Below are 72,089 nucleotides of genomic sequence, written 5' to 3'. Positions count from 1 at the left end.
TTGTATCTCTCAAGATTAATCAAAGGTCAACACGCTATTTTTAAGATATGATATCTTAGATTTTTAGCACCAAAAGATCAACAAAATCAGAATTATTCTAAAAATTATTGACAAGAGTAAATGTATTCACACAATCTGTTTCACAAATAACATCTCTTTGTCCCAAGTCCTACACTAGAAGATATCCTCTCTAAATAGAAAATAATTCTCCTTGCAAAATATTATGACTCTCAATCATTCCCAAACAGCCTCGTTGTCAACTTCCATTCCAATCTTTGCTAACACAGGAAAAATCAACACGATCACCAGTATCAGGATAACTTGCATCACAATTAATCTTAAAAGTACCCACCGAAGAAAAATTCAAGAGCCACTAATGATAGAGGAGATAGAAACTCATTGCAACTCAAAATTCAAAGCTCCTTTTCCAAAGACAAAGCTATATTAGTCACCTTATTCAGGGGCCAAGACTCATATGGATGAAAGATCTCATTATTTCTGGAACGCCAAATTCACCATATACCATAAAAGAATCTTAAAGGACGCTTTTTGCCATGAAGCAAGAACCAATTCATCAAATCCAGAGGTTGGGCAGAAATCTCCAAAGCTTGTCAAACTAGCTGAGCTTTCGAACAATCCCGAATACAATGAACAACCGATTCCTGGCTAGAAAATATCGTGGACAGCTGTCCGTCGATGAGATGCCCCTCATGAAATGAAAATCAGCAGTGGACAGAGCCTCCCTAAAACAAAGTTAGGCCAAGAATTTATGTTTTTCTAGAACAAGCTGACGCCAAAGTCAAAGGCAATTCCCCTGGTCCTCCCAACTAAATTTCTTCTTACTGAGTCATAAGTAACCACTACAAGAATCATAAAACGTCGCACCAAACTAAAACTATCCTACCACTGAACCTGCTTGCACATTCAGATTATAGGAAAAAATTTTGCGTTGCAAAATCTGGTTTAGAGGAGAATATATATTCTGAAGGTGCCACTATCCAGATGACCAAAGATCTAAGATCCGAATATCCAAATAAAAAATGTGAACATAATCTATCTTATGACAAAGCTGCCCCTCTCTTCTCCAATTAAAAAACTAAAAGTTCTGGTTCAGATTTCCAATGCACCAAACAAAGTCATCTTTCAAGAGATCCTAAGTTTTACATATACTCTTCCAAACATAAGAACTCGTGTCTTGAGATCGACTAAAACAATCTTCGAGAAAAGAACGATATTTTTCCGCCAATAATTGAACTCATAACTTGTTTGGATGATGAAAAAATTGTCAAACTAGCTTTCCAAGAAGAGCAACATTAGCACAAAACGAATCTCGAATTCCCAAACCTCTAAACTTTTTAGGTGACAAATACCTTCCAACTAACCAGATTCATGCCTCTACCATCAGCTTAATCTTTTCAGAGAAAGCTTCGCATCATAGATTCTATCTTATTAGATATCCCTTTAGGGAAGAAAGATATTTGCATATGGTAATAAGGAATCGTAGCCACTACTGAATTGATCAAACATAGTCTTCCCGCTTGTAGGGCTGTTCATGGATCGAGTGAAACCGGATTTGATGTGACACAGACCCGACCCGAAATATATATCGGGACTATTTGTTAGACTCGAATCCGGCCCTAGACCCAATGAAACCTACACACTTTCGGGCCACGATTATACTGGATAAAAACCGGGTGAAAACCGGGTCTTTAACATTACTTTCTTGTAAGCTAGCATGTGAAAATATCCAAATTTCCAAGACTCCAACCATTGTTTGACATGGTAAAATTCACTTAGAAAAATATAACAATAACCAACTATTCTCTAAAATTAAAGTATAACCACAATCAATACTAATATTGTCTAATAACACCAAATATTTAAATCAATACAAATAACACAATATTATGCATTAGTCTAAAGTCTTATGCATTTTAAACATAAAACATTAACTTATAGTCTTATAATGACTAAGAACACAAAATATTAAGGTTTACAATACTTAAATTCCACATAAGAATAGCCATCATCCATCACTAATAACACAAAATATTAATTGTGTATGATGACCGGGCCACCGGGCCGAGTTCGGGTCACCCGAACTCGGCCCAGACCCGACCCGAAATAATGACCGGGTCTATTTTTGAGACTCTTACCCGGCTCTAGACCTGGTAAAATCACACCAAATTAGCCCCTAAAATATTCGGGACCGGGCCGAGTCTTCGGACCGGGCCGGGCCATGCACACCCCTACCGCCTTGTTAAGCAATCTCCCTTTCTAGCTGGCCAGTCTCCCCTGAATCTTGTCTAGAACATCAGTGAACACTGCTTGCATCACCTGAGAGTGACAATAGAAACCCCTAAATACTTGTTCAAGTTCTGAATGAATCTGATAGATGACACTCCAGTAAAAATCTCTTTCCTTGTCATTGATACATTCTTGGAGCATATCATTTTAGATTTTTTCACATTAGCCTTCATCCCAGAGGCTCTACAAAATTTATCCAAAGCAACCATTGCATTTTGAACTTACTTCTTTTCAGCTTTACAGAAAAGAAAAAAAATCATCGGCGAACATCAAATGAGAAATTCTTAAACTTCCTCTAAAAACAGCAACCAGCTTCTACAAGTCCGTATCAACTTGATGATTAATAAAGTAGGACAATCTCTCCTTACACAACACAAACAGATATGGTGACATCGGGTCTCCTTGCTTGAGTCCCCATATAGGAGTGAAGCTATTTAATCTATCCCCATTCCATAGGATAGACAACGAAGAGGCAGTGACACAACGCATAATCAGATTGATTGTAGGGGTAGAAAAACCAAAACTCACAAGGGTATATTTCAGAAACCTCTAATCAACTCTGTCATAGGCTTTCTCCATATCAATCTTAAAGGCCAGTGTACCTTTCTTGGACTTCGTCTTCTTCATGAAGTGGAGAAACTCTTGCACAATAATGATGTTGTCAGTTGAAAGGGCCCAACAATGTTCGTGAGATGAGGACGAAGTCTATTGACCAGGACCTTTGTTATAACTTTGTAAACCACATTACAGAGACTGATATGTCTGAAATCTTTCATAGAAACCGAAGCTTCTACCTTCAGAATAAGAATCAGGAGAGTTTTCATCATTCTCGGATCAACGTTCATACCAGATAATGCTTGACTAACTATAGTTTAAACATTTAAACCAATAATCTCCCAATATTCCTTAAAGAAGAAAGCCTGAAACTCATCAGGACCCGACGCCTTAAAAGAATGCATACTAAAAATAGTCGACTTAACTTCCTCCAATGTAACTGGCATTGTAAGGTTATAATAAGCGTCCTCATTCAGGGAAGGAAGCGACACTTCACCAAGACATCCCAAATCTACATCCTCCGATTGGCCGAATAAGCTTTTAAAAAAGGACTCAGTTTCCTTGCAAAGGACATCGGAATTCATTTTCACACCCATTCTAGAGAAAGAGACCATGAATTTTGTTAAGCTTCTTCAACACCAGAGTCTGAACATAAAAAAAATTGGTATTTCTATTTTTGAGGATTTATAAAACCACAGAAGTTCCTCTTGCACAAGAGTGTTAATGTAATTGTTAATCAACTTTCGCTCTTTTTGCCGCAAAGAAGAATCTTCTATCACTTCCACCCGCTTCTGTAGAAAATTAATTTGGCGCTCTAACTCGCTTTTCCTAATGAAAATATTGTCGAACACTTTAGAATTAAACTCTGAGAGTTTTTCTACACTTTCGAAAGCTTACCATGCACCTTTTTATAGCCAGACTACTGTGATTGGTTCATTATATATATCTCTGTACCCCGGATAGGTAGCCCAAGCCTTAATAAACTGGAAAGGTCTATTCTTTTTGGTTGGGGCCGACCTTTATAGTGAACTAAGATGGGACAATGATCAGCCTTAAGTTTATTTAGTATTTTCGCATAAGCCTCCGAAAATAGAGATAACCATCCACTATTGATACAAATTTGGTCAAATTTTTTTGCCACCTCAACATAATTTTTCATCCTTCTGTATCAAAAAAATCATCTTCTGATAGTCTTTAAGTCAAATAGGTCACTATCTCCTAATGAGACAGCAAACCAATCTACGTGTCAACTCGAAAAAAGACAATCTTTAGATTCATGAGAGAAGAGGACTTTGGTATTAAAATGGGTCACAAGATAATCCTATAGAAGAACTCTGGTATTAAAATGAGGACTACCATAAATACCATTACACCTCTAAATCACATATCTAACTGAACCTCCACCATAACACACTGATCAAAAGCATCTACCTATTTGTAGCAAGTATCTGGCATTGTAGAAAGGAACCATATATCCCTTATGCCCTATTACCTCCACTGTACCAATAGAATGATAACCAAGCCTTTTCCAGAATAGTTTTAAGTGTTGAAAAGGGCAATAAGTATCAACCACAATAAAAAAAGATAGGTTTAAATTTTTTAACAAGCTTTTTGCAATTCACCCAAACTAACTTATTAGATGCACCCTAATGTGCCAAACTATAATATTTAAACTATCCATAATATAAAGATAGAATAATAGAACAACAGTGAATATAAAATTGGTTCACCAACATCAAGATGAGGCTTGAATCATGGGACAGTCTCCCTCGCACGTTGTTTTTGTCGATCTCTCATAGGTGGCCCCTTAATCTTACATTCTCCCTCATTGCATCATTCGATGGCGAGACTTCCATCCTCGACGGTACTGCCGCTAAATCAACCTTCGTGGAAGCGTCCCCCATCATGCTTCCATTCTTCTCTGTCGGCGAGCTCTACAAGGACGGTGGTCTTGGCCATTTTCGGAGGGAGGAGTCGCGGGGCTACGCTGGGGTCTAGTGAAAAGACGGCATCGCAGACGGATCTCCATTCTTCACTCGCGACATGGTTTGAAATCTGACACTGGATCGTAAAAAAGCGGACCCATCAGCATGAAGAGCATGCAACGTGGGCCTTGCTTTCCTAACCAAACCTTTGCTTAAGTGTCCTTTCCTTGGGCCTTAAAAATTTGCTTTTGGCCCAACTTATATTTTTCCTTCCTTAATACTTGCTCTTAGTCCGCTTCTTCATTCCTGCATGCCTCTTCAACATTAACCTCATGCAAGTTATTAGCCAATAAATCTTCATTCATATTAGGTTTGTGATCCTCGCCAACAAGCACACCTATTACAACATATCCCGTTGTATTTGATTTTTAAATTTTTTATTAATAATTGGCATTGACTTGTCACCAACCTAATTTTTGGCGGTGCCAGGATCAACACCCTTTTCTTCTGAGGTGTTTCTATCCAAGCATTGTGCCTTATCATGATCATAACGTGCACAAGAAGACTATATCAGATTTAGACTTTCATACTCCACTACATAAGTTACCTCTTCCATAATAATATTCTAGATCACCGGCAATGCCAAATTTATTTGAGCATAGGCTCGGGCATATCTCCTTCTCTCTGCCAATTTAGTGGCTAGGTCCACTTTGATTGGGACACCTATTGCAGAAGCAATGTGCATCATAACCTGCTCTTGGTAGCACCAAATTGGAATCTATGAAACCCGAATCCATACAAGCGTTGATTCAAAGGACTCTTCACATAGCCAAAAATCTACATCCCATGGTTTTACAGCGACATAATGTCCTTCTATCAACCACGGGCCAACAAGCATGACTTTATCCCGATCCTCAGCGCTATCGAATTTCACCAGGAAATACCCAAATCCGACGTCTAGAAGATCGAAGCCACCTTTGATGAGACAGGCCATTTAAAACTTATGTGAAAGAGTTGTGTAACTGTAGTTCTTGTCTAAGACCTTGATCACTAAGACATCTCTATAAGGTTCTGCCAAGTAGAGTTTCGCATCTTTTGTGAAGCTAACACACAAAGGTTGGGAATTATCCTGCTTACCTACCACCGCTAGACTATCTCCAGAAAAAGATTCTACAAGTGCAAAGACTTTAGATTTTTCTGCACCAATAACTTTATCTCTAAAGGAGACATTTGAAATCTTTAAAAAATCCTCTCAAAAAGAACTCTCTTTGACACCGAGTACACCCATCTTCACTCTCTCTCTTTTCTCTTTCGCGACATGACCATCATCTTTCCGTATTTTATCCTCAAACACTCGCTCCTGCTCTCTCCTTCATTTATTTTTTTTCTCTCTATCTGAATGACCAAATAGACAATAAAAACATGAGATCATTGAATAATTATTCTTCTTGCTGAAAAAGCAATTTCAATACAATTAAATTCTCAAACTTTATATTGCGTATATATAATTCTCCGTATATTTGAGTTATATTCATTGCATTGTACAAATTACTAGTACTTGTACTCTATTGCCTAATTTAGAAAATTTCTCATGTATGTGATGAAATGGAATTATATATTATACATATTTAAAATGCAAAATTAAGAAAAAAAATCTCCAAACAATGGAATCCACAAAAGCTATATATAGATGCTAGTCAAATTAAAGACATTACTATAAAATAATTTTAAGCAAAGCGAATAGTTATCAAGTGTATTAAGAGTAGATGTTTGTTACTTGTACAATATCTGAAGAATATTATGGACATAAAACTAAAGTATGACACGTAAGGTTCATCTTCTTTAATTTGAATTAAGTAGCTAGCAATCCAGCAAAGAAGAAATGGGATCAAATTGTGATTTCACTGATTTGTCATTTCAGTAATAGTTTGAATATAAATTCGTATCTATACGTTGGAGGTGGAAACCTATTCCACTTGGAGAACCATGGTCCGTTCCTCTTAAGTGAATGTGGGAATTTCAGTGCTCATTATTCCTTTAATTTCTTCTTTCTTTTTTTTATAAAATTAGAATGGATAATATTTGTTGATTTTAATTTGTGATCCTGAATTATATCATTTGTATAGTTCAGAAGGTTTGTGACAGATGACAATAAATTAAAGGAATTCATATCTTAGGTGCCTAACAGTAGTACAGTACGTAATGGAATAAAAACCGAACAAGTGCTAATTAATCAACTAATTATAATAATCGATCATATAATATTACATGACCAATAAATATTGTTATTTTTTATTAATATTTAACTAATAATAATTTGTATTTATATTTATAAATATTTTACACACAAAAACTATATAATTTATATTTATATTTATATTTACTAAAATTTTATACATATAAATTAATATAATTTATTTATATCCATATTTTTTAGAATTTATATATATAAATTAATAAAATTTATTTATTAAAAATAATTTAATATTTATATTAGTCAAATAATAATAATAAAAAAAAAACTAAAAATTGCTGTCTCCAAGTCCCAACAGTTTCTCTTAAAATATTATGTTACATGGCTGGATATTATGACATTAATTCACAAATAGCAATCTTTGGCTCTTAAGAGTAAACCATTTTTTCTTTCTTCAATAGAATACACTACAGTTTGATTATATACTTTTTGCATGTAAAATTATTGCATGAACTTAATATATAGTTGTATACTGCACACACAGCACAAGCTTGTGAATATAAATTTAATTTCCATTGTCACTAACTTACCTTTAGCTTCTTTATTGTTTGGTGAATGTGACATGTGGAAGAAGTTAAGAATTTTGTCGACTACAAAGTTCAAGCTATAATAGATCAGACTTGGATGATAATAATTTATATAATTGATATATATGGACCATCCAGCTTCTTATCCCCGCATGCTGTTGTACGAATATACAAATAGTATAACACTTGTTTTCAACTATAGACTTATTTAATCATCAATTACACTACACTAGCTAGCTTAATTGTTGGTTGACCTATTTTTCATGAGTTTCATTATTTTTATAATGGTAAAATTGTTAGGCCGGCCATAACCCACCAAGATTTCAGGTTATTATAATGTTAACTTCATTGGACATAAAGTAGTAATGATCATATTTTGAAATTATTCTACAATGCTGTTGTAATCAAATATATAGTCAATCAAATCCCAATAACACCCTGTTAATAATAGAATTTAATTTTGATATATTTTTAGTATAAAATAATTTAATATGTGTATTTAATTATATAACGTTATATTAATAAAAATAACTAATTTTTATATAATTGACGTGAATATAACTAAATGATAATTATGTAAGATATTTTATGCTATTAGTCCATTAAAATTAAACTCATTAATAATAAGATAGTGCACACATATACAATGTCATGTGTTTGATTAAATAATAATCCATGTCCTAAATGATAAAAAGCATGCTTGGCTTGTTGACTATAGTATATAGTTTACAAGCTTAATTATTACTAGTTGGCTCTTTGATTGTTTTGACAACTTTTAATTAATCAGGAACATATTTCAGGGGTTAGCTAATTAGGATGTTTTTTCGATGTGAATGAGATAAAGCACAAAATAAAGAACGTCATAATTAGCAATAAAGAATTATGAAGGATATAGTCATGCAATCAGTGACATATTTAGACAAGTGTGTGGACCAAAACCCAATTAAATCGATTAATGCCGAGTCCTCTTTGACTTTTTTCCCCCCACTTATGAATCCATATCTTAGGTCATCAAATACACTATTATATAGCAATAGTTAACATTAGTGATACAGTTATTTATATGTAAATGAATACTACTTTCATTTTCCAAGATTAAAAAAACACACACACACACAAATTGAAAAGAATAATAGATTAATTTTAATAAATTATTTTTTATAATATTTAACGACATCTAAATATTTAGAAAAAGAAATATAATACAACAACATTTTAACATTAAAAATAGACAATGATTTTGAATTTTTTTTTAAATTAAAAATTAAAAAATACTTTAACACGGATGGGAGAGAGTAACCCACAAGTAGTTAAACAAGGCCTAAACGAACTAACAAAACCGGATTTAAGCCTAAATGGACTAACAAAAACTACTTAATCATCCGAGTAAACTTAATTTGATCTTTGTCCATTTTTACAAAAGACAAAGTGATTTCTGTCTAAAAAAAAGGGACTTCGACTCTCGATTTTTTTTTTTTATTTTAGGACAATACGGTTTCTATATTAAAAAATCCGTTAAATAATAACAAAAATTAGTTTTGTGGATTTTTTTTTTGGTATTTTGTGGAAATTTTAAACTTCCATAAACTATTAATAAATTTATTTTTAAAAAATTTTTCTACCAATAGTGGTTAAGTGAAGAAAAACCATTGATAAAAATGATGCTGCAAAAAAAAAAGTAATTGTAGTACAATACCTTTTAAAAAAATATCGAATAAGAAATGAAAGAAGAGAATTGTAATGTTGATGATAATATTGGTATTGGTGATGATGGCGGTAGAGAAGATAATGATGATGATAAAGTATGGTTACACAATAAAAATAATAGAGGTTGGAGTGATAATAATGAGGATGAAAAAGGTAATGGTAGTAATTGATTATATTGTTGAAAAGAATTTTGTAGGGGTTTAAAGCCCTCACAAAATTAATTTTTGTTATTGTTTAACATTTTTTTTAACAAAGGAATCGTATTGTCCCAAAATAAAAAGGTTGAGAACCGAAGTGTCAGTTTTTTTTTTTTTTTTTACAGGGATCGCATTGTCTTTCCTAAAAATGGACAAGGACCGGATTGGATCTTTACTCTAATCATCCTAATAATACTAATTAGCCCATTTAAATTAGTCAAGTAATCAACTCATTCGTCTGCTTAAACAAATATTGCGGGTTCGAATTTCGCCTTGTGCATGTAACAATTCATTGGCCATCAACAACATACCCTTAAATAAAATTCAGATTTGCGACGGATTAGTCCTTAACCTGTCAGATTCGAGGATATTGTGAGAAAAAGAAAATTACTAGTTCACCCTTCACACCAGGGCTCAATCTCTAGCACCCTATATAATCTATAAAAATGTAATTCAACAAAGAAAACTATATATTTATCCTATATATGTACTAGCCTTTTTTCTTTGGGCATATAGTATTTTCTTTGGGTATCTTCTAGTAGTTGAAACAGTGAAAAATCACTATTATTAGGTGAAGATGAGAAGAGACATATATAGGACAAAGGTACTGAACTTAAGATATAATGATTTATGACCTTGTCTCTGAACTGATCTCTCTCTCTCTTTTCTCTCCATATATGATTTTTCATGACAAAGTCTGAACCAATGCCACTAAGAGAAAATGTTTGTCCCATTAAAGTTGTTGGATATCTTGAGAGTTCATACATTGTGACCAGATACACTCTATATTGTTTTCTTTTTCAGTGACTTAGCTAGCATCGCCGTGGTACTTTCAATAAAGTAATTATATATATGGGACACCCTTCTATTCATCATCTTATATTATTAGCTTGCAAATACATTAACACATATATATATCATTGCAATTACAACAAATTGCTTTTCATAATAATTTATACTAGCTATTATATTGATATATAAGTTACAAATTGTTGCATATTCATTTATTATAACATGTCATGAAATAATTAGTCCATAAATAATTTAATGTCATAAAATTATTTGTAAATAGTAATAATGTTATGATATTATTTTTTCTTTCTTTTAGAATGATAAGGATCAAATTTTAAATTTTTAGATCATAATACTTTGATATTATGTTATTATATTATTTTTAATTTTTGAAAAGATAAATTGATAATAGAAAAAAAATAAAAAAAGTATATAAATAATTATATTTCTAATTGTTAGTTAACAGGGAAAGCCGGAAGGTCCAAATTAAAAGCTTCGTCAAAAGTGAATACCAAAAGAAAAAAAAAAAAAAAAAAAAAAAAACTTCATCAAAGGTTAGAATAATTGTAAGTAGTGAATGGCCTTATTAGCTTCGTTCATAGTGTGTTGTGCTCTGAAGGGTATGCAAATTGAACACTTGTAAGTGGGTTTGGTCATCATGACTTAGATACATTTATGTTCAGCCATTTAATTTGCACCAATTTTATTATATATGCTATTAGGAGACAAGTATTCATTCAAAACCCACTTCTTTTTGTTTGTTCTTTTTCCCCCTCAGCTCCTTTTAATTTCTTGTTCTATTAGAAAACTACCACCTCACTGTCAGAAAAAAAAATATTTTTAACGGTTATTTATTTTATTTTTAATAATAATAAAAATAATCTTTAATATATTTATCGGTACTCAAAAATTAGATGTCTTAAATTTTATTACTAAAAAATTTTAGTAATAATTATATAACTGTCAATAATTTTTTTTAATAGTCACAAAAAATATATAATAATTATTATAACATATAATAATAATGACAATTATATAATAACTATTATATTATTACCGTTAAAAATAATGTGCTACTAAAAATGATTTTTATTGTAGTGTGTGTATTGGCATATTCATTAAAAAACGTTCCCATTTTAAAGAGGATTTTGGTTTAGTTCTTTAAGTTAATTTCTAGCTAGCCTTTTGAGTAAGAATTTGGACTGCTAATAATAGAGTTCTTTTTACACAGCGATGGAGCATGTACCTTAAAGGATTCAAATCCTCAAATAAATGAGTGCTCAAGAAATACCAGAATTAGAACTACTAGCTAGCTAGATAGATAACATGTGAGATAGAGTTTTAAAGTTTATGAAAAAAATGATGTTTAATTAAGAGTCTATTCTTTCAAGAAGTTGTTTCTTATCGAAGAAATTCACATTAAATTTTAAATTTCTCCCTTACCTTATGTGTCATAACACTTTTTTTTTATTCTAAAAAAATTAATAAAAACATCACTAGAATTTATCGTTCACGTACTATTAGTAGTTTTCCACATATATCTAATTAATCACGTAACTATACGTTAGTAAAATAATTATTTTTTATTTTAATTATAATTACGTAAATAATGATAAAAAAACGAATGTAATTAAACGATCTAATAAAATATTTTAATAAAAATAAGTTATTCTCCAGATACGTTTAAACACATGTAAATATTATTACATATATATCAGTGTATTTAATTTTATTTTTAATATATATTCTTGAAATGAATTTAAAAATAATATATATTATTATTTATTAAAAATATTTTAAATATTTATATAATTATAAAAATAATAAAAATAATTAAAAAATTAATTTATATTATAATATTAATAAAATATTAAAATATTATTAAAATTTATGTCTGTATGTCTGTGTGTCTCGTATTTTGTTTTGTCTCATATTCGTTTAGTGCTTGTGGATCATAATTCACAATGAACTAATTTTCTTAAATCCTATCTAATAAGAAAAACCATAAGAGTCCTTAGTGAAGAGATGCCATCACGTCTCCTCCATACTTAGACTTATTCGATCTCATTCGTGTTAGACTTGAATGTGTCAGTTTTAGACAATACACATTAGTTTCTTAATGTATAATTAAAAATTAAAGGTTTAAATTTCGCTTCAGGTAATAATTTATTGATTAATAATAAATTTTTAAATAAAAATTTAAATTCATAATAAATTAGTTCTTAACTGGTCAGATTATTAAAAAATACCTATAAAAAAAAAGTTAAGGAATACTATATGAAAAAAATTTAGTATATCATTTTTAAATACCTAGTTTGTAATTATTCAATAAATTGTAAAGTATTCATTATTTATTATTCTATTTTCTTGATCTTTAAATTGAATTTTAAAATTGATATTTCAGATAGATTCTAAAATAAAATAGGAATAACAATACTATTTTTTTTTCTCCTACAATATTTTTTAACCTAATAGATTATGAATTAATTCGCATAAATTTAAGTTTTATTTAAAAATTTGTTGTTACTCAATAAATTACTACATGCATAAAATAAAATTTAAATTTTTAATACTTACTTAAACGAATTAAAAAACTAAATACTAAACCAATCCGAGTTGGTTAGCATTACTACTTCTTTAAACTTAGTATGTTGTTCACCTGGCACTTCAAAGCGGTAGTGGAAGGCAAGAAGCGAAGGCTTTTGCAAAAAATAAAAGTTGGACTTTGAAACACTACTCCAAGCATTATTATTAAGAGTAGGAAGGAATTGAAACACTACTCAGACTAACCCAATATCTTTAAGTTGCATTGCATCAAAGTGTGTTCATGCCAAAGTGGACCCTTTTATTAGTCATATCATGTGTCTTAATAACCTTTCTATCCAGCTAGTACCAACTTGTGTATGTTACAAATTAAATTGCTAGATATATATTGATACGTAATCATTATATTGTACATTATTTATTCTTTGAAATTTCCTTCAGAAACTTCTATCCAAGTGACACCTAAAATAAAATATCTCAGTCTCATCACTGTAACGTTTTCTTATGAATTGAGTCTCCATAATAATAATAATAATAATAATAATAATAATAATAATAATAATAATAATAATAATAATGTATCTATCGATATCATTAGCTCATCACTATTTTGTCTAAAAGAAACTGACCCCATCAAGGGTTTGACACCAGAGGCTCATATATAAGGAAGAGTTTTTTCCTTAATAATAATGTATTATGATACATATTTTGTGGACTTTATTATTGCCCTGAATTATAATTAAAATAATATATATTTCCTATATAAAAACTATATATTCCAAACTGTTAATGAACAGAATATATATATTCTTATATTCTAATTGAAAAGGACATTTGAAAGTTTTGATAGGTTATTATGCTCTGTTCCATGTGAGCAAATGTGTCACCTTGTCCTTGTTTTTTGAGTTTGGCCACTTAGCACTGATTTAATAAACTATAATATCAAACATTATTACCCTATATTCTTTGCTAGGATAACGGAAGTCAGAATCCTAAAAAAAATTAATAGTTGCACAAAATGAAATGACTTCACTCAGTAAAACAAACAAATAAATTAAATATATAATTATAATTGGAAATTCCAAGATAAAAAAAAAAGTAGATGATAATAATAAAAGATGCGTTAGTATTTAGCACAATGCTATATATATAGGCATTAGCCATGGTTAAATTGGCATAGAACGTGTACTGAAAAATAAAATAAAACAAACATTGGTTGGACACCACTATATATACTGATTTGTTTGTTGCTTAGGGGCACGTTTCAATTATATCTTTTCTTTTGATTGAACCTCACTGTCATGAATTTCTGGCATCATGGTATCTCCTTTAAACAACATGCAGCATCTTTGGTTTTTGTGGAAAGACAAGCTAATTTGGAAAGTTGAGAGAGATATGGCTAAGTAGCTAGCTAGCAAGAGGAGCTGTAACAATTTTTTTTGATATGATTCCATTTATGTTGGGGGACACACTAGAATAGATCAACTGAGAAATAAAATAAAACTTAAAAGAGAAAGTAAAAGTTAATATATAAAATGTAGTTGACCTGAAAGGCTACTCTGTACTCTCTGTATATGTTTGTTTTTCTTTGGTGCATTACTTGGTGCCTCTTTATTACCATATTTAAAGTAAAAAAATTGCATGCACCATTGAACTCTCACCCTTCAAAAATGCAAGAGCAGCTTTATTTTATCTCACATCTAATTAGAAAGTGGAGATAATAATGGCAAGGATCTAAAAACCAAACTAGTCATCTAATTGAATTAAATTGGATATAATAAAATATATTTATATATAAAATAATTTTTATTTACTATTTTATTATTTTAGAAATCGAATAGGTTCGATTAGTTTACTAGTTTGTTTTATCAGTTCATCGACAATAAATTTCTATCTTAAATCAGATCGGTCTTACAATCAATTTTCAATTAATCCAATCGTATTGGTTGGTTCGATTTGATTGTCAGAATTATAAATAATTACCCACAAATTAAATAAATAAATATTGCAAAATGAGTTTGACGTCACATTTTGACAAACTTTAAGATCTTAGGTTTATTCTTCTCAAATATATATTAAGTGATTTAATTTAAACTTAACTAATGCAAGACTTAGAATTCAAAAATGAAATTACAATAATATAATGTTTGATGGGCTTAAGAACTAAAAGCCTTAGATAATATATTGTCATCATATTTTTTGAGATGACAGGATGCGGTCACCATCAAGTTTGTGAAGATAATATAATGCACTAACATATAAAGTAAGGGGCTATTGGAGCTGGAAGTGTACCCATTTTGGGCCAAGTTGGACAAAATCTTGGAGGCCACATAGGACTTTGACGACTCAGAATCAACTTTCTTTTGTTCCGTGGTCCAGGTATTGCCATGGTGAACAATTAATTATATTTGGATTTGAAACTTGGTTGAAACCAAAGTAGTAACTAAAAATTTTTAGAAGTGTTGTGTATGCGAGTGTGTAGTATATATACTTAAATTTATGATGTTCTAATATCAAGAATTAGATGCTGTCCAACTCACCCGGAAAAAAAAAAAACTTGGTTTTGTTCCATCTTTCATATCATTACTCTTTATTATAGTCTTAGACAAGGGCATGCAAATTTCAAGGATCCTCTTGGCATAGTTGGAAGACCAGAATTTTATAGGACATAGTTTTGAGCAATATCAACATTCTTGTTCTTATTTATCCCTTTTCATTTCAATTTTTCTTCCTTTTAGGGGTGTTGGGAGCAATCAACATAGAAAATGAAATATTCAATAATAAATTTAGTTTTGAGTAAAATGATATATGGAAAATTAATCAAAGGTTCTTTGACATTTATGTAAAAATAGATAAAATTTTGAAAAAAAAAATTTACGATATTCTCCAACCCGATAGATTAAAGATTAATTCGCTGTAAATTTGAGTTCTATTTAAGAATTTGTCATTAATTAATAATCAATAGATTGTTATATACACAAAATAAGATTTAAACTCCCACCAATACTTATTCAAGCGAATTAATGATGTTAAACCAATTCAAGTTGGTTCACTATATAATACCTTAATAGTGTCAACATTTGATCATCCAAGTGATTGTATCCGGATATTCCATAAGTATGTTTTCCTTTTGTTTTTCGTTTTTTCGTTTTAATTAGTAGATCCAAATCCATAAGAATCTCTTGGTAGTTCCATAAAAAATTAAATAAATTCAAGTGGTTCCGTTGTCAGTGACAAATGCAAAAAATTTTATTAGTAGAGATAAAGTATATATAATATATTAATAATTTTTATAATTGTATTTTATTATTATAAAATATGAATAATTTTTAATAGTAATATTCTTTTGAAGTATTTTTTATTATTAAAAAATTATAAATTTAAATAATTAATTAATAAATATAATATTATTATAAAAACACAATTCAAAGTTCCATAAAAATCTAAAAATACAATATGAATTCAAAATACACATAAGAGCAATCGTAGAAAAAATATTAATAAAATTTTATTGTAAATAAACTAAACAATAAAAATACACAATAATATCATTACTAAACAAAAAACTAATTGAATAATTAAAAAATACAAAAGGTAAAAGAGTAGAAAAAACGTAGCAACAGCAGAGGCGGCTAAGGTTTGGATTTTTGGGATAATTAAGGTTAGAGTTACTTATTTATTTTATTTTTATTTTTTTTGTTAAATAGTCAATATAGTGTTAATAATTTTATTAGTCATTTTTAATTTAATATTAAAATAAGAGTTATGCTACTATTAATAAAATTTATTATTTTTGGCTAATACTCTAAATTCTAAATATTAAATATTAAATTTTAAATTTTAAATTTTAAATTTTAATACAACAACAACAACAACAAAGCCTTGTCCCACTAAGTGGGATCGGCTACATGAATCAAACGACGTCATTGTTCTCTGTCATGTATCATGTCTACAGAGAGACCGTTTACATGTAGATCTCATTTGACCAACTCATGGATGGTCTTTTTAGGTTTTCCTCTGCCTTTCGCCCCTTGTCCATCTTCCATCTCATCTACCCTCCTGACTGGATGTTCTATCGGTCTTCTTCTCACATGTTCAAACCACCTGAGACGTGATTCAACCATATTTTCCACAATGGGTGCTACTCCAACTCTCTCCCTTATATCTTCGTTCCTTATTTTATCCAAACGCGTATGACCACTCATCCATCTCAACATCTTCATCTCTGCCACACTCAGCTTATGTTCATGCTCCCCTTTAGCCGCCCAACACTCCGTACCATAAAGTATAGCCGGTGTTATAGCGGTGCGATAAAATTTACCTTTAAGTTTTAAAGGCACTTTTTTTATCGCATATAAAACCAGATGCACTCCGCCATTTTGACCAACCTGCTTGGATCCTATGATTTACATCCTGTTCAATCTCTCCATTATCCTGTATGATGCACCCAAGATACTTAAAACTTTTAACTTTTCGTAGGCTATTTTCTCCGATCTTCACCTCTATATTAGGGTTTTTCCTTCTCAGACTGAACTTACATTCCATATATTCTGTCTTGCTATGACTTATGCGCAGACCATACACTTCTAGAGCTTCTCTCCATAACTCCAACTTCTTATTTAGGTCTTTCCTTGACTCTCCCATAAGGACGATATCATCGGCAAAAAGCATGCACCATGGCACGGCTCTTGGATGTGCTTTGTGTGTACTTCCAAGACTAATGTGAAAAGGTATGGACTTAAGGATGATCCCTGGTGTAATCCTATACCAATAGGAAATTTTTCTGTCACACCACCTTGAGTCTTCACACTAGTTGTGACCCCATCATACATGTCTTTAATTGCACGAATATATGCGATCCTTACTCTCATCTTTTCTAAAACCTTCCATAGGACCTCCCTTGGTACTCTATCATACGCTTTTCCAAATCAATAAACACCATATGTAGATCCCTTTTATTACTACGATACCTCTCCATCATCTTTCTTAAAAGGTATATCGCTTCAGTCGTAGATCTGCCTGGCATAAAATCAAATTGGTTCTCTGTTACTTGTGTCTCTTTTCTCAACCTCCGTTCTATCACCCTTTCCCATAACTTCATGGTATGACTCAAAAGTTTGATCCCTCTATAGTTTCTGCAACTTTGTATATCCCCCTTATTCTTGTAGATAGGTACCAAGGTGCTCTTTCTCAACTCATCAGGCATCTTCTTTGACCTTAAAATCTCATTAAAAAGCTTGGTTAACCAGTTGATTCCTTTTTCTCCAAGACTCTTCCAAACCTCAATCGGGATATTATCAGGTCTTACTGCCCTACCATTTTTCATCCGCTTTAGAGCCTCTTTTACCTCGAAGTCTCGGATCCTCCGATAATAGTCAAAGTTTTGATCTTCTTCCCTTGTGCATAACTGACCAAGGCTCAGAAGAGTCTTCTGTCCCTCATTAAATAACTCGTAGAAGTAGCTCTTCCACCTTTCATTAATCTTCTCCTCTTGAACCAACACATCTCCATCCTTATCCTTTATGCACTTAACCTGAACCAAATCTCTCGTTCTTCTTTCACGGCTCTTTGCGATTCTATATATACATTTTTCTCCTTCTTTCGTGTTCAAAGACTGGTAGAGACTCTCATATGCTCTTGTTCTTACTTCACTTACAGCCACTTTTGTCTCTTTCTTAGCCGCCTTATATTTTTTCCAGTTATCTACGTTGCAGCATAAAGACCACTCTTTAAAGCACTCCCTTTTTATCTTTATCTTATCTTGTACACTCGCATTCCACCACCAGGACTCCTTGTCTCTTGGTCCTATTCCTTTAGATTCACCAAAGCTTTCTTTTGCTGTTCTTCTAATAACTTCTGCCATCTCCCTCCACATCTCTTCTGCGCTTCCATTCCCATCCCACTTTGCCTCTTCTCCTACCCGTCTTAGGAAGCTTCTTTGTTCCTCACCTTTCATCCACCACCATCTCGCCCTTGGGTTCTTCATATGATGTCTTTTCCTCAACTTTTTCTCAACGCGAAAATCTATGACGAGCACCCTATGTTGTGTTGTCAAACTCTCTCCCGATATAATTTTACAATTAATGCAATTTTCGGTCGACTCTCCTTAACAAGAAGTCAATTTGAGAGCTTGTCATGCCACTCTTATAGGTTATAAGATGTTCGTCTCTCTTTTTAAAACATGTATTTGCAATGAGAAGATCAAAAGTTGAGGAAAAGTCCAAAATAGTTTTACCCTCGGCATTGATCACCCCGAAACCATGGCCTCTGTGAATATTCTCATATCCAGTCACTTCTCTCCCAACATGGCCATTTAAATCTCCTCCTAAGAAAATCTTTTCTCCCAAAGGTATGTCTTGAACCAAACTCTCTAAATCCTCCCAAAATCTTATCTTGTGTTGTTCATCCGAATCCACTTGCGGTGCATAGGTGCTAATCACATGGAAAGCACCTCCCTCCACCACAAGTTTGATAGAGATGATCTGATCTTCCACCCTCTTAACATTCACTACGTCCTTCTTCCACTGCTTATCCACAATTATTCCAACTCCATTCCTATTCTTCACCTTTCCTGTATACCAAAGTTTGAAACCAGAAGTATCCAACTCCCTAGCCTTCACACCAACCCATTTTGTTTCTTGTAGGCACATAATGTTAATCTTCCTCCTTGTCATGGTGTCCACCACCTCCATGGACTTTTCTGTTAGAGTGCCTATGTTCCATGTCCTAAATCTCAACTTTCTGTCACTCCGACCTTTACCTTTTACTTTGTGAACTAGCTTATTTACCCTCGTTCGTTCACGAAAACGCGAGAACCTTTGCTCATTTAACACTACATCCGGGCACCGATGCAGCGGCTCTTACTCATTTGACACTGTACTCGAGCCATACAGCGTGTTGCTTCCGGGCAACGACCTAGCTTTAGCGCAATAATGTCTTTGATTCATGTCATGGGGTTCGACTATATTTTTATGTTGGTTGTCGAAGACCTAACACAACCCTCCTCCTTTATCCGGATTTGGGACCGGCTATGTAACAACCTCCCTTCACCCCTTCTAGAAACAAATTTAAATTCGAATTTTGAAAATCAGTTAGGAGATGGGTTTAGAATTTTGATTTATGGATAGGAATCTAATAACCGCTCTTCTTTTGAATTTAAAATTATCCCAACCACCCTACCACTGAAAGTATATAAATAGGGGTACACCAATAGGCAGAAGATCACTCTTCTCAAACACTAATCCCTTCCCCTTCTCCCTCTACAAAAATATTTCGTGTGCAAACACAAGAGGCAAGCTCATAGGCAATAAAGAGACGTTAGAAAAAGAGTAGGAAATTATGCTTTTCTTACTTTTATGTTGGCATGTAGTATGCTCTATTTTATTTCCTTCCATCCATGTATGGCTACCATCTTTTATGTGTGACATTAATTATCCTTTACTCATCTTTTACCCACATTGATCATGATTATCTATTATGTCATTCATGCCCTCTTGATCCATTAATATATATCCCATATTTTTCTATGTGCATTTACAAGACCTTTTATACCGTTATATTATTATTCCTTTAATGTTGAGAGTACATACCCTTTGTAATGTTTTATTTGATTATTTAACATACCATAATTTTGCTATGTGCAATTACATGACCTTTTATACCATTATATTATTATTATCCCTTTAATGTTGAAAGTACATGCCTTTTTTATGTCTTGTTCAATGTACCCTATTCTATTATGTGCATCTGAATGACCTCTTATATCATTATGTTATTATTACTCCTTTAATTTAAGGTCAAGAGTACATACTTTCTTATAATATTTTATTCAAGTATTTAATATACCACATTCTTATTATGTGCACTTAGATTATATTTTATACATTATATTATTAATATTTTTTTAGGATCAAGAGTACATGTTTCTTTATAATTGTTTTATTCAACTAATTAATATCCCCTATTTTATTATGTGAAATTATATGAACTTTGTTTGGCCTGTTTCATCGTTGAAGAGGTGGTGGAAAAAGCTCCGGCGCCACTCAAACCGTAGAGATATGGATATTTTACCGAACCACCTTTTAATGGAGATAATCATGCGAGTAGCTGATGCTATACTTCAAGAGTAAGGAAGAGATATCGTTCGTGATCCTATTTTTACTTTAGTTGATCAGAATTTTTCAGTCTTTCGACCAGTATTCGCAACCCGATATGGCTACGCACTGTGTTACGGCGTGACTCATGGCAAGTAGAGTACGACTTCTGGCATCAGAGAACCAGAAACTTCAGGTGGGTGTTCTTGCCTTGCAATATCAGATCTTTTCTTTGCTGCTGGTTTTGCTAACGGTAGCATGCGGGTCTATGACATTGGGAGCTTGGCCCTTCTTGACACCTTCACCTTCGAGAGTTCACCGGCCGCAGAAACTGTTATCGATATCATTGCATGTGAAGACAACTACAAATTTTAAATTCTAATAATATAAAAATAAAATATTAATCTAAAATATTGACTAATACTGATAAAAAATATTAATTTTCTAATATTCTTTTAAAATAATTTAAATAAAATAAGAGGTACTCCCAATTTGTGGAAGGAGAAGAGGAGGTTGGAATGGTTCCAATTAGTCAGTTACAAACTTATGCATATTGGTGGATATTATTATGAGGATTTTATAATTATTTTTTGTAAAGATATATTTTTTATACTATTAGATGATAAATTGTAGGGTTAAATGTAATATGCTATAAAAATATTATCTTTTTTAAAAATATGGCCAAACAAATAAAGCACACTTTTAATACAAGATTCTTTATAAAAAGATATTTTTAACATCTTTATTTGAGTATATACCATATATATTTAAAGCAAAATTGTATTATTCTACAAGATCGGTAGCAATTGTTGCTCTATGTTACAGACCGTTTTAAATGTTGATTAATTACTATTTATTTGCCCAAAATCTTCTAATTGGGAGATAGTATTCTTATTTTTTTTATTTTGCGAGATTATTTAACTTTTTTTCCGAGATTCTTATTTTACAGTATGAGAGTACGTACTCCTTGTACTCTATAATCCATCCAGTTACGGACCCAGAAAATTTTAAGAGTGGGGACAAAAATATATATATTAAAATAAATTTTGTTAAACATTATTAAGTATATGGAAATATAAAAATTTAAAAGAGTTAGTGAGCACTTTCATTCTTAAAATACTATTCATTATATGTAATTTATAAAAAATATTTTTTATTTCTAAAACTTAAACTTAAAATATTTTAATTAAATTATAGATAATTTATTATCCTAACTAATTTTTTTGTACACATTCAATAATAAAAGACTGAATCAATTGGTACATTAACGCCTAATAATACACTAGTATTTATAATTTGAAACTATAATCATATATAAATACTAGACAAATTAAATCTGTATATAAAAAGTATGTTTATATAAAATAATAGAAACATAATTTATAATTTTTTTCTTTCTTTCTTTTTAAAATAATTAAATTTGTCATCTATTTTTTAATTTAATTTTAATATAATATTAGATAAAAAATTTTATGCATCTCCTTAATTATGTATTGTAATTAAAATATTTTTTTATTACTATTTCTAAAAATAAAAAATATATTCTCAATTAGTAAATTAATCAATTCATTTCAAAAATTTATATACAACATAAGTACATATAATAGAACAAAAGATAGAAATAAGTAATAAGAATGAATAAATTAAAAATAAAATAAAATATATAAAGTCATAAAGAAAATAAAAAAAACTTAACTTATAATAATTTTTCTCTTTTTATTTTTAAAATAACTTAATATTTTTTAATTTAATTTTTGTACATTGTTAGTTTAAAGATTTTTATACACTAGTTAATTATGTATCATTACATAAAAGAAAATAATAATCTTTCACATTCATTACGTGAATAATTATAAAAAAATAATGTAATTAAATAACTACATATAAAATTTATATTGTCAATACATCAAAATTAAATTATATATTCTTAAAAAATTACTTTACTACTAATTATAATTTTTAACTATTGATTACTTTGATTATCTCCCACAATCCCACTCAATTAAAAAATCCATTTGTTATAATATTTATGGTATTAAAAATGTTTTTAACTAAAAATCTATTACAAGCAAAATCATTTACGAGTTAAAATAAAAATATTATATAATTTTAAAAAGTTAAAATAAAAAACACCATATAATTTAAAATAAAAATATAATTAATAAATTTTTTATTTCAACTAATTTTTGAAAGAAAAACACTAATAATTTCACTTATATTTAAAAAACTAAACTTCAATTTAGTAATTAATTAATTAATTGCTTATTTTCAAAAAATACATTTTCACTACTTTTTTTTATTGAGTTGATTTAGTTATTTATTTATAATTTTGATACTAAATTAAATTTAACAAGATAAATACTTTTTGCATATTAAGTTTAATAAAACAATTTTTTTAACATGAAACTAAAAAAATATTATAATTTATTATGGGGCAAAAACAATATAACAATAGAGGCAAACATTTACATTCATATATAATCATTTGCTTTGCAAAATTTTAGTGGGGGCAAATGCCCCCTTATGTTTTAATGTGGGTCCGTCCCTGAATCCATCTATGTCTAACGCAAAGCGGAATAAAGTTAGGCAACTCCATGTTAAGAAAGCGTATCTTCGATTGGAGAATGAATTATTCACAAATTTTTTTGGATAATTTACCAGACAATGTTTAGAAAAATGAATTGTTTAGTATATTCAAGTACACAGGAAGAATAAATGACATCTATTTGTACGTAAGGAGAGATATAGGCAGATCCATTTGTTTGCTTTAATCAGGTATACTACAAAAGAAGGGGACATTAAAAGCCATCAAAGATATTAATGGAATACGATTAAGGAGTAAAGAGGTCTTTGTGGGTAAGGTTAAGTATAAGAGGAGGATTGATGTCCGGAAAAAAAATCACTACTCATGATAAAGCGGGTCTCATGATAGAAAACACCAAAAAAATAAAGAAAATGATATTGAGGTGAATGAGAAAGGGAGCGTTATCTTGGAACACCATAGACGTGAAGAACTAGAAGCTTAGAGGAAACTGTTGGAGTTGGGAAGGATGGCGGTAATGATGTCACAGGAGCTACAGGAGGCAGAGCATGACGAGAATAGAAAGGTAAGTGTTTGGACGAGTGGCATGAGAATTTTTTGAAAACGCGAACTGATAATTCTTTGGTGCATCCAGCAGTTATGGTGAGTGCAGAATTTTTTGAATCTCAAACAATCAATAACGAAGTGATCTCTGAAAGAATGGAGACTTGAAAATATGATGATAAACGAAAAGAAGGGGTTGGTTTGGTGTTGAATAAAAGTTCAGTTGGGCTAGGTTAAAGCATATAAGGCCCAATATGTTAGTGGGGTGTGACGAGGAAGTGGCTGTGTGGTGCGACGGAGAGTACGTCGTTGTGCGTTTTAAAAAGGCCTCTTTGCGGGCTACTGCGGGCGACGGTGAAGAGAGGGGAGTGGATGGTCATGGAGTTCACAAAGGGGTTGATTCCATGGTGAACAGCGCTGACGAGGCGAATCTAAGAGCAGCGCGAAAGTTAGCTGCTAGTGGAGGAGGTGATAATGTCCGCGTTGAGCTTGATGGCATGGAGGGTAGGGAGGAGCGTGACGCCCCTGATGCACTCGACCAGTAGAATCAAGCTGGGAGGCGATTGGTGGAGGTGCGGAGAATTGTCCGAATAGCACAGCGGAGGAAAACATTTCACCAAGTGCAGTTAATGAGATCCACGCTAGTTTGGATGGGAGTGGTAAGCAGCATGTTAGCATATGTTTTATGAGGAATGATGCAGTGCATGATTCAAATTTAGAGGATGAGAATACAGTGGTGGAGAAAACTAGGTTGGAGGATGAATGGGGCTGTAAGGAACTTGAAAGATTCGAGGGACTCAGAGCAGGATGCAGATGGCGAAACTAATCAAGATGCGCATGGAGGAAGTTGGGATAAAGATATGGCTTAAAACAAGATTGCTTGAGATCTGGCGGTCGAATCAGGAGCTATTTTATATGACGAGTATGAGGACATTATGGCTATTCTCCAAATTCAGAATGAAGTATTGACACAAAAAAAAGACAAGCAAACCAGAAAGAGAAAGCAAGAAGGAGCTGCCCCAAAAATCGAAATAAGTTGTGTAATAAATTATTTAAATAATTTTAGTTAGTGGAATGTGAGGGGTTTAAAGGGTGTTGGAAAGTAGAAAATAATAAAAAATTTAAGCGTAAAAATAATGTGAATATGTTAGGATTGATAAAGACAAAGAAGGAGGTGTTTACTAAGTTTGATGTAGTGCAATTTTGGGGTAATGATGCGGTGGATTGGGAATTTGTGGGATCAGAAGGTGTTTCCAGAGATTTATTAATAATGTGAGATGTTATGATGTTTAGGTTGAATAATTGTTACAAAGAGGAGAGATGGTTATGTATAGAAGGAGAATTGACAAACAATAATTTTTATTATGCGGTTTGCTTCGTGTATGGTGCACATACAAAGGAGGAGAAGCTTGCTGTGTGGGAAGAGTTATGTTTTTTTATCAAGAATATGTCAAGTTCCTCTTTGCTACATGGGTGACTTCAATGAGGTTGTGTAGTTGGAAGAAAGGAAAGATGCTAGTGTGTTAACAGCAACAGCGGAAGACTTTAAAATATGGATACAGGATATAGAACTAAATGGCCGTAAGTTTACGGGGTTCAGGAGTCAATTGTACAGTCGAATTGATCGAATGTTGGTGAGTTTATCTTTTGCAGCACTTGGTTGGAAAGGAATGACGAAATCTTTAGGAATAAAAAAACAAGTGTTGCGAAAGTAGTCAACAGGTCGATTAGGAGTTACAAAGAGTGGAGTGATATTTGATTTTTTGGGTTATTATTGGCATTGCCGAAAATAATTAGGAATTAGTTTGTTTTATATGTCTAGTACTTTTCCATTGAAGTTCCACCTTGTTGTGTTGAACTTTTTGTTTAAAAAAAATCTAATAGAATAATATAATAACATAATGGAGTCAAATTTGATTATATAGTAGGAACAAATAAAATTTATTATTATATACTATATAGAAATATTTTAAAATTCAGCGGGGACACTTATTCCCACACTCTTCTAATTAAATTTGTCACCGATCGTTATGTTCTATTATGTGGACTCGTTATGTTTTCTTATGTGGACTCAAGTGATTTTTTTCGATACACTGTACTCAAGTGAAATTTGATATGTAAGGTATTTAGGATAAGAAGAAATTATTGGTAATAATTTTACATAGCATAAAAAATTATAAAAGATAACTAGAAACCATTGTTAGCGATTTCAAATAGGACAAAAAAACTAAAAAAGGTGATAAAAATTTGTGGATCTCAATTTTTGGTGACTGAACATAACACAAAGAAAAAGGACCTAAGAGAAAGAGTAGCACTTCTCTCTAATAATAATGTCTAAATTATTAGGGGGCAGTTGTAACACCCTACCATACAGAGTTATACACCTAGGATGTAAAATAGAGGTGGCAAGGTGCTACGACTTCTAAAATTAAAATACGTACATATAATAGCAGGAAGAATATAATAAACTAGGAGTCTTAAAAAATGGGTAAAACAAAATCGCGAAACGAAAAACGCAACACTCCGGAAATAGAATAACTTGCGTGTGAAGAAAACTATAACTATCAAACATAAGATGATAAAAGTAGGAATAGAGAGCCAAAGATACAAAATAACAAGCTCCTAACTCAGCTCGCGAAGTCAAGGCTGGCCAGAGAAATATTTACACACACATATATATACATATCCAAACCCAAATGTACATAAACAAAATCTTGTCTCTCCATAAACCTCTAAGAGGATAAAAAAGAACAAGTTATGCGGAGAGAAAGCTAAGTACATATAGTTATTAGAATCGGACCGGACTCAATCGTTAAACCCGCGCTTCGCTCGAACCTGGAACCTAGAAGAAGAAAAAGCTTTAACAATGTCTTGTTACCACCAAACCAAATGTCTCTTCGATGCATATAGCGCTAATAATTATATATATCATATGAACACATTTGATTGCCATACAATTTTTTGTTGTATACTTCATATCTGATCATAGTTGTTATAGACACCTTATATATATATATATATATATATATATTAGGTAAAATGCACAATTAAATCAAATCGAGGACCTAAATTACACAATTTTACCAAATTGAAAAACATTACCATGATCTCCCAAAAGTACATTCTTATGTAATTTGAATTAGTCTCATTCGAATTAGACAAACCAACACTAATTCGAATTTGTCCAATTTGAATTATGCTTGCATGTAGTCTTAGGGTAGTTCGAATCAGGGTGATTCGAATTATGCATGCTAGGACGTCCCTAGTAATTCGAATGGGTCTGCTTCGAATTAATTTTGAACCATAGTAGATCGAATTAATTTACATCTATTTATATATGATCCAAGCGTATATAAAGAGTACAATAAAGAATACATTTAATAATATCCATAATGAATTCAATAAAGAGTACAGTCAGTCATAAATAAATAAATAATAATTATAAATATTTTTTATAAATTATTAAAAATCAAATATTTTCTAAAAATATTTATTAAGATTTAGAATTTAGTTTTTAATATTTAAAATTAGTGAAATATTTGCCAAAAAACATTATATTTTGTTGGTCAGTTAGCATTATTGAATCTATTAATCACAATAATATGCAAATCATTGATTGATTTTCATATAAAAATTTTTTATTCTATTTAGTATTTAATTTTGATAAAATATTAATTAATTTTGAATTTAGTTATTATGAATTCTTATATCTAAGAATACAAGTTAAGATTGTTATTAAAAAAATTTTAAATTTTTTATTTTAATAAATGCTCAACAAATCATTAAAATTAAAAAATTAAAATTTAAAATTATAATTATTTAAAATTATAAAGTTTTGAATTTTTAATGACTTGTAGAAAATATTTTTAATTATTAGTTTTAATATTTTATAGAAAATATTTATAAATATTATTTTTAGAAAATATTTGATTTTTAATTAGTTGACAGTATGATTTTATTTTCTTCTTTTACATCCAAATTTGAATGTAAATTTAAATGCCAATAAAGTAAATAAGAAAATCTTATTGGTAAATTTGTTCATATAAGTTAACATATATAGCTTATTTAACTTGTGAATTTTTTTTACGTAAAACGAACGTAAAAAAAGTATTACGAGTTTGAGTAACAATGATTTAAACATATGTAACTTAAGATAGTAGTGTTTACTTAACTAAATTATACCCAGATGGTTATTACTAAAGAAAACATTGCAATATGTGGTAATATGCATTTTGCGGCGGTTTAAACAAAACCGCAACAAAATATAAAACAATAACTCACTCGATGGTACATATAGCGGCGGTTTTTGAAAAGACGCTGCTAAATGCAAGCTTGATTAAAATATAGCGGCGGTTCGAGAAAAAATGCTGCTAAATGCAAGCCTAATTGAAATATAGCGGTGTTTCGAGAAAAATCACCGCTAAATGTAGTCCTAATTGCAGCCCCAACCAATAACCGTCACTATATGTGCTGCAAGTTGTCGTTTTGCAGCGGTTTTATAAAACTGTCGCAAAATTTCCGCCGCTATTTGCTGGAATTGTTGTAGTGCTTGCGTCAGGAGTATATTTCCGAAGCCGTGACACATGAAACACATCGTACAAGTTCGAAAGATACGGCGGTAAGGCAATTCTCTAAGCCACCGGCCTAATTCTTTTCAGGATTTCAAATGGTCCAATATAACGGGAATTCAGTTTCTTAGTCTTAATAGATCTTCCCACTCTTGTGGTTGGTGTAACCTTCAGAAAGACATGCTCCCCTTCTTCAAACTCCAAAGGCTTTTGCCTTTGGTCAGCATAACTTTTCTGACGGCTCTGAGCTATAAGCATTCGGCTACAAATCTTCTTTATCTGCTCAGTAGTTTCAGCTATCATCTTAGGACCTAATAAACTTCTTTCTCCACTTTCATACCAACCTAGCGGAGATTGATATTTTTTGCCATACAAAGCCTCATATGAAGTCATTCTGATGCTCGTATGGTAGCTATTATTATAAGCAAACTCCACTAATGGCATATACCAATCCAATGATCCCAGCTCGCCGGCTGGTCCAAAACGCAAGCCCTTAGTATATCCTTCAAGGTCTAGATAGTCCTTTCTGACTGACCATCTATCTGAGGGTGATATGCAGTACTCAAACTCAACTGAGTCCCAAATGCACGTTGAAAGGCTTCCCAGAACCTTAATGTGAAACGAGGATCTCTGTCAGATATAATGATAGAAGGCATGCCATGCAATCCAACATTCTCTTTGATGTACATTCGAGCTAATTCCTCCATTGTGCAACTTATTCGAATAGGAAGAAACTGAGCTGTCGATCTACAATTACCCAAATAGCATCACAACCAGACCGTGTTTTAGGCAAACCTATCACAAAATCCGTTGTGATACTCTCTGGTGCACGAAATTGTGATTTGCACTTTTCACAACTCGTACCGCTGACCAGCAAGTACACTGGGTCGTCCAAGTAATACCTTACGTGAGTAAGGGTCGAATCCCACAGAGATTGTTGGTTTGAAGCAATCTATGGTTATCTTGTAAATCTTAGTCAGGAAATCAATTATGTTTATCAGTTGATTTGCAAATAAACAAGAGAGCATAAATTAAAGGTTACTTGTTGTGTAGTAATGGAGAACATGTTGGAGTTTTGGAGATGCTTTATCTTCTGAATCTCTGCTTTCCTCTGTCTTCTTGTTCACGCATGCACGGCCTCCTATGGCAAGCTGTGTGTTGGTTGATCACCGTTGTCAATGGCTACCTTCCATCCTTCCAGTGAAAACTATGCTCACGCGCTCTGTCACAGCACGGCTAATCACCGGTTGGTTCTCGATCCGGTTGGAATAGGATTTACTATCCTTTTGCGTCTGTCACTAACACCCAGCCTTCAGGAGTTTGAAGCTCGTCACAGTCATTCAATCCTTGAATCCTACTCGGAATACCACAGACAAGGTTTAGACTTTCCGGATTCTCATGAATGCCGCCATCAGTTCTAGCTTATACCACGGAGATTCTGATTAAGGAATCTAAGAGATACTCATTCAATCGTATATAGAACGAAGGTGGTTGTCAGGCACACGTTCATGGTTTGAGGAAGGTGATGAGTGTCACAGATCATCACCTCCATCACAGTTAAGCGCGAATGAACATCTTAGATAGGAACAAGCGTGTTTGAATGGAAAACAGAAATACTTGCATTAATTCATCGAGACACAGCAGAGCTCCTCACCCCCAACAATGGGGTTTAGAGACTCATACCGTCAGAGAATACAAAATTCAGATCTAAAATGTCATGAGTTACAAAATAAGTCTCTAAAAGTTGTTTAAATACTAAACTAGTAGCCTAGGGTTACAAAATATGAGTAGACTATGATGGATGATGCAGAGATCCACTTCTGGGGCCCACTTGGTGTGTGCTGGGCTGAGACTTAAGCAATTCACGTGCAGAGGCCATTTGTGGAGTTGAACGCCAGTTTTTATGCCAGTTTGGGCGTTCAACTCCAGCTTTTGATCCTTTTCTCGCGCTGGACGCCAGAATTGGGCAGAGAACTGGCGTTGAACGCCAATTTACGTCGTCTATCCTTGTGTAAAGTATAGACTATTATATATTGCTGGAAAGCCTTGGATGTCGACTTTCCAACGCAATTGGAAGGATTCCATTTCAAGTTCTGTAGCTCCAGAAAATCCACTTTGAGTGCAGGGAGGTCAGAATCCAACAGCATCAGTAGTCCTTTTTCAGCCTGAATCAGATTTTTGCTCAGCTCCTTCAATTTCAGCCAGAAAAATACCTGAAATTACAGGAAAATACACAACTCATAGTAAAGTCCAGAAATATGAATTTTTCCTAAAAAGTAATAAAAATAGACTAAAAACTAACTAAAACATACTCAAAACTATATGAAATTATCCCCAAAAAGCGTATAAAATATCCGCTCATCACAACACCAAACTTAAACTGTTGCTTGTCCTCAAGCAACTAGATGAATAAAATAGAAGACTAATAGGTTGGGAAGCAATAATATCTCAGAGTTTTTGATTGAAGCTCAGATTCTAATTAGATGAGCGGGACTAGTAGCTTTTTGCTTCTGAACAGTTTTGGCATCTCACTTTATCCATTGAAGCTCAGAGTGATTGGCATCTATAGGTACTTAGAATTCAGATAGTGTTATTGATTCTCTTAGTTCAGTGTGATGATTCTTGAACACAGCTTCTTTATGAGTCTTGGCTGTGGCCCTAAGCACTTTGTTTTCCGGTATTACCACCGGATACATAAATGCCACAGACACATAACTGGGTGAACCTTTTCAGATTGTGACTCAGCTTTGCTAAAGTCCCCAATTAGAGGTGTCCAGAGTTCTTAAGCACACTCTTCTTTTTGCTTTGGACCTTGACTTTAACCGCTCAGTCTCAAGTTTTCACTTGACACCTTCACGCCACAAGCACATGGTTAGGGACGGCTTGGTTTAGCCGCTTAGACCAGAATTTTAGTCCTTTAGGCCCTCCTATCCACTGATGCTCAAAGCCTTGGGATCCTTTTCATTTGCCCTTGCCTTTTGGTTTTAAGGGTCATTGGCTTTTTCTGCTTGCTTTTTCTCTCTGTCTTTTTTTTTTTGAATGCTTTGTTCTTTGCTGCTTTTTCTTGCTTCAAGAATCATTTTTATGATTTTTCAGATTATCAATAACATGTCTCATGTTCATCATTCTTTCAAGAGCCAACATATTTAACAGTCTTAAACAACAAATTCAAAAGACATATGCACTGTTCAAGCATTCATTCAGAAGACAGAAAGCATTGCCACCACATTTAACTAATTAGAATTTCTTTTATTAAACTCGAAATTTTATTGCCTCTTATTCAAAAGATCTACTACTTTATTCATGTTTGCTGATGATGAGAAAAATAAACTATAGCTTAATTGGAGATAAAATCAAAATAGATACTAATTACTACTATATGACTTCTAAGGTAAACTTTTATAAGGACACTGTCACAGAGTTAAGGCAGAAATTGGAAATTAACAACCTTTATTCTGGGGGCACGGGGGTTCCTCTGATCCTTGGGGTGCTTGGTCCTACAAGAGAAGACTTTTGGCACTTCAGTTCCCTTAAGTCACGCCCCTGCTCCTCTTGTTCTTTAAACATATAGGTCAGCATTTGACTGTGTTTCTTCTGTTCTTTTATTATTTGCTCCATAGCTTCCCGTATCTTGGTGACGGACGTCTCAAGATACTCTCAGTATTCAGCTTGAGGGATCTCTGGGAGGAATTCCTGTGCTCTCTTCTTGATGGGATCCTCCTGTGCTTGTTGTTTTTCCATTGATGCTTTGGTGATTGGCTTTTCAATTAGGATATATTCAGTTATTCCCATTCTCACTCCAGCGTCCTTGCAGAGCAGAGAAATCACGCTTGGATAAGCCAACCTGGCCTCTTTTGAATTTTTGTTAGCAATCTTGTAGAGTTCAGTTGAAATCAGCTGATGAACCTCCACTTCCTTCCCCATCATGATGCAATGGATCATCACTGCTCTTTTAACTGTGACTTCAGAACGGTTGCTAGTGGGCAACAGAGAACGCCCAATGAAGTCCAGCCATCCTCTGGCGGCTGGTTTGAGATCCTCTCTCTTGAGTTGATTTGGGACACCCTTTGTGTTGGTGGTCCACCTGGCTCCAGGGATACATATGTCCTCTAGAATCTTATCCAGGTCAATGTCTGCTCTCATCATCCTCCTGTTGAAGGAGTCTGGATCATCCTTTAGTTGAGGTAGCTTTAAGATCTCTCTGATCTTGTCAGGGGTGGTATGAACAATCTTCCCTCTGACCATGGTCCGAAATTCATAGAAGGCAGTTCCAGATAGTTTTTGCTTGTCAGTCTGCCACATATTAGCATAGAACTCCTGGACCATGTTCCTTCCTACTTTCGTTTCAGGATTAGCTAGGACTTCCCAGTTCCTGATTCGAATTTGCTCCTGGATCTCCGGATATTCATCTTCTTTTAGATCGAATCTAACTTCCGGGATCACTGATCTCAGACCCATTACTTTAAGATAATGGTCTGAATGTTCTTTAGATAAGAACTTCCCTTGATTCCAAAGTGGTTTTGGAACGCTCTCTTTCTTGCCTCTTGGAGTGGGTTGTTTTCCTTTGGGAGCCATGATCTTAGTGATCTCGGATAAACACACCAAACTTAGAGGTTTGCTTGTCCTCAAGCAAAAGAAAAGAAAGGAGAGGGATAGAAGGAGAGCTAGGTGCAATTGTTGATGGAGGGGGGGAGGCCGAACCCAAATTTAAAGGGATGGGGGGGTGAGTTTTCGAAAAATTGGAAAAGATAAGATAAAAAGATTGAGTTGAAAAAGATAAGATAGAAGATATAATTTAATTTTGAAAAGATATGATAGATTTTTGAAAAAGATAAATCTGAATTTTGAAAAAGATAATATGGAGATTTGAAAAAGATATGGATTAGTTGAAAAGATTTTTTTTTTTTTGAGTGAAAAAGATAGATTTGTTTTCAGAAAAGATTTGAAAAGAGTTGGATTGAATTTGCAAAGATGCCTGGTGCTTATGGATTAAAATACATTTGATATTTTTTTGTGGTAGGGTTTTTAGAAATTTTAGAAATCAGGGTTCTTGACATGTTCATGTAAAAATCATGCATTGAAGCATAAAATTTGAAATTAAAATGGAAATACGTGTGGAAAAAATGAATTTGGCTCCTCCCTGCCTTCCTGGCGTTTGAACGCCCAAACACTGCCTGTTTTGGGCGTTCAGCGCCCAATTGCTGCTCTCCTGGGCGTTCAACGCCCAGCTGCTGCCATTACTGGCATTCAACGCCCAGTGGGTGCCCCTTTCTGGCGTTGAACGCCCAGCTGCTGCCATCACTGGCGTTCAGCGCCCAGTGGATGCCCATTTTGGGCGTTGAACGCCCAAAATGTTCTTTTACTGGCGTTTTCTTGCCAGTGAGATCTTTTTCTCTGTTTTGTGTGCAGAGGTCTTCTGTAAATGATTATTTACCTTGTTGTCAATGAACTCTATATAAACAAATAAAAATAGAAATAGGGCAAAATGCTTAGAGGATTGTTGCCCCATGGCTGGGTTGCCTCCCAGCAAGCGCTTCTTTATTGTCTTTAGCTGGACCTTGCTGAGCTTTTAATCTAGCTTCAGCCTTGAGCATTCTTGCTTGGTGTTGCCTTCAAGATAATGCTTGATTCTCTGTCCATTGACAATGAACTTCTTATCAGAATCAATATCTTGAAGCTCCACATAACCATATGGTGACACACTTGTAATCACGTATGGTCCCCTCCACCGGGATTTCAGTTTCCCGGGGAATAGCCTGAGTCTAGAGTTAAACAACAGGACCTTCTGCCCTGGTTCAAAGATTCTAGATGAAAGCTTTCTGTCATGCCATTTTTTTTATTTTTCTTTATAAAGCTTGGCATTTTCGAAAGCTGTGAATCTGAATTCCTCTAGCTCATTTAGCTGGAGCAATCGTTTTTCTCTTGCTAATTTGGCATCAAAGTTTAGGAATCTGGTTGCCCAGTAGGCCTTATGTTCCAGTTCCACGGGCAGGTGACATGCCTTACCATACACTAGTTGGTATGGAGAGGTCCCTATAGGGGTCTTGAATGCTATTCTGTAAGCCCACAGAGCATCATCCAAGCTCTGTGCCCAATCCTTTCTACGGGTATTTACTGTCCGTTCCTGGATTCTCTTTAATTCTCTGTTAGAGACTTCAGCTTGCCCATTGGTTTGTGGATGATATGGAGTGGCCACCTTGTGGCGAATTCCATACCGAACCATGGCAGAGTAAAGCTGTTTATTGCAGAAGTGAGTGCTCCCATCACTGATTAGTACTCTAGGGACACCAAACCTGCTAAAGATATATTTCTGGAGGAACTTCAGCACTGTTTTAGTATCATTGGTGGGTGTGGCAATAGCCTCAACCCATTTTGATACATAGTCAACTGCCACCAGAATATAAGTGTTTGAGTATGATGGTGGGAAAGGTCCCATGAAGTCAATTCCCCATACGTTAAACAACTCAATTTCCAAGATTCCTTGTTGAGGCATGGCGTAACCATGAGGCAGGTTACCAGCTCTTTGGCAACTGTCACAATTACGTACAAACTCTCGGGAATCTTTATAGAGTGTAGGCCAATAGAAGCCACATTGGAGGACCTTGGTGGCTGTTCGCTCACCTCCGAAATGGCCTCCATATTGAGATCCGTGGCAATGCCACAGGATCCTCTGTGCTTCTTCTCTAGGCACACACCTACGGATAATTCCGTCTGCACATCTCTTAAAGAGATAAGGTTCATCCCACAAGTAGTATTTTGCATCAGTAATTAATTTCTTCTTTTGTATCCTGTTGTACTCCTTGGGTATGAACCTTACAGCTTTATAGTTTGCAATATCGGCAAACCATGGTGCTTCCTGAATGGCGAATAAATGCTCATCAGGAAACGTCTCAGAGATCTCAAGAGAAGGGAGGGACGTCCCTTCCACTGGCTCTATCCGGGACAGATGATCAGCCACTTGGTTCTCTGTCCCTTTTCTGTCTCTTATTTCTATATCAAACTCTTGCAGAAGCAATACCCATCTGATGAGCCTGGGTTTTGAATCCTGCTTTGTGAGTAGATATTTAAGAGCAGCATGATCAGTATACACAATCACTTTTGATCCTACTAAGTATGATCTGAACTTGTCAATGGCGTAAACCACTGCAAGTAATTCTTTTTCTGTGGTTGTGTAATTTTTCTGGGCATCATTTAGAACGCGACTGGCGTAATAAATGACATGCAGAAGCTTGTCATGCCTCTGTCCCAATACTGCACCAATGGCATGATCACTGGCATCACACATTAGCTCAAATGGTAATGTCCAGTCTGGTGCAGAAATGACTGGTGCTGTGACCAGCTTAGCTTTCAGCGTTTCAAACGCCTGCAGGCACTTTGTGTCAAACACAAATGGCGTGTCAGCAGCTAGCAGATTGCTTAGAGGTTTTGCGATTTTTGAAAAATCCTTTATAAACCTCCTATAGAATCCTGCGTGCCCCAGAAAGCTTCTGATTGCCTTAACATTGGCAGGTGGTGGTAATTTTTCAATTACCTCTATTTTTGCTTGATCCACCTCTATTCCCTTGTTTGAGATTTTATGCCCAAGAACAATTCCTTCAGTCACCATGAAGTGACACTTTTCCCAGTTTAAAACTAGGTTGGTTTCTTGGCATCTTTTCAGAACAAGTTTCAGGTGATCAAGACAGGAGCTGAATGAGTCTCCATATACTGAGAAGTCATCCATGAAGACTTCCAGAAATTTTTCCACCATGTCAGAGAAAATAGAGAGCATGCATCTCTGGAAGGTTGCAGGTGCATTACATAGCCCAAAGGGCATCCTTCTATAAGCAAACACTCCAGATGGACATGTGAATGCTGTTTTCTCTTGATCTTGGGGATCCACTGCAATCTGGTTATAGCCTGAATAGCCATCCAAAAAGCAGTAATAATCATGACCTGCTAGTCTTTCTAGCATCTGGTCTATGAATGGTAAAGGAAAATGATCCTTTCTGGTGGTTGTATTGAGCCTTCTGTAGTCAATACACATGCGCCACCCTGTAACTGTTCTTGTGGGAACCAGTTCATTTTTTTCATTATGAATCACTGTCATGCCTCCCTTTTTTGGGACGACTTGAACAGGGCTCATCCAGGGGCTATCAGAAATGGGATAAATAATCCCAGCCTCTAGTAATTTGGTGACCTCTTTCTGCACCACTTCCTTCATGGCTGGATTTAGCCGCCTCTGTGTTGAACCACTGGTTTGGCATTATCCTCCAATAGGATTTTGTGCATGCATCTAGCTGGGCTTATGCCCTTAAGGTCACCTATGGACCACCCAAGAGCTGTCTTGTGTGTCCTTAGCACTTGAATAAGTGCTTCCTCTTCCTGTGAACTTAGAGCAGAGCTTATGATCACTGGAAAAGTATCACCTTCTCCTAGAAATGCATATTTCAAGGATGGTGGTAATGGCTTGAGCTCGGGTTTAGGAGGTTTTTCCTCTTTTAGAAGGAACTTCAGAGGCTCTTTCATGTCCTCTGAATCCTCCAAATCAGGCTGAACATCTTTAAAGATGTCTTCCAACTCTGATTCGAGACTCTCAGCCATGTTGATCTCTTCTACCAAGGAGTCAATAAGATCAACTTTCATGCAGTCTGTTGATGTGTCTGGATGCTGCATGGCTTTGACAGCGTTCAACTTGAACTCATCATCATTGACTCTCAGGGTTATTTCCCCCTGTTGGACGTCAATAAGGGATCGTCCAGTTGCTAGGAAGGGTCTTCCTAGAATGAGAGTAGCACTCTTGTGCTCCTCCATTTCCAGCACAACAAAGTCAGTGGGAAAGGCGAATGGCCCAACCCTGACAATCATGTCTTCAATCACGCCTGATGGGTATTTAGTGGAACCATCAGCAAGTTAGAGACATATCCGGGTTGGTTTAACTTCTTCAGTTAAACCAAGCTTTCTGATAGTGGATGCAGGTATTAGGTTGATGCTTGCCCCAAGATCGCATAAAGCTGTCTTGGTGCAATCATCTTCTAATATGCATGGTATCAGAAAACTCCCAGGGTCTTTAAGCTTTTCAGGAAAGCTTTTCAGGATGACTGCACTGCATTCTTCAGTGAGGAGAACTCTTTCTGTTTCTCTCCACTCCTTTTTATGACTCAAGATCTCTTTCATGAACTTGGCATAAGAAGGTATTTGCTCAAGTGCCTCTGCAAATGGAATCTTTATTTCAAGAGTCCTTAGATAATCTGCAAAGCGAGCAAATTGCTTATCCTGCTCCTCTTTCCAGAGTTTTTGAGGATAAGGTATATTGGCTTTATATTCCTCAACCTTAGTAGTTAAATAAGCCTTTTTAGAGGGGTTGTTATCAGCACTTGTGTGTGTCTGATCCCTCACTGGCAATTGAGTGCCAGAGTCAGAAGCTAGAGTGAAACTGGACGCCAGCTCCTTGTCTACTTTTGGTGTCTGAATGCCAGAACTGTGCCCATTTTGGGCATTCAACGCTGGATTCTGCCTATTTGGGCGTTCAACGCCAGATTCTTGCCCATTTCTAGCGTTGAACGCCAATCCTGCCTTGTTTCTGGCGTTGAACGCCAGTTTTGGGCATGGTCTGGGCGTTCAGCGCCAGCCTTCCACCAATTCTCTGGCGTTTTAGCGCCAGAATTATTTTTCCCTGGGCTCTTACTGTCCTCAGGTGAATCTTTGGTGGGTTGCTCATTTCTTGACTTTTTGATGCCTTGAGGTGAGGTATTTAATGTTTTTCCACTTCTTAATTGAACTGCTTGGCATTCTTCTGCTATTTGCCTTGATAGCTGCTGCTTTGTTTGCTTAAATTGTTCGTCCATATGTATATTAGCTATCCTTGTCTCTTGTAGCCTGTCCTTGAATTCAGCTAGCTACTTTGTTAGAAAATCCAATTGCTGATTGAATTCAGCAGCTTGTTTTACAGTACTGAATTCAGCAGTTACTGTTTTAACCTCTTCATTCATGGAAGGGTTGCTGCTTAGGTACAGATGCTGATTCCTGGCAACTGTATCAATGAGCTCTTGAGCCTCTTCAATTGTCTTTCTCATATGGATAGATCCACCAGCTGAGTAATCTAGAGACATCTGAGCTCCTTCTGCAAGCCCATAGTAGAAGATGTCTAACTGAACCCACTCTGAAAACATTTCAGAGGGGCATTTTCGTAGCATATCTCTGTATCTCTCCCAGGCATCATAAAGAGATTCATTATCTCCTTGTTTAAAGCCTTGGATGTCCAGCCTTAGCTGTGTCATCCTTTTTGGAGGAAAATACTGATTCAGAAATTTTTTTGTCAGCTGTTTCCATGTTCTTATGCTGGCCTTAGGTTGGTTATTTAACCACCTCTTAGCTTGATCTTTTACAGCAAATGGAAACAGTAATAGTCTGTAGACATCCTGATCTATTTCCTTATCATGTACTGTGTCAGCAATTTGTAAAAATTGTGCCAGAAACTCTGTAGGTTCTTCCTGTGGAAGACCAGAATACTGGCAGCTTTGCTGCACCATGATAATGAGCTGAGGATTCAACTCAAAGCTACTGACTCCAATGGAGGGTATGCAGATGCTACTCCCATATGAAGCAGTAGAGGGGTTAGAATATGACCCCAGAGTCCTCCTGGACTGTTCATTTCCGCTTAGATCCATGATGGAGAAAGGGAGATGATGTAAAATAGAAAAAATATTTTTATTTATTTATTTATTAATTTATTTCGAAAATAAAATAAATCAAAATAAAATAAATAAAAATGAGTAAAAGATTTTCGAAAAAGTGAGGAGAGAGAAAGTAGTTAGGAGATTTTGAAAAAGATATGATGATTTTTGAAAAAGGTTTTAAATTTTGAAATAAAAATCTGAATTTTTGAAGGAGAGAGAAATACAATAAGATAACGCAGGATTTAAAATTTTTAGATCTGGGGTTCCTTATTTTCGAAAATTTTGGAGGAAAAACACCAAGGAACACCAAACTTAAAAATTTTAAGATCAAGACACAAAAACACAAAGGAAGAACACCAAACTTAAAATTTTTAGAAAACCAGAATAATTTTTCGAAGATTTTAAGGAAAATCAACAAGAAAACACCAAACTTAAAGTTTGGCACAGGATTTAATAGAGAAAATATTATTTATGAAAAAGATTTTTAAAAAGAGTGTACCCAACTGCCACGGGCTAGGACTAATGCTCTAGCCAACTAGGCAGTAAATGTAACACTTGTTTTAAAGAAGGATATTTTTAACCAAGAACAATAATAAGAGACTCTAAACCAAAAAGAAAAATTTTCCTAATCTAAGCAACAAAATAATCCGTCAGTTGTTCAAACACGAACAATCCCCGGCAACGGCGCCAAAAACTTGGTGCACGAAATTGTGATTCACACTTTTCACAACTCGTACCGCTGACCAGCAAGTGCACTGGGTCGTCCAAGTAATACCTTACGTGAGTAAGGGTCGAATCCCACGGAGATTGTTGGTTTGAAGCAATCTATGGTTATCTTGTAAATCTTAGTCAGGAAGTCAATTATGTTTATCAGTTGATTTGCAAATAAACAAGAGAGCATAAATTAAAGGTTACTTGTTGTGTAGTAATAAAGAACATGTTGGAGTTTTGGAGATGCTTTGTCTTCTGAATCTCTGCTTTCCTCTGTCTTCTTGTTCACGCACGCACGGCCTCCTATGGCAAGCTGTGTGTTGGTTGATCACCGTTGTCAATGGCTACCTTCCATCCTTCCAGTGAAAACTACGCTCACGCGCTCTGTCACAGCACGGCTAATCACCGGTTGGTTCTCGATCCGATTGGAATAGGATTTACTATCCTTTTGCGTCTGTCACTAACGCCCAGCCTTCAGGAGTTTGAAGCTCGTCACAGTCATTCAATCCTTGAATCCTACTCGGAATACCACAGACAAGGTTTAGACTTTCCGGATTCTCATGAATGCCGCCATCAGTTCTAGCTTATACCACGGAAATTCTGATTAAGGAATCTAAGAGATACTCATTCAATCGTATATAGAATGGAGGTGGTTGTCAGGCACACGTTCATGGTTTGAGGAAGGTGATGAGTGTCACAGATCATCACCTCCATCACAGTTAAGCGCGAATGAACATCTTAGATAGGAACAAGCGTGTTTGAATGGAAAACAGAAATACTTGCATTAATTCATCGAGACACAGCAGAGCTCCTCACCCCCAACAATGGAGTTTAGAGACTCATGCCGTCAGAGAATACAAAATTCAGATCTAAAATGTCATGAATTACAAAATAAGTCTCTAAAAGTTGTTTAAATACTAAACTAGTAGCCTAGGGTTACAAAATATGAGTAGACTATGATGGATGATGCAGAGATCCACTTCTGGGGCCCACTTGGTGTGTGCTGGGCTGAGACTTAAGCAATTCACGTGCAGAGGCCATTTGTGGAGTTGAACGCCAGTTTTTATGCCAGTTTGGGCGTTCAACTCCAGCTTTTGATCCTTTTCTGGCGCTGGACGCCAGAATTGGGCAGAGAACTGGCGTTGAACGCCAGTTTACGTCATCTATACTTGTGCAAAGTATGGACTATTATATATTTCTGGAAAGCCCTGGATGTCTACTTTCCAACGCAATTGGAAGCATGCAATTTCGAGTTCTGTAGCTCCAGAAAATCCACTTTGAGTGCAGGGAAGTCAGAATCCAACAGCATCAACAGTCCTTTTTCAGCCTGAATCAGATTTTTGCTCAGCTCCTTCAATTTCAGCCAGAAAAATACCTGAAATTACAGAAAAACACACAACTCATAGTAAAGTCCAGAAATATGAATTTTTCCTAAAAACTAATAAAAATAGACTAAAAACTAACTAAAACATACTCAAAACTATATGAAATTATCCCCAAAAAGCGTATAAAATATCCGCTCATCACTCTCCCATTTCCATTGTGGAATCTCTAAAGGCTGAAGGGTTCCTAATGGTCTCTGATGCTCAATCTTAACCTTTTAACACGTTAAACATTTAGATACATGCAATGCCACATCATTCTTCATTCCTGGCCACCAAAACATCACTTTCTGATCTTGGTACATTTTGGTGCTTCCTGGATGAATTGAAAACCCGCTCTTATGAGCTTCCTTCAAAATACTTTGTCGCAGGTCTTCGACATCTGGCACAACAATCTGGTTCTTAAACTTCCACAAACCATCCTGATCGTCTGACACTCTCCACTGATTTTCCTATTCAATTACTGGCAATACCTTACGTAATGCTTCACCATCTTGATGAGCTTTCAGAAGTTTTGATTTAAAACCACTTGAAATTTGCAACTGACTTAAACACAGAATTCCATATTCTTTCCTAAGTTCCAGGTTCAAACCTTGAAATTCCTTTAATAACTCTTCTTCCCATAGCATCATCTAAGCTGCATACAAAGACTTCCGACTCAGGGCATTCGCCACAACGTTCGCTTTTCCTGGATGGTAATTCAATTCAAAATCATAATCCTTCAGAAGCTCCATTCACCTCTTCTGACGCATATTCAACTCTTTCTGCCTAAAGAGATACTTTAAACTCTTATGATCTTAGAATACATGAAACTTAATGCCATAGAGATAATGTCTCTAGATTTTCAGAGCAAACACAATAGCACCAAGTTCTAAATCATGATTTGGGTAGTTCATCTCATGCGGCCTTAATTGCCGTGAGGCGTATGCTACAACATTCCAATGCTGCATCAGAACGTACCCCAAACCCTTTAATAATGCATCACAGTATATTTCAAATAGTTCACTTGGCTCAGGCAATATTAACACGGGTGCAGTAGTCAACCTTTGCTTCAATACTTGAAAACTCTCTTCACACTCTGAAGTCCAGACAAAAGGCATATCCTTCCTAATCAGTTTAGTTAAAAGTAAGGCGAGCTGTGAAAATTCCTTAATAAATCTTCGATAATATCTTGCCAAACCTAGGAAACTCATGATCTCTGTCACTGAAATTGGTCGCCCCCAATTCATTACTACTTCTACCTTAGCAGGATCCCTAGCTATTCCCTGCTTACTCACTACATGACTAAGAAACTTCACCTCACTCTCCCAGAACTCGCATTTAGATAACTTGGTATATAACTTCCTGTCCTTTAAGATTTGCAGCACAGTTCGCAAGTGTTCAGCATGCTCCTCCTCAGTCTTAGAGTAAACAAGATATTATCAATAAAGACAATAACAAACTTGTCCAGGTACAGCCGAAAAATCTTATTCATATAATTCATGAATACTGCCGGAGCATTGGTTAACCCAAAAGACATCACCGTATACTCATAATGACCATAACGTGTCCTGAAAACAGTTTTTGGAATATCTTTATCTCTAATCCTTATCTATTTTAAACCTAACATTACTCCAAACTGATCCACCCTTCTAAGTTAACTAAACATCACTCCGTCTTAACAACTAATAGCCTTCAGCAAATCATTGACTTGGGCTTTACAATCATCAACGTGCGTCATATATTACGAATGAATATCACATATTAGTGATATGCAAGGAAGTTCAAAATTCAACTGCTAGTTTATGGTTACCTCGGGTCTGAGAATCGGATTCGGCTGGATCCCGGCGTTTCCTGTGTAGACAGTCTCGAGCCATATGCCTCGGCTTCCTGCACTTGTAGCATTCATCTAACCCGGCCCTATGCGGCTCGTCTGGAGCAGTCTCTCCATAGCCTTCCTGTAGCATCGCCCACTTCATGGAGTAATTTTCTGCGATTTGACTCTTCTTAACCAATTCAGTGAAATTCGTTAACCTTTGCGGATACACGTAGTTAAATATGTCTCTCCTAAGTCCTTTCTCATACTGAGCACACTTCCACTCCTCATAGTCGGCTGGATTTCCTTGACAAACTCTTGAGAGACGGCACAGGTTGTCGAATTCACGGGTATATCAGCAACAGACATATTCTTTTGCTTCAGCTGCATTAACTCCAACTCTTTTGCAGTGCGAAGTGCATGCAAGAAATATTTTTTGTAAAATTCCATCTTGAATCTATTCCAAGGAACATCTGTTAACTCTATCTGCAAGGTATGACATAACTCCTGCCACCATTTCTGAGAATCTCCCTCCAACATGTAGGTCACTATTTCCACTGATTGTACTTCAGGAACATGCTGAGTATACAAAAATCTCTCCACGTCTCGAAACCACCGATCAGCCTCCAACGCATTGACATTCCCATTAAACTGAGGTGGACCATTCTTGAGGAAATCAGTAAAGGTCATAGACCTGTAGTATTGTCTTACATTGCTTGTACCAACACCCGAGCTTCCATCTCGAGGTCCTTGCATCGGTTTGGTCCTAAGATTTCCCTCTGGGCACCTCGCTTGGATCCGCGAGACGATATTTGGTCCCTATTCACACCAAACAATTGATATTAAGGTGATCAGTCTCAATATCTCAAGTTTAATGCTTTAAAGTCCCAAATGCATGCTCACGAACATGTATGCTACACATACCAGTCGGATATCCTAGGTAGTACATAGTCACACACAGAGTATGCACAGAAGCATAGTCAGTCCATCTCTCATACTCTATACGAACGAACTGCTCTGATACCATAATGTAACACCCTACCACACAGAGCTATACACCTAGGATGTAAAACAGAGGTGGCGAGGTGCTACGACTTCTAAAATTAAAATACATATATATAATAGCAGGAAGAATATAATAAACTAGGAGCCTTTAAAAATGGGTAAAACAAAATTGTAAAACAAAAAGCGCAACGCTTCAAAAACGGAATAACTTGCGTAAGAAAACTATAACTATCAAACATAAGATGATAAAAGTAGGAATAGAGAGCCAAAGATACAAAATAACAAGCTTCTAACTCAGCCCGCACAGTCAAAGTTGGCTGGAGAAATATTTACACACACACATACACACACACACACACACACACACACACACACACACACACACACACACACACACACACACATATATCTCCAAACCCAAATGTACATAAACAAAATCCTGTCTCTCCATAAACCTCTAAGAGGATAAAAAAGAACAAGTTATGCAGAGAGAAAGTCAAGTACATATATATATACACATCACTATTCAACAAAATAACCAGTAACCATTTAGTATGGGGTGAGAACCAGAGGTTCTCAGTATGGTAAATGTGCTACACACATAAGATATAAGGTCCTGGGAATGCCAAAGGCAATCCTAGAACGCCGACACTCATATTATAGAGCTTAAAGTACTAAACAGAAGCCATAAAGGGTGGTTCTCTAAGAGTATCCAATGCTTAACTTAACTTAATCTTAAATCTAAGTCCCATTCTGCTATTCCTCCATACCCCCATCTCCGTCAGCATTTCACAGACAAATAAACAGATAAAGGCAAGCACAAGAAGGTTACAAATACTACAGGTAATAAATATACATATAGCTTGGCAAGTACACTTAGGCACACCCAGTTAATGCACAAACAAGTAATTCAAGTAGTATGCTTATGATGCATGCCTGTCCTATGGCTGATGAGGCTCATCTGTCGGTTATCCAGCCAATCCGACAAGTCCAAAAACCTTAGACTGTCCCTTGACGTGCATCCCCAAGTGTCTATGCATAGCTTTTTCTCAAATAAATAATATTGCTCAATGGGGGTTAACATTCCCGGGAATTTATAAGTGCCCGGTCACCCTTACATCGTAGGATCAACAAAGTATCGAGCTTTCAACCTGGTACACGTGGTGGCAAGCCACGGTACTTTATCCAAGGAATATCGTATCTCAAATCATTTAATCATTCAAGCCAAGTATCATACATGATCATTCATTTGATTATCAAGCCAAGTATCATATATAATCATCCGTAACACTTCATAATCAATTCATCACTTTCCTTTTTAGCTTTACTTCATCTTCAAGTTATCCCTATTTCCTAACTTCATCTAAATATCAAGTCTAATACTATTATTTATGACTAAGGAATGATAATAGAGGTTTAGAAGTTTGAAATAGGGTTTAAAACTTCAAAATCCATGTTTGCTGGAACAAAAGCCACGCATACGCGTGGCTCACGCGTACGCGTGGAAATATAAAACTGCAGCTCGCGCATGCGTCCCCTTGTCACGTGTACGCGTAGGTGCAAACTTCATGTCACGCGTGCGCGTGGGTCACGCGTACACACGGACATGCTTGTTGGCTCCTTTCACGTACGCATAGGACCAGTCGCGTATGCATCGCCGAAACCCATGCCACCCGTGCGCGTGGGCCACGCGTATGTGTGGACGTACGTCTTTTAAAAAAATACAAAATCAGTAGCAAAAGCTACAGAATGGTAGCAAAAATACAGTTTTGGCATATAATCTTCCAACACCCATAACGTCTTCGATTTAAAATATTTTTCACCCGTTTCTCAAATGGCATAAACATCACGAACCCAATTTTCATTCCAAAATAAGTTGGAAGCAAATTGAGGGTCCGAAAGCCAAGTTATGCCTCGCCGAAGTTTGGCCAAAAATCAATTTTTTTCAAACTCATAAAACCTCTATTCCATTATTCTTTTCATTCCCATAACAACCATACATACCTAAAAATCAATGCTAACACCTACAACAACCCAACAACAAGATCCTTCTCTAATTCATCATCCAAGATTCAATCATATAGCACAATTTCACAACTCACAATCTTCACCATGCTTTTAAACACTATGCACACAATTATGTCATCATTTACTCAACATTAATCACACTACTACTCATACAACAACAATCACAATTATACAACCAATTCTCATCCAAAATATTAAGAACACTAAGCATCACATTTTTTTCCATACGTTCCAACTTACCCTACGGTCATCTAGCCTAAGTTTTCACAGAATATTATATATTAAATGCGAGAAACCTAAACCATACCTTGGCCAATTCGCACGTAGTGACCAAAGCAACTTATTTAAAACAAATACAGCCCTTCAAAATTCAGTACACTCTAAGCTCAGCTTCCTCCAAGTTCTAATATTCACAATTTCAAGCTCCAATTATTTATTCACAACCTAATACACATTCATAACACATATATACCCAATTTAATACTCAAAGCTCAAATTCAATGAAATTAGAATAGAATTATGGTATCCTTACCTTACCCAAGCTTCACATAAGTAAGAGTGAACATTTTTCTCAAGCTAATTGGATCCTAAAACATTAGAAATAAAAGAAATTCAACATCCCTTCCTATTTTTCGAAAAATTGGGGAAAAGAAGTGGCCAGGAGTGATTAATGACTTACCAATAAAATTATTTCGGTAGAAATATAGAGCTTGATGTGGTGATCGGTGGCCGCAAACGGTGCGGCGATCGGAATTCGGATGGAGAAGTTACGGCGAGCTGAAGATTGCCGTAAGGGTTTCGGCGTCTTTCTCTTCTCTAGAGGCTTTCACATTGATCCATATGAAAAATGAAGAAAAGAAGGGGGCTTGGGTTCATTTAATTGCTGAACCGGTTGGGCCCACAGGCCCGGTTTGAGCCCGATTCTACTGGTTCAGCCTGTTTGGTCAAATCTTGGGCCGATTTCTTCGAAATCGGTGTCAAAATTCTTGTTTCGATGAGATCTATTCTAATTTAATATAATATTCATATTTCTAACCTTCTTTATTAAAAATTAATTTATCAACTAATTATTTACTAATTTAACAGGATTTACAGCAGTAACCACTCTAGGTACACCTGCTTGTTTAAAGCAGCAGTCTTAGCCATTAAATCAGCCACTCTGTTTGCTGAGCGCTGGATGAGCACTAAAGTATCTGTCTAATTGCGTTGGAGCATCTCTTTGATTTTGTCAAGCATATCAGAGTCATTCCTAATCATGCTGGTTGTGGCTCGCAAAACAAAAAAAAAACGCATCAAGATTATCAGTTTTACATATGACCTCTTTGCACTCGCAATCCCAAGCCATAACAAGCCCTCTCCAAATAGCATGAAGCTCACAACAGAGAATACTAGAAAGAGGTATACTGGCAAAACAACCTTTTATCCAAATTTCCATGCTGTCTCTAATAATACATCCAAAGCTAGATAATTGCTCATTTTCAAAAAATACTTGCATCGTAGTTCACTTTATAGACATTCATTGGAGGTGGTTCCCAGTTATATTGCAAAGAAGAAGGAATAATATGTTTTTGGGTGGTAACAACATTAGAGAAATCTCGAGCAGTATGTTTAACTAAGTGAACAATTTTCTCCTTACTCCATGGATCATCTTGATGGAAGATGTCATTGTTCCTATCCCTCCAAATCCACCAAAAGGCCGCTACAAAGAGAAACTCATTTTTGTTGAGGTTGGAACGAATCCAAGACACAAAATCCAAACTAGAGTCCTCAGCGGTCATTCCCAAGTTTAAGCTAATCCAAATCTGACGAGCTTTTTGGCAAGTCCTAAAGCAATGGTTAATATTCTCTAGAGCAAGATAACATCTCTGACAAAAATCAGAAGTAGCAAGACCTCTTTGAAACCGGTAACTAGCTGTGGAAACTCCGTTGTTGAGGCAAAGCCAGAGCAGACACTTTATCTTCTCTGGTATTCTCAAGCGCCAAAGCTAAAGCCAATTTTCATTATCATTCCAGCCAACTTTCTTCTTCAATAGCCATTCATACCCACTTTTAGTCGAGTAGGTGAGTGTATTTGAGTTTGTCCAAAACCAACCTGTTTTATCTCCTGCCTGCTTGATAGGATCAAAGAGCATCAAATCAAGTTTAACTTCTTCCGGAATCATTGTGCAAAGAATATCCCATCGCCAATGTCCATGGCGCCAGACATCTTCTAGCTTCAAGTGAAAATAAAAAATGTGCACAAAAGGAACCAAAGGAGCTAGCGTTCCACATGGTCGCCAAGCATGATACCAAAAGGATTGAGACATCCTGCCTGTACACCAATCAAAACCATCACGAAGCTTTTCTATTGTCTTATAAATCACTCGCCAAGTGCTTGAAACATATTAGAAAAATTGGGTGAAAAGCAAGAACTCCCAGGTAAATATTTTGCCAACATAATTCTTACCCAAAGCTTATCTTTATTATGCAGTAATTGCCAAACAAGCTTTCCTAATAAAGCAAAATTTACACATTGGGTATCTCTAATTCCCAAGCTTCTATATTTTCTTGGAGTGACAACTTTGCTCCACTTGACCAAATTTAAGCAACGCTCCCCCACTTTTTCCTTCCACAAGAATTGTCTAAGTACAGAATTAATCTTTTGAAAAACTGAAGTAGGAAAAAGAGTCACTTGCATCTGATAAATAGGAAGAGAAGAAGCAACAAATTTAATTAAGCAAATCCTGCCTGCTCTGTTAAGGAGCCGACCTTTCCAACTAGCCAGCCTATTCTCAATCTTCACTAAAGATTCCGAAAAAATAGACCTAGCAGCTCGAGGATGATTAAGGTTCACCCCCAAGTATTTGCCTAGGTCACTAGTAAAAGGAATATGAGAAACACCAGACAACATTTTCTTCCTTCTATTAGAGATATTTCTAGAACAAATAGCTTTAGATTTTTCAATGTTAACCTTCATACCTGAAGCTTTGCAGAACAACTCCAAGGTGTGCACAACATTCTGAACTTGATTTTTCTTCGCTTTACAAAAAAGGAGGAGGTCATCTGCAAACATCAAGTGAGAAACTCTAGGTCCCCCTCTAGAAACAGCCACACCATCCCAAATACCCTCGTCAACTTGTTTGGAAATGAAGCACGCCAATATCTCCGTGCACAAAAAAATAAATAAGGAGAAATTGGATCTCCTTGCCTGAGCCCTTTGCGAGGTTGGAAGCTGTTCAATCTATTCCCATTCCAAAGGATGGAAAGATTTGAGACCTGAACACAATTCATTACAAGCCGAATAATTAGAGAAGGAAAGCCAAAAGATTAAAGAGTGTGCTAAAAAAAATTCTAATCAACTCTATCATAAGCCTTTTCTAAATCAATCTTAAAAGCCATAGCTCCTTTTCTAGACTTTGTCCGCTTAAGAAAGTGAAGAACTTCTTGGGCGACAATAATATTATCAGGCTCTCATCTACCATGAATAAACCCTCCCTGAGTTGGGCTAACAATTTCATCTAAAAATGGTCGTAATCTATTAACTAGCACTTAGTCACAAGCTTATAAATTACATTACAAAGGCTTATTGGCTGAAAATCCTTCAATCTAGTTGGAAGGTCGTACTTATGGATAAGAACAATCAAAGTTTCCAACAAAGAATGGCTTAACGTCTCCCCTAAGAATGCTTTCTGAACAGTACACCACACCTCATGACCCACCACATCCCAATATTCTTTGAAGAAAAAAACTTGAAAACCATCCGGCCCAAGAGCTTTGAACGAGCTCATATTATCCAGAGCTTCTTTAACCTCCAACATTGTTACTGGTTTAAACAAATTATCACAAGCATCTTGGCTAAGAGATGGCATAGGAATTTCTCCCATGCAATTAACCTCAACAGGCTCAGTAGAGCAAAAAATATTTTTGAAGAAATGAACAACCTCTCTTTGCAAAACTTTCGGATCATCAGACCAGGACCCATCACTGACCAGCAACCCATGAATCTTGTTAGATTTTCTTCTAAGAATGGTTGCATATGGAAAAAGCTAGCATTTCTACCCACTCCTGTCTCTAAGTGTCTTCTCTTGGGTTTGCACCGCAGAACCATCATTCTTCTATTAAGGTTAGTTCTCCAAGTTTGTTGTTGCACTAGCTTTATCAAGCTCTTTTTGTACTCGAGAATCCATTGACAATGCTTCAGTAGGTGAGTTTTAAAGCGAAATAGGACACTGCCTTTTGTGTCCTGCTTTAAAAAAAAGGGGAGTACTCTGATCCTTGAAAGCCACCTGGGTTGTTCCCAAAGAGCCAAGCGTGGATGGAGGATCCTTCTTTTCCTTAGACCCCACCTTTGCATTTGATAAGGACTTCACCTTTGCATTTGATGAGGATCCAGCATGCATGTTATTAGACCCAAAAGAAAATTTCTTACTCACCAAATTGGAGCATATTCCTACATTGGCTTTTTTTGGCACCACTTTTGGGCCTTTACCCACTTTTTCCTTGCCTTTTCTACTAACTGTAACCCATTCACCCTCTTTTGCACGAGTATCCCTATCCATGCGTGATTCTTGCAAATTATTATGCACAAGATCCGCTGCTCCATGCTTCTCCATAATTGGAATTGATTTAGCATTAATTCCAAATTCAAAGTTGAATTTTGATTTTTTACTGGGATTTGACTACCTTCTGCCGTTTTCTCGTTGTTATCCACTGGAAATAGTGACGGCAAATTTTTTCTCCTTCACCGTGCTTTCCTTCCCAATGCTATTGTTGTTCTCTTTCACACATTCTCTTGTTACGTGCCCAAAGCATCTACATTTTTCACAAATTAAATTCAAGTGCTCATATTCTATGTCATACATATGACCATCAACTTGAATTTTGTTTATGACTGGAAATCCCAAGTTAATTTGCACACATGCTCTTGCATACTTTCCCCTCTCTGCAGACTTGGTGGCTAAGTCGATGCGAATGCAATTATTTTCATGGATCTCTTTTGATAATAGTTAATGTTTAAACTTATGATTCTTATCCAAACCATGGTAAACCCAAAAGTGTTTTCACAAGGTCTGAATGAAGAACTCCAAGGTTTAACCGCAACATAACTACCAGTAATCATCCACGGTCCTCCAAGGAGAACTTTTTCTCTATCCTCCAAGAGATCAAATTTGACTAAAAAATAGCCAAAGCCAACATCTAGTACCTCATATCCTCCATTGGTTCTCCACACACCTTTAAGCATGTGCGTGATCGTCGTATAGCTAACATTTTTTCCAAGAACTTTGATCACGATGGCATCTTTGTAGGGCTCTGCCAATATCTCTTTTGCTTCCTTAGTGAACGTCATAGTTGGTATCTCCGAATCGCCTTGCTTATCAACTACTGTAGCCATCTTATCCTTATAAAGAGAATCAGCAACTTCCAAAACTCTCCTTGCCGAGGCACCAACAACTTTATCTCTGATATCCGCTAACTTTGAGTCTTGTTACTGTCTCCTTTAATCCCCTCCTTTTCATCTGATGCATGCCCCCCTCTGCTCTCCCCCTTATTGTTTTCGCCGGCATGGTCGGCTGCCTCGCTATGTGCCACCCTCGAAGACTCTCCTCTGCTCTCCCCGCTCTCCATTTCACGTTGTGTAGATCTCAATTTGTGAAAGAATAGAAATTCTCATTCGCGATTTGTATAAACTCATATTAAAATATCATATCTACGTATTATATTATACTACCATTATTTTCTAGTATTATACCCATTTGATAATTATATTAAAAATAAAAAACGGAAAAATAACTCTTCCTGCTATAGGATTTCAGTTTATATTGCGGGCCTAATAAAAGAAAGACAAAGAATGCCAAGCTAACCTAAAACAAAGGCTACTTCTGTATTTTAAATTGAAATTATTTTTAGTGAAGAGTAGAATCAGATAAAAAGTAAAAAAAATTATTAAATTTATAAAAAAAAAATATGTGCATAATACATCATAAATTTTTTATAAACTTTTTTTTACTAAAAAACAATCTTTATTTTTTTACCAAAATTTTATTCTTTACCGTAGCATTATCTTTTTTTAATTACGTGAGATTTAAAGCACTTTTTAACCGCTAGATAATAAATAATTATCTGAGATCTAATGCACTCCTTCACTTGATCTTACGTGAGGAAGCACATCATAGTGGCAAATTTTATAACTTTTAGAGCTGATAAAAAGGTGGCTATAGAGGGTTTTTTTTTAACAAAGAAAGCTCAACACAATGAAGTGGAGCATGAACAAGAACAAAACATAACTCAAAGCTCTGGACAATGAACATATTAAAAGGTATAATCCGTTGTCATATCTGGCATAGCCATCAACAACCAAACGGATCGACACCACACCATTTTCTGTAGCTCAAAAACGCCCTATTTATAACTCCAACAACACCCGTCTCTACTTTCTGAAACACTCTGTTATTTTTTTCTTGCCAAATGTTCCAAATGATCGCAAAGAAACCTACCAGCCACTTCTTATGCTCAGAACTACGACCAGGTACTCCAATCCAACTCTCAAAAAGCTTTTTGACAGTATCCGGAGCAACCTAAGCTCTACCAGCACACATCAACCAAGCGCACCACACCTGCCACGTAAACTCACAACCAAGAAAAAGATGATGCACAAATTCTACATCCTTTTTGCACAAAGCACAAATATTATCATTCTGATGAATAATCCCTAGCCTACTCAATCTTTCTTTCGTGTTAACCCTTCCTACTAAAACAAACCATGCAAAAAGTTCCACTCTTGGAGGAACCAATCCTCTCCATACCAGCTAGTGAAATTGTAGCTGGTGATGTCCTCCGAGATAATCTCTTTCTGCAAGACCTGCACAAAATTGTTAGTAGAAAAAACACATGTTCTGTCAAATTTTCGTATAACTGTATCCTCTCTACTAGTCGATAATCTAACTAGCCTTAACCGGTCATGGAGTTGATTGAGAAGCTCTAACTCCCATTGGAATAACTCTCTCCTCCACTGGAAGTTTCATACCCACTCTAGTCTATCCCAAAATCCACAGTCCCCTATAACAGATCCTTGTTGATTTGAAACAGAGAAGAGTTTCGAAAAGCTTACTTTCAAAGTGCCACCTTGTAACCAGTCATCCTCTCAAAACCTAACATGTCTTTCATTTCCCACCTCCATAGCCAGACCACTAATGATCTTATCTCTCACCTGTTGATTCTGAATATTAAGATGGCAGATATCTTTCCACGAGCCACCTCTTGTCGGTAATGGCTGTTTTGATAACATTACATTCGGGTTCAGCTGATTACAAGAACATATAACCTTCTTCCACAGTGAGCAGTCCTCCTTCGAAAAGCGCCACCACCACTTGAACAGAAGCGACACATTTATGATCAACGCATCTCCTACCCCCAAGCCCCCTAGTTTTTTCGGAGCTTGCACATCTCCCATTTCACTAGTGGTATTCCGCTATTCCCATCTTCTTTACTCCATAAGAACCTCTTCTGTAACCCAATAAGTTTTTCTGCTACCGACTTAGGCATCTTATACAAGCTAAGGTAGTACACCGGCAAGCTATTAAGAACAGATTTTATGAGAACGAGCTTGCCAGCCTTGTTGAGAGACTTTGCTTTCTATAAACTAAGCTTCTCTTCCACTTTATCTATGATCAGTTTTTAGGTCTTCGTCAACTGAGGGTTCGCATCTAGAGGAATACCTAGGTACCTAACAGGTAAAGCGACTTCCGCACATCCCAACAAACCACACATATCCATCACCCAACCTTGCTCACAGTTAACCAAAATCAAATTGGACTTATCGAAGTTAATACTCAAGCCAGACATCAACTCAAAACAACGCAAAAGCCTCTTATAATTCATGATTGTCTCCGTTTTCTGGGGGCAAAATAAAATTGTATCATCGACAAACTGGAGATGCGACAGCTCTATGTTGTCCCTTCCAACCAGCAGTGGAGATATACGTCCATTCCTTACTGCCTCACCCACCATCCTATGCAAGACCTCAACGACAAGAACAAATAGAATCGGTGAGAGAGGGTCTCCTTGTCTTAGACCTCTCTCCATACTGAACGGCTTGGATGGTGACCCATTAATCAACACCGACATAGATGCTGTAGTCACACATTCCTTTATCCATGACCTCCATCTAAGACCAAAGCCCATCTTCTGTAACACGATATCTACAAAGCTCCATCTCACCCTATCATATGCTTTCTAAAAGTTTAACTTGATAATTGTAGCCTTCTTCTTGCACAACTTCAGCCATTGGACCGTCTCACAAGCAATAAGCGCACCATCATGTTTTTTGCGGCCCTGAACAAACGCAGATTGAGTCTCTCCCAGTATACCTGACATCACTACCCGCATTCTTCTCACCAAAACTTTCGATATCACACAACCAACCATACTAATTGGTCGAATGTCTTTTATTTCCTTAGCTCCCACAAATTTTGGAGCTAACGTCACCCATGTTATATTAGCGTCCGTAGGTAACCTAGCATTTTGGAAAAACCCCATCACAGCTTCTGTAAATTCCTGGCCAATCTCACCCCAACATTTCTTTATGAAGTTCATGTTATATCCATCACTACCCGGTACTGAATTCACAGTCCCAGACTGCCTGTCATATTTCCTCAGGCGATGGCATTACCTCTAACCTTGCTGCCTCTTCCTCACCAATTTGCCTGACCAACCCACCACGGAATCCAATCATAGGAGCATATTCCTGTCGGTACAGCTCCTTATAAAACCCTCTAATTGCAATCTTTATTCTGGCCTGATTCCGCACCAATCTTCCATTGATTAGTAGAGAGTCGATTTTATTGTTCCTCCTTCTAGCCGATGCTAAGTTATGAAAGTACCTCGTATTCTTGTCCATATCTTTAGCATGTTGTGTAAGATCCAAGACTTTTGAAAAGTCCTATTTTGAACTAATCTCAAATCATATATTTATTTACAATTTATTTTCGGGAAATCACTTTATTGAAAATAATTTAAGGCAATTTTGATTAATTGAATTTGAAATAAATTAAAATTTTTATCCAAACTCTATACTTCTGGATTATTTTTCTATTTATGATTTAAAGTTTTAGAAATCCAAAAATAATGAGGTTTGGCTATTTAAATCAGAATTTTATTTAATTTTATGATTATTGAATTTTATGATTATTGAATTTTATTTAAGCTATATATATATATATGAAGGTATTGTATCTGGTTTGTATGTACATATATGTTTATGTTTTCACGATAAGCGTTTATGAACGGTTATGCGGTCTTAAGTTTTAAACAGGCTCATATTTTAGTATTAAATATTAGAAGAGTCATCATAGCACAGCCAGAAGCGTGACATTTTGATAGTTAGGGTGTTACATGTTGAGATCGAGACATCTGCTTCCAATGAATCTCCTTCCTGGTGTACCACTTCGCACAGCAAGTCACAAGAGCCTTCCGTCTGGCCTCCACCGTCCCGTCATAATTACCAGAACTAACCATGTCATCGACTTTCTTAATCTCTTCCTCCAATTTCTTGATTCTATTGTCCATGTCCCCACAGTTGTCTTTATGCCATCTTCTCAGCGGTACAGACAAGGCCTTCAGCTTATTAGTGAATTGGCTATCCCCCAAGTTTCTCCACTCATCCTTCACCATCCTCAAAAATTCTCCATGAGTAAACCAAGAATCCAGATTTCGAAAAGGTCTAGGGCCCATACTCACCCTCGTATCCTCTAAAATCAACAGACAATGATCTGATAGACCTCTAGGTCCCCCTTTCATCCGAGTATCCAGGAACTCCTCAAGCCACTCTAAACTGACAAGGATTCTATCAATGCGGCTACATGATCGACCTCGAAACCATGTGAACTTCTGATCTGATAGCAGTAAATCTACTAACTCTAAGTCTTGCACCCATTCCTTAAAGTCCTCTGCAGAAGCTGGTAAACTAGTAGCGCCCTTCCTTTCCTCCACTCATAATATCGCATTAAAGTCACCTATGAAACAAAACGAAACCTGCCATAAGCCCACAATATAGCTTAACTCTTCCCACATCATCGGTTTTTTATTCTGCACATGAGCTCCATACACCAAGTAGAAAGCACAGTTTAAGTTATTTTTTGTCAGCAAACCTTCGACGCAAAGCCAACCATCTCCCTTATAACAACTCGAGTGTTTAAACAACAAATCATCCCACATTAATAATAAACCTATAAAGGGCTTAGCTATTATAGGAATTCATAATCACTTGAAATTCGGAATCTGGTGTTGATGAGGTTGAAGAAAAAACATATTTTTCTACCAAAATTATTAGAGAGTAAAGAAATACATGAAGCAGAATGGGAAAACTAAATTTACATCACATTATTATTTTATTGTTTTGTTTTCTGAGTACATTACAAACCATAATAGACATCATAATGGGGATATTAATCTTTAATATGAAACTAGGTGGAAACTGGAAAGACAAGGAACATGTGAAACACTGAAACATTGTACATTATTATTGTCCTTGAAGAGACAGAATTGGGTGCTCATAAAGTACCAGCTAAGATTATGCTTCTAAAAACAAAGTTTTCATTGAATAGAGCACAATTCTAGTAAGTCCCTATAAGCACCTAAAGTTCATGATTCTTGAGAATCAAAATCAACCTGTGTTCTTCATCCCAGCAGCAATTCCATTAATGGTGATTAGCAAAGCATCTCTGATCTTTCGGATGTCGTCCTCACGCCTTAGCCTCTTGAGTATCTCCACTTGCAACATGTTCAACGGATTGAGAAATGGAAGTCTATTCTCAATGAGCCTCCTTAAGCTTCTATTATTCTGTTGAAGTTTCTCATGGCCACTAATCACCAGCACAAACTTCTCGGCCGTCATGAGCTCACTCCTTAGTTGGCGGCCGAGTTCTTGCCTCTCCTTAGACACAAGAACTTCATCATAATGCTTGGCAATAGGAATGTCTGCTTTCCCCAAAACCATTTCAATAAGGTCTATTGTGCTTTGGAAGAATGGCCACTCTCTGTACATTTCTTTTAGCTCTTCAGTGTGGCCTTTCTCGCATGCACCTTTTAATCCAGCACCAACACCTAGCCATGCAGGAAGCACAAATCTGGTTTGTGTCCATGCAAATAGCCAGGGTATGGCGCGAAGGTGTCCAATTCCTTTCGAGCTCTTCCTTCTTGCCGGCCGGCTGCCTATGTTGAGGAAGCCAAGTTCTGCTTCAGGTGTGGCTTCATGGAAGTAGGAAAGGAATTCAGGATTTTCATAGACTACACTGCGGTAACACTGGCAACTGATATTCGAGATCTCTTCTATGACTTTACGCCATTTCTCTTCACGGGGCGGATGAGGCGGCCGAAGAGTTGCAAGTAGCACTGCTGTTGTGTATATTTCGAGTTGTCTCACGGCTATTTGTGGCAGCCCAAACTTGGCATCTATCATCTCTCCCTGCTCAGTAGACCTTAGTGTTCCCTGTAATAAAACATTCAAATAGTATCATCTTATCTATATAACCCATTCCATGGAACAAGGCTTAACCTACCATCACGGAGCCAGGTGGTTGGGACTGAATAGCCAGATACGTTGGGCCACCACCGCGACCAATACTCCCTCCACGGCCATGGAACAGTGTAACCTTAATACCATACTCATTGCAAGCAGCTACAACATCCTCCTGAGCTTTGTAAAGTTCCCAAGCAGCAGTAAAGCGGCCGGCATCTTTGCCAGAATCTGAATATCCAACCATAACCTGCATAACAAAATTATATTGTCATCACATCAATATCACATAATAGCTATAACAAGAAATGAAATTGATCTAGCTTAGGTACCTCTTGATGTCCATTATGGTTCTTAATGACATGTTCACGGTACCAATCTATTGATAAAAGTTTTCGGATAACCGAACCAGCTCCTCTCAGGTCCTTCACAGTTTCAAATAGAGGAACCACCCGCAAACTGATTACCAAGATGCATGTCAGTAAAAATCATACATTCCAACTGGAAAATTGACTTAAAAGCTTCTTCACCATAGCAAGGTGCTTCATGCATGCTTATGTACAAAGCTGAATCAAACTTTTAGGCCCTCATAAAGATAGATTCCATACTTACGTTCCACCAGGACATTCTCTTCCTAAGTCTCCAGCAACAGAAAGCCGTGCATCCTTCTGTAGAAGCTCTACTGCAAGGACATCACTTGCCTGAAAATCAACAGAAAACTCCCAACACTGTCAGTGATAATCATAACCACCAATTTTTAATCAATGCTGTGTCCTTTGAAGACTGGAAGGAACCTATAATGATGCAATTTGTTTATAATGCAAAAGCGGGAAGATTAGTAATCTTACATTTGAGGCCATAGATATCACATAGGCTCCAAGTGAATCACTCCCAAGCTCAGCAGCAATTCGAAAGGTGTCCAAGACTTCTTTGACTTCATGAGGAACCTAAAACAACAAAGCAACATTCCAATAAGAAATAGTCAGGAATTTAGACAAGAAAATGAGTCATCTCAAAGTTTGTAGTATTTTGATGCATTCGAGGGTCAAAATGTTTATTGTTTGCTTTTTCTTGGATCAGGAACACAAACTAATTGAGACCTTGTGTCTATCAGAGTTAGCAGTGGCGTTTAGTTAACTAAAATTTCTTGGGCTTTAGCATCTTACCTCTATACTATGAGGAACTAGTGGCCTCTTCCCTTTCAGCTCTCTTGTTAAGAACTCGAGTTTCTTTTCTTCGTCCCATTCACTGTATGTTCCCAGATCCAAATACTTAGTAATTGCATCAATTGTTTCAGCATGTCTCCCAGATTCCTGTTCAACTCTAGTGTCAGACCAGAAATGAATTCCTGAGCCAAAGGAAGCATGCAATTTAAGTCATACCTGACGCAAGTCTAGCTTCATTAACACCATTCCGAAGGTAGCAACTCTACGAATCAGATCAGCGAGTCTACCATCGGCTAGCACCCCAGATCCACATGATTGCTGAGGAAATGAACTGTTAAATACCAATGCAAGATAACCTTTTTGGAAAAAGAACAAGGGATACAAAAGAGTACCAGAGATTCATAACAGAGGAGAAGAGGTTCCAGAAGCTGATCAGTGGTTTCATAGTAATCCAAAGGATCATTGTCACATGAAACATCCTCAAGAAGAAGTTCTAACCGTCTACGACTTCTCTCAAGCTGAACAAACACAACAGAATATGCATGCCATTATAAGATTGACATTGGAAAGTCAACAAAATACTAATTACAAACCGAGAGAACCTCTGAGTTCCATAACAATATGCAGAAATGAATTAGTCCTAGTGAAGATTCATAAACAAACCTTATATGGACAACTCTTCCCTTACCAGGCAAACAAATATTTTTTATGGATTATTATACAAATACCAACAACATGGAGCTATATTTATAAGCATCCGACTTCTCAAAGCCATGGAGGAAGTCAATAGTTTTGATATCAACATGTATAATTTCTCTAACAAATTAAGCAGATATTGAATAGCAGCATCAATATAGTCATTTTTAAAGCACTTATCAGTTACCACTGGAAAAAAACATGAAGTGATACCTTATCTTTTACATTGCCAAGGACAACTCTGTAAGGAGCAATTCCAGGAAGCTGAGGGAGCTTAGGCTCCATAAGCTTCTGAAAACTGGACCTTCCTATCTGGGACCCTGCAGATGATTTCCTTTGACCAAGTTGTTGAATGGAGTTGAATGAAGAAGGTGATGTTGCAGCTGCAGAAGCCCCGGAGTTTGCTGAAGTTTCGCCAATTTTGAATAGTGTTGAAGAAACCTCACCTTCCTATCAATTAGAAAAATACATATTATCCAAGAAGCAATTGTAAATCCAGCAATACTTAAAATCAATAGATTACCGATATGATCTACCTTGTGATTGTGTTGTGAGTGATCAGGTCCTGGAATGTCTAGTCTGGGATGTTGAGCTTCACCATTTTCTACAAAATGTTGCAAAGAATTCAGAATATATTCCAAACTGTATATGAATGATGTTTCCTATTTTCTCAAGAGGGAAAAAATTTTCTGTTAATCAGAGAGGAGAATTTTTCTGATTAAAAAAGAAATCAAAATATCTTTGTGATGTATTAGCAGACAAAAATATGGATATCATAGATATATGATATGCACAAAGAACTAGGAAGATAAATTATGAACATTATTATGTGTACCAGCAAACGAGGGTAAATGTGCTCTTGCTGGAAGTTGTTTTGGAAGTGACTGACTTCTACTCACAGGTTGATTCCAATTTTCATGGCGATTCTCATGGTTAGCTTCTGTAGAGAAAGAAGTGAAGTAATGAACAACTCTTAGAAATGGTTTATCAAACATATGCATGGAACAGTTCATCAAGCATAAAAGATAAATAAGACTAGCATTCATAATGACATCTAATAATTCAATGTAAAAGGGATTCAACTGAAGTGATTTTAAATAACTCAAATCTGCATGCACACAAGGATTTGTTTTAATACTTAAAAGACAGTTTGGTGGTCACTTAATATAAAACAAAGATGAATGACTATGTCCATTGGCATTTGATAGACCTCAGCAAAGAGAATAAAATTCAACCAGCAAACCTTCTAGAATTTCATGTGCCAGTCTTGACAAACTCTCACTGCACTGGTTCATGGATAGCTCAAACCGGAGGCTATCCACTTCGCGGATGTAGAGATCAATTGCCATCCATCTGGATAGAAGGGATACATCTTTTGTGACCTATTATATCCGTTAAAAGCAAAGTTAGCAAGAGAAGTATCCTCTTACAACAATTCAGAAAAGCAAAATCATGTGGCAATTGAGAGGATGGTAATAAGGCTCACCTTTGCTGTCACATTTGGGTTTCCATCTCTATCGCCTCCCATCCAAGATCCAAACTTGATGGGAGTACAAGTCAATGGAAGTGGCTTCCCAGTATGCTGCAGAAGATGATATATTATATTGAAAATATTAGAATTTAGAAAAATGCATAACTGATTGACCATAATTGAACATACCAACCTTCTTCAAGGCATTGCTAACTCGACGTAAATAATGAGGAACAGCTTTCCAGAGTGACTGCTCCACAATATTCAAACCTAAGAAAACCAAAAATTAATACAGCAAAAATCAGTGTCTGTGCAAAAAATTCTTCACTGTGAACCAAAGTCTTCATGAGCTTTCATAAACACAATACTCAGATCAGTATACCAGCTCTAGCTTCATCAACTGGAGTGGGTTTCTGACGCCTAAGCTCATCGGTCTGCCATATTGAAGTTATCTCTCTCACCTGAAAAATCCATCATGATTAATGTGAATTGAAGAAACATATCCAAGAAAGGAACCACACCACCTACTTAACAGTTAAACCGATTATCTCTTATCCTAAGACAGTGTGATGCCTTTTATAGAGTGAAAATATAGTTCATGGAAATTACCAGGTCCTCAATCACCATTTCTCGATCTTCAATGGTAAGATCAGGTCGATCATTATAATCCAAAAGATGCTGCATGGATGTGGGAAATGTTGTTAAAGACAATCCTTACTATGATATTTGCTGTTCTGAAAATTTCTTAAGGCCAAACAAGTAAGAAAAAACTCACAGCAATTCTAATATGTTTGTATTGTAAGGTACGGCGATTAATTTGAGTAGGATGAGCTGTAAGAACAATTTCAACCTCCTGTGGCAGAAAAAATAAAATTGAAATCAAGAGTAAAAGAAAGTGGAACAGGTTGCTTATTGGGATATTAGCAAATAATAAGAAAATAATTGTTTGCATAAAGAAAACACAAGGATTCTATGCTTCTCAGACTATGCATATGAGAAATAAAACAAGTACAGATAAAAATAAACCTGCTTGCAGACTGTGTCATAAAGTTCATCAGGGGAAACTCCACCCTGCACAAGCTGGTTAAAGATATCATCACATGATTTTGCAGTTTGTGCTATATTATTCCCTCTTTTCCGAACCCTGCATAAACAGAATTAGAGTTAAAAAACCACCACAGATTGAAAGCAGTACTTGTTGCAGTTTGTGCTATATGCATAATTCTATGATATATCAAAGAAGCGCAATAATCAATTTACCAAGCGAATCCAGAAAAAGCAACAATTGGTTAACCAAATTACCTATGATGAGTTTCAGCTATTCCCATGAGAGTAAGATAGTGGCTGAAGGCGCGAGCGAGGGTAAGAGCTTCTTCGAGTGTCATCTTTGATAGCTCTGAAGCCAACTGCTTCTCAAGCATCTCAGCCATGTCCACAATCCCTGCCTGCCTCATATTACAGCCACTCTAACCAACAAGAAAAACATAGCAAAAACCTTTAGTGTGACCAAAAATTCACATCTAATCCAAGACTCTCGTGCTATGCATGAACTCACACCACCATATGCATAACCATTCATTACACACACACATCACTCCTTATTATGTCAACTTCCTCTTCCATGCACCATGATCAAACACCAAATGCAGAATAAGTAATTTTTGAAGAGAAAAGGGAAAAAAGCCCCTTAGAATCACGGAGAAGCATGCAAATTGCAAAAGAATCAAAACCCAAGAAAGAAAAGAGAAAAGGGTATTAGAAAAAAGCAAAAAGTTAGTGTTTTGAGATAGACCTGAGCAAGCACACGAATCCTCTCAAGCTTGTCAACAACAGTGGTTCCAACTTCACGCTGGAGAATGTCGTTGAGGAGATTACCAAGCAGCCTGCAATCATCATCAAAGCTCTGGAAGGAGATTTCCTCAGCAATATCATCAGTAGTATCAGTCATGTTTGCTGTTCAGTCTCAACACAAGAGTAGTGTGAACTGTGAAGTGATAATAATGAAGAAGAAGAAGAAGAGGTGGAAAAAGAGTGAGTAGTGGTGAAAGAGTTGTGAGGGGGAAAAGGAAAAGTAGTGTGGGGCCAAATTTGATGTAGTTTAGTGCAAAGAATTGAATGGCAACGGGGAATTATGCATGATGCAATGGAAGAAGGAACATGTGGCAGAAAAGGAAGGAAGGAGAAAAGGGTCGTTGAAACAAACATGTGAGTGAGTGAGTGAGTGAGTTTCAAAATCATGTGACCGGTGACCCCTTTGCTTTGCTTTGCTCCACGTTACGTGACTCCTTCACTCTTCATTTCCATGCTATGTTGCTCCGCGAATATTCTTCTCTTATGCTATATCTAACATGGAGAACCTATTACCTCTGTTACTCTTCTGTCAACCATCTTCAAACAAGACAAAAATATTAAGGCCTATAGTGCAAGACTTTATGTATCTATAATTAGTAGAATTTTCAAAATTTGTGTAGACAAAGTATAATTACTGAAAATAAACTTTTAAATATGGGGTTCACAAATATTAAGGGCAAATGTTAAACTTATTATTAATAAAAGTTTTTTAATTTTTTATTTTATATATAAAATAAAAATAAATACTAGAATCAAAATTTATTATTTTTTGACTATCAGTTAGCCTTTAAAAGTATGAGATAAAATATGTTGTTGGATTATTAAACTAAATAAATTAGACTAAAAAAATTGAGTTAATGATTAAGTGATGGCCAAAAATAATAAATCTAATGGCTCCTAGTAGGGGTAGGGGTGGAAAAAGGTCAGGCGGTCTGCCAGAGGCCTATAGTCTGGCCTGTGTTTGGCCTAGCCTGGCCTAACCTATTATAAAATAGGCACAAACTCAGACTTTTATAAAAGCCTTATTATGTTAATAGGACAGGCTCAGGCTAACTAATTAGTCTTATTGGTCTGTCAGGCCTGCCTGGGCCTGTTAATACATAATTACTTATATAAATAATTTTTTTATTATTAACAAAATTATGAGATATTTTAAATTTTTTATAAATATTAAATATGACATATTACATATAAATATGTTTATTAAAAAATAATTTTTTTAAATAATATTTTTATTTTTGTAAAAAAAATTATCAGGCCTTTTAACAGGTTTCAAATCAAGCCAGGCTGAATAACATGCCAGACTTAATACTTTAAAAAAAGCCTATAACAAGCTGCAGGCCTGACTCAGGCCAATTGATTACATGACAAACCAGGCCTGTTAAGAGCAAAGCTTGGCCTGGCCTGTTTCCATTCCTAAGTAGGGGTGCACATGACCCGATTCGATCCGAAGACCCGGTCCGGCCCCGAATATTTTAAGGACTAATTTGGTGTGATTTCATCGGGTCTAGGACCGGGTAAGGGTTTCAAAAATAAACCCGATCATTATTTCAGGCCGAGTCCGGGTCAAGGTGAACCTGACTTCACTCGACCCATGTGCACCTTAATGAAACTAAAAAATATATATATGTTTTAAATTAATTTTAATATTATGTTATATTAATTATAAGTTTATTGTTTTATTTTTAATCACACTTGTTGAATTAGAAAATAGACCAAAGAAGCATCAAATTAGAATTTATGGTCAAATTCAAATTCAAATATGGATATCCAATTTTTCGTTAACAAGTTTCTTCTTTATAAATAAGTGCATAATAAATAATTTTTTTTATAAATAAATTTTCTTTTATAAATTATTGTTAAAGCTTTAAAGACCCTGTTTTCACCCCGTATAATTGTGGTCCAAAAATATTTAGGTTTTATCGAGTCTAGGGCCGAGTTAGGGTTTTAAAAAATAGATCCGGTATATATTTAGGGTTGGGCCTGAATCAGGACAAACCTGATTTCACCCGACCCATAAACACCCCTAATTCCTAATATTTTTCTAAAATAAATACATTAAAATTTTTTATTTTATTACCCTTTTTTATAAAATTTTCTTAATTTATGAAGTTATAATTAACATCTACTTTCAAAATATATATTAACTAAATCCTTTAAATATATCTTATTATAAAACCAATCATTCATATAAATATAGGTATAGAAATATAAAATGATCATTTCACATTCATATCAAAATGCAAATAATAGTATATAATTACAAAGGCAACTAAAAATTAATGTTAATGAAAAATTTAATTATTCCGTTATAATTATGGATAAATATATGTATAACATATGTAATAACTGATTGGAAAAGTATGAGGAGCCAATGAAATATTTGTATAATATGTGCAATGGAAGTTTAGGGAGTATTAAAGATATAACCATTAGTATTACTTTTTTCCATCAACCGAAGCTTTTGGATGAGTGGTATCATGATATGGTATTAAAACTCTAGATCGAAAAGGTCAAGAGTTTAATTCTTAGTAAACCTAAAAATCAATTTAAATTTTTGGGAAGATGTTTATCTCCTAGCAGGACTCTGATTGATTTAGTTCGTAACTAAAAGCATTTTTTGTATGGTTTTTAAAAGGAAGGAGTAGTTCATTATATTGTTCACTTTTAGGTGAATATGGCGGCTTATTCGTGAGTTTTAGTTAACTTTATAGTTTGCTTTTGATACCGAGGATTTGGTTCCCTTCATAGCCATATCAATCGTTTTCATATCCTCTTCACAGGTTGAAAAGCAGAGATAGATCATCCACTCGTTAAGGTAATTAACTAACTGGCACGGTTTGTGAACTGCTATGATGAATTTTCTTTATTCAAAGATATGCAAAAGGTGTACTTTTTTTTCCTTTTCATATAGATTCAATTTTACTTGACGACTTTGGCGCACTTGTTAGGAAATAATTTAACATAAAAACCTATGATTGTAGCATAAAATTTATTTAACTCAAAATTAATCAAATTGATACCTACTAAAGTTTGGTGAGGACTAGTACGCTAAATATTTTAGTAGGAAGTGATCCACACAAAAAAAAAAAAAAAAGAAAGAGTGTTATTATCCACAAGAGGTCAAATGCATAAAAGAAAAGAACAAGAATAAGGACAAATGCTTTGGTACATTCCTTTTGATTTCTTGGTAAAAAAATATCAAGTTAAAATTAAATAATAAAAAAAAAACGAAACATGAATGAGACCCTTCTTGTTGAAAATCCGATTTTACTACATTTTAAACCATTGTATTTGTATGTCTAGAAAAATAAGAAACATAAAAGAATGCATCTATATTAAGTATTAACTAGTTGCATGAAGGGCCCAACCAATTCTTAATGTAATATTCTTTGGCTAAATAGAAGAAAGCAATGACAAAGGCTAGTGGATAATTTTCATAAAATGGCTTACATGATTGTGATTTTGACATGCTTCCTAAAGCACTACGCTTTGCAAGCCTAACAATTATAAGAATTCTGGGGTGTGATGCTTACAAAATAACGCAATAATTGTTTGGAGTTTGAGTTATTTTAAATGAGTAGGCCCTTTATCAAAAGAAGCAACCTCTTGCTAATTAAGCCTCCATTCAATGAATTGATTTAGATTAGCCTAATAGTTAGTTCTTTAATTTATTTAAATAAATGTCACAGATTTAAATTTAATTTTGTACATATAGTAATTTACTAGTTAATGAAAAATTTTTAAATAATATTTAAATTTGTGATAAATTAATCATGAACCTGTTGAATTAAAAAGTAAAAAAAAAAATTATTCATTATGAAGTTCATAACAATAAGAGCATCTTACCAATAATATGTAATTTGTACATTATAGAAACCAAGACTACACAAGGTATAAGAATAAGAGTACACAAGCCCTTGTCCTCATGCACTATTAATTAATGTTTTGTGTCATAATCTCTTTAAGATGTTTATCCATATTGTCTGCTCTTAAGTTTTATATAAACGAATAAGATCAGGGATTTCGTGAGATTCTTAATAAGATTTTCTCTCTTTCATGAATGGGCCTTTAACAGGCCTCTCTTTGAAGCCCAATAGCCAGCAGAAAAAACTTTCCCTAACATGCACATAATTATTCACCTTGTAAGACCTTAATTGTAGGGAAAAAAAGACCTTAATTAATTCAGAGCACAAGTAATTATAATCTCTTCCAATATCACAATGATTAAAGGAATGACTAAAAAGTAGGCCTTTGGCTTAAAAAAAAATGATGACCACAACTTCCATGGTGGATTAAATGTATCAAATAAGATTTGGTGTCAATTTGCATTGCAAAACAACTATTTATAAAATCAACTTGGGTTAGTCAAATAGTAAATTCATTTGTCCGCATAATTAAGTATTGGAGGTTCGAATTTCGCCTTTCAAAAATACCGTAAACAACAAAAAACCAACAACTATATATATATATCATTTACACCACTATATATTCAATATTGTAATATTGTTCATATGAAGGTAAATGAAAGTGGAAAATTTCAATTACCCTTCATTTGAGTCCAATGTTATGTGTACCCACAAAAAACATGGACACCATTTTTGCACATGTGGAGTGCGTGGTTCAAAATAATCATAAAAATAAAATGACAATTAAATTTTTAAAAATGTTCATTTTAGACTAATTAATCCTTGAAGAAGAAGAAAAGTACTAATTAGGTTCTCTAAGATAGAAAATGATAAATATGTATGTCCTTCTATCAATAAATAGCGTAAAACAAAATGAAATTGTCCATATATTTTGTTATTTAAGGTGGTGCAGTACACATAAGTATTACTGTTAAGTTTTAGTTGATGAATTAATAGAAAGACATTATGTATCTATCGATTACTATCCTAAAAGACCAAATTGACACTTCTTTTTAAGAATTGATTAGTCCAAAATCGAAATCTTCAAATTTAATTGTCACTTTACTTAAATAATAATTAGAAGCCAAAGATTCAACATGGGAGAATGCCATCAATGTAGTCCAAGAATTTTGAACTCAATGAGACAACTGCATATATCGATAACAAAGAGAAAGAGTGTTCCTTAAGGCACCTAACTTAGGATGCATTATTTTGCCATTACTCACAATTTGAGCATGGACACAAAACAAAAAGTGTCCTTTGCAAAGTCAAAGGAATAAATCAATACAAGAATTTTCGTGGAAAATTTGGAATGAAAACGAATGAACTATGTTTGAAGAAAAAGAAAGAGAAAAGTAGAATTTTTGCATTGCTTTGACTTATGAATTTTCACGTTGTTTTTTGGTAGAATTTTTGTTTTATTTTGTATTAATTTTGTGTTATTTTATTAGAATTTTTTATTGCTCTGAAAATTTTATATGTTTTGGAAAAACGTTCATGTTATTTTCTATACTGAAGGAAAAGAAAAACTATTTTTTGTCAGTTAGTTAAAAATTTAGTTGAAACTTAAAAATCACTTATACATCTAACTTTGTTCCTAAACAAAATGTTTCTTTTTAATGATTATACTTTTATTTGATAAGATTTTCATACGTACTAAAAAATTTGAAATTATCATTTTATTTTTATTTTTTTTAAAGAAAAAATCAATATTCTTTTAATGGATCAATAAGCAAGAAGAACACAAAATCAATGTATTTAAAATTGCAAAGTCATAGGATTTTAAGTTTTTGCAAAGGATTGACATACGATTTATTGTCTATATCTAAGGAGCTACAGTCGTGTGGAATAATCGGTTTCATTTTTCTCTTTTTTGCTTTGAATTTGGAGTATTTTCTTCAGCTTCTTTCTTAATTTTTAAATGCAACTTTTGTATCTTACCTGCCACTTTAGCCTATTATGAGTTATATCGCACCTAAGATTTGATAATATTATACACAATAGATTAAGTTATATTTTATCTTTTAATTTTTAATAATAATTAATAAGTACTTTGAAAATCACTAATACTATAATATAAAATATAATTAATTAAAATTGTATATTTAATTGAAAAAAATAATTATTTATGTTGTTATTAAAATTATTTTATAAAATCATTATAGATTTAGTTTAGTGTTTGTTCTTGATGAATTTCTATTGTAATTTGTAAGTTAAATTTGTCATGGAACTTAATTATCTCGTTATAAATTTATTTTATAAAGTTTATATCCCTCAATGATTAAGTTGGATACTCTATAATTTATTTTAGAGAAAGTTTTAGAGGTCATCACTTTTATAAAAATTTAGTCAATATTTAATTATTAAAAAAAGAGTGTGTAATTCTACATTATTAAATATAATTTTATACTATTAAAAATATTAATAATAACAAATTAATAATTACAAATCACAAAATTACTAATCCTAGCACTACTCCACATTGGCTCACCCACATACCCAGCTAAATAACCTCCTCACTTGGTAGAAGGAGATCTTAAAATTCTTCTTTACCAATGCCTCTTAGAAAACAAAAGTAAAAGGAACACAGAATATATAATAATAAACAGTATCTTGGATTCCTCCTTACTTTTACATTTTCATTCTATCTTGAATGTTAAGGCAGTAAGGCTTCTTGATCATGAAATGTAGTCTTCATTATTGTCGTTGTCGTACTAGTAGCAATAATAATAATAATAATAATAATAATAATAATAATAATAATAATAATAATAATAATACATGTGATGACAACATACACATAAAATGTTTATATATTTTAGGTTACACCAACAGGGAAAAAAAAAAGTTTAACACGCAATTTAATACCATCTTTTTCGAACACGTTTTTCAAGCTCAAATAAAATATACAAAATACTTGATCATTAATTTTTTTTTATCCAATTACAATTTTTCTTTTTTAATGATTAACAAGTTAGGACATAAAATACTAATTTTTTAGTCTCATTTGAATTCACTTTTTTATGAATTAATAAAACAATTGACCATAAAATTTATTATATATACACAGCTTTACATATACTAACTTGAGCAACTCAACCATAGATAAATATGATAACTAAACAATCGTATATAAATAAACGCAAATCCGAGTACAACTAATTAGTAATTACTTCTCCAGAAAAGGAGGTGATCAATATACCAATATATATTAGGAAGGAGTAGCATTGAATTTTTTACCAAATTTAAAAAAAAAAAATTTGTTATGTTTCTTTTTGTTTGTTTTCAATGATGATATTTTACTTTATGATGATATCGACATAAAATATCAATAACCGAGGAGCAAGATAACAATGAACTTGTTACATGATCACACAGCACACAGGTATGCCGCTATTACTTCCATGTCAAATGTATATTAAATATATAATTTATTAGTTAGAGGAATATAATAATATTAGGTGTTAACTAGTATTTTTATTCATAATTACATTATGAGAATATAAATCTTTTAAAAAATTATCAGTTTTGTCCTGACATTATAGATTATAGCACAAAAAAATTATAGAATCAAACTACTTTTATAAGAAAGATCGTAGGGGACAAAAATTTCTATCGGCTAAGAATATCAGGGTCTCCGTAAAAAAAGATCAAATAATAAGATTTTTAGTTATTATTTTCATGTGAAAGAGTTTGATTTATTATTAATAATTAATTTTAATATTCGTTATCTAAAATTTGAAACGATTTAATTTGTATACTTTTGATTAGGTGTTAAGTCTGTTGTACAAATAGAAATAATTATTTTTATGTTTGGTATTTAAAAATAATATTTTTTCTCTTTATATATAAAAATATAATTAGATATTAGCATAAAAAAATTATATTGATAGTTATAAAATTAACTCAAAATTAATTTTTTTTAAACAATTGAATCTTGATTTTAACTTTTAATCATAACATTAATATTCTCTCCAAATTATATTTAATAAATATTTAAAAGAAGAAAAATAAAAATATATATTAATTAAAAAAATAAACAGTAAAAATTTAAAACTAAATAAACAAAACTAAAAAAATATGTATATAATAATAATAATAATAATAATAATATTTTTATTTAATTATATTATTTTGTTAATTTTATTTTTTGAACAACAAAAAGATAGAAAAAATAGAGAATGAGAGAAAAGAGAAAGAAAGATAAAGATATAATAAAAAAATATCTGATAACACATTTTGATTTGTCAAATTATTAATATAAAATATAAATTACAAATTATATATAGAGTGGAAAGAGTAGAGAGAAATAGAAAAAGAAAAAGAGATAGATGAGAGAATTTAAGAAGGGAGTTTATCAATTTTGGAGGGAAATATTTTTTCTCAATTTGAATAAGAGAATGTCATGTGACACATTTAGTTATTAAATTAGATAATAATATATAAATATATCAGAATTATATATAAAGTGAGAAGGGTAGAGAGATAGAAAAAAGGGTGAGAAGTAGATGAGAGAATTTAAGGAGGGAGTTTATTAATTTTAGAAGAAAATATTTTCTCTCAAATTCAATAAGAATGTCGTGTGACACATTTTGTTATTAAATTAGATAATAATATATAATATAATATATAGATATATTTTAATTTTAATATAATTAAAGAATGTCATGTTGCACATCTTGATTGTCAAATTTATAATTAGTGATTGATAATGATATATAAAAGAGATAGAGTGGTTGAAGGAATGAGAGTGATAGATAAAAGAAGAGGGAGAAGGGGAGAACTCTTTAATTTTGGAAGAAAATATTTGATTTCAATTGTAATGAGGTAATGACATGTGGCACATTTTGGTTGTAAAATTAGTAGGGATGAGAGAAGAATTCTTTAATTTTGAAAGGAAAGATTTGATTTTAATTGTAATGAGAAAGTGACATGTGACACATTTTGGTTGTAAAATTAGTAGGAAAGAGGATAGAACTCTTTAATTTTGGAGAAAAAATTTTGATTTCAATTGCAATAAAAAAATAACATATGGCATATTTTGGTTATAAAATTAGATATATATAATAGATTTAATAAAAAAATAAAAATTAGTTAATTAGTATGAACTTAAATAAAAGATAAATGTAAGAAGAAAATGCTCACCTAATATATATATATATATATGTTCCTGGTCTTGTTTTTGTGAGACATAACTTCTGCTATCTCTTCTTTCTTTTTTTCCTTCTTCTCTTTCTTTCTTTTTTTTTCCTCTTGTTCAGACCTATCATCGTCACTATCCACCTCCACAATCTTAAAAAAATTCACAAAAACTAGTTCGTTGGTACCAATTTCAATGGACATGGCAATTCATAATATTGGAAAGTAAAACAT

General features: G+C 34.6%; 2 protein-coding genes across 2 annotated transcripts; both read right to left on the bottom strand.

Annotated features, from left to right (window-relative positions):
* Positions 1 to 41,878: 41,878 nt before the first annotated feature.
* LOC140182389 (uncharacterized mitochondrial protein AtMg00860-like) lies at positions 41,879 to 43,193 on the bottom strand. Its single transcript, XM_072228579.1, has 3 exons — positions 43,098 to 43,193; positions 42,221 to 42,705; positions 41,879 to 41,993 (listed from the first exon to the last, which is right to left on the bottom strand). Exons 1-3 carry the CDS (start codon positions 43,191 to 43,193, stop codon positions 41,879 to 41,881), a joined length of 696 nt encoding a protein of 231 aa, XP_072084680.1.
* Positions 43,194 to 56,465: 13,272 nt separating this feature from the next.
* Positions 56,466 to 63,453, bottom strand: LOC112775370 (phosphoenolpyruvate carboxylase 4). The gene is made up of 20 exons (XM_025818948.3): positions 62,750 to 63,453; positions 62,260 to 62,423; positions 61,984 to 62,101; positions 61,733 to 61,810; positions 61,567 to 61,635; positions 61,340 to 61,418; positions 61,151 to 61,227; positions 60,973 to 61,068; positions 60,730 to 60,868; positions 60,322 to 60,426; positions 60,023 to 60,090; positions 59,700 to 59,936; positions 59,183 to 59,308; positions 59,007 to 59,108; positions 58,791 to 58,937; positions 58,473 to 58,571; positions 58,237 to 58,325; positions 57,957 to 58,083; positions 57,668 to 57,874; positions 56,466 to 57,597 (listed from the first exon to the last, which is right to left on the bottom strand). Exons 1-20 carry the CDS (start codon positions 62,903 to 62,905, stop codon positions 56,773 to 56,775), a joined length of 3,108 nt encoding a protein of 1,035 aa, XP_025674733.1. The 5' UTR covers positions 62,906 to 63,453; the 3' UTR covers positions 56,466 to 56,772.
* Positions 63,454 to 72,089: the final 8,636 nt, after the last annotated feature.

The sequence above is a fragment of the Arachis hypogaea genome, chromosome 19, assembly GCF_003086295.3.
Source record: "Arachis hypogaea cultivar Tifrunner chromosome 19, arahy.Tifrunner.gnm2.J5K5, whole genome shotgun sequence".
Lineage (NCBI taxonomy): Eukaryota > Viridiplantae > Streptophyta > Magnoliopsida > Fabales > Fabaceae > Arachis > Arachis hypogaea.
The sequence above is the reverse complement of the archived record's forward strand: the minus strand, read 5'-3'. Positions and strand labels throughout refer to the sequence as shown.

What these genes read in the sequence shown, in the direction of transcription:
- LOC140182389 (XM_072228579.1), bottom strand. Translation starts at nt 43,193, where the DNA reads ATGAATGCTACAAGTGCAGGAAGCCGAGGCATATGGCTCGAGACTGTC. An exon ending in ATCCGATTCTCAGACCCGAG is followed by an intron (nt 42,706 to 43,097) that starts GTAACCATAAAC and finishes GTTTACTCTAAG; the next exon opens with ACTGAGGAGGAGCATGCTGA. An exon ending in GTTGTAGCATACGCCTCACG is followed by an intron (nt 41,994 to 42,220) that starts GCAATTAAGGCC and finishes ATTACCATCCAG; the next exon opens with GAAAAGCGAACGTTGTGGCG.
- LOC112775370 (XM_025818948.3), bottom strand. Translation starts at nt 62,905, where the DNA reads ATGACTGATACTACTGATGATATTGCTGAGGAAATCTCCTTCCAGAGC. An exon ending in TAGTTCCTCATAGTATAGAG is followed by an intron (nt 58,572 to 58,790) that starts GTAAGATGCTAA and finishes TTGTTGTTTTAG; the next exon opens with GTTCCTCATGAAGTCAAAGA. An exon ending in AGAGAATGTCCTGGTGGAAC is followed by an intron (nt 58,084 to 58,236) that starts GTAAGTATGGAA and finishes CTTGGTAATCAG; the next exon opens with TTTGCGGGTGGTTCCTCTAT.